Source organism: Mchenga conophoros, linkage group LG4 (genome assembly GCF_057382185.1).
Source record: "Mchenga conophoros isolate Kocher_MC1m ecotype Shallow Benthic linkage group LG4, M_conophoros_male_GT1.1, whole genome shotgun sequence".
Lineage (NCBI taxonomy): Eukaryota > Metazoa > Chordata > Actinopteri > Cichliformes > Cichlidae > Mchenga > Mchenga conophoros.
Genome location: NC_140529.1, coordinates 14,178,354 through 14,249,406, shown reverse-complemented (window position 1 = coordinate 14,249,406; position 71,053 = coordinate 14,178,354). Strand labels below are relative to the sequence as shown.

The 71,053-nt window shown below is 40.4% G+C and overlaps 5 protein-coding genes and 1 long non-coding RNA gene across 8 annotated transcripts in view; 1 reads left to right on the top strand and 5 right to left on the bottom strand.

The window, feature by feature from the left end:
* Window positions 1-541, bottom strand: part of LOC146575712 (interferon-induced very large GTPase 1-like) — a 4,386-nt gene extending 3,845 nt beyond the window's left edge. The window contains exon 1 of the mRNA XM_085270550.1: window positions 1-541. This exon is cut by the window's left edge and continues 3,845 nt beyond it. Within this exon, the coding sequence (XP_085126676.1) occupies window positions 1-526 (526 nt within the window). The 5' untranslated portion in view covers window positions 527-541.
* Window positions 542-3,065: 2,524 nt separating this feature from the next.
* On the bottom strand, window positions 3,066-4,115 carry LOC146575711 (uncharacterized). Its single transcript, XM_085272497.1, has 3 exons — window positions 4,082-4,115; window positions 3,362-3,961; window positions 3,066-3,070 (listed from the first exon to the last, which is right to left on the bottom strand). Exons 1-3 carry the CDS (start codon window positions 4,113-4,115, stop codon window positions 3,066-3,068), a joined length of 639 nt encoding a protein of 212 aa, XP_085128623.1.
* A 9,978-nt stretch (window positions 4,116-14,093) lies between these two features.
* On the top strand, window positions 14,094-16,052 carry mgst1.2 (microsomal glutathione S-transferase 1.2). Of its 2 annotated transcripts, XM_085270546.1 has the most exons (5): window positions 14,162-14,225; window positions 14,368-14,463; window positions 14,731-14,863; window positions 15,138-15,229; window positions 15,698-16,052. In XM_085270546.1, exons 3-5 carry the CDS (start codon window positions 14,747-14,749, stop codon window positions 15,942-15,944), a joined length of 456 nt encoding a protein of 151 aa, XP_085126672.1. In that variant the 5' UTR covers window positions 14,162-14,225; window positions 14,368-14,463; window positions 14,731-14,746; the 3' UTR covers window positions 15,945-16,052. The 2 variants fall into 2 exon arrangements, with proteins under 2 accessions (XP_085126673.1, XP_085126672.1); XM_085270547.1 differs by lacking the exon at window positions 14,368-14,463 and having other exon boundaries at window positions 14,094-14,225.
* Window positions 16,053-19,142: 3,090 nt separating this feature from the next.
* Window positions 19,143-30,483, bottom strand: LOC146575709 (interferon-induced very large GTPase 1-like). Of its 2 annotated transcripts, XM_085270544.1 has the most exons (6): window positions 30,402-30,483; window positions 29,595-29,686; window positions 29,246-29,361; window positions 28,608-29,165; window positions 24,842-24,879; window positions 19,143-24,751 (listed from the first exon to the last, which is right to left on the bottom strand). In XM_085270544.1, exons 3-6 carry the CDS (start codon window positions 29,274-29,276, stop codon window positions 19,964-19,966), a joined length of 5,415 nt encoding a protein of 1,804 aa, XP_085126670.1. In that variant the 5' UTR covers window positions 29,277-29,361; window positions 29,595-29,686; window positions 30,402-30,483; the 3' UTR covers window positions 19,143-19,963. The 2 variants fall into 2 exon arrangements, with proteins under 2 accessions (XP_085126670.1, XP_085126671.1); XM_085270545.1 differs by lacking the exon at window positions 29,595-29,686 and having other exon boundaries at window positions 30,402-30,443.
* Window positions 30,484-34,804: 4,321 nt separating this feature from the next.
* LOC146575708 (interferon-induced very large GTPase 1-like) lies at window positions 34,805-56,513 on the bottom strand. Its single transcript, XM_085270543.1, has 11 exons — window positions 56,489-56,513; window positions 54,515-54,595; window positions 53,795-54,385; window positions 51,462-51,496; window positions 50,330-50,438; window positions 48,841-48,869; window positions 42,204-42,309; window positions 41,909-41,943; window positions 40,877-40,985; window positions 40,158-40,195; window positions 34,805-40,030 (listed from the first exon to the last, which is right to left on the bottom strand). Exons 2-11 carry the CDS (start codon window positions 54,537-54,539, stop codon window positions 35,255-35,257), a joined length of 5,853 nt encoding a protein of 1,950 aa, XP_085126669.1. The 5' UTR covers window positions 54,540-54,595; window positions 56,489-56,513; the 3' UTR covers window positions 34,805-35,254.
* A 6,016-nt stretch (window positions 56,514-62,529) lies between these two features.
* Window positions 62,530-63,216, bottom strand: LOC146575707 (uncharacterized). Its single transcript, XR_014892324.1, has 2 exons — window positions 62,764-63,216; window positions 62,530-62,673 (listed from the first exon to the last, which is right to left on the bottom strand). It is a non-coding gene; the product is annotated as an uncharacterized LOC146575707 (long non-coding RNA).
* Window positions 63,217-71,053: the final 7,837 nt, after the last annotated feature.

Genomic DNA, 71,053 nt, shown 5'->3' with positions numbered 1-71,053 from the left:
CAACATTAACTGATGATTTTTCTGTCAGTATCTCGCGCTGTTTTTCAAATGACAGAGCATCACCATGAAGATTACAAAAGGCAATGCAGTCACTGAAGGAGTCACTGGGTTTTCCATCAGGGCAGTACCAGGCAATCTCTGCCACACCATCCATCAGCAGGCGAGATTTGGTGCTACCTGGACAATTTCTATGGAAGAAGGTGCTGTGACGGTCATTGATCAAAGTGTTCATGAGCTGAGATTTTGACACTGGAAGTGAACCCAGGCGGAAGGAAAACACCATGGGTGTCTCGGCTTTGCAGATGGGCATTGTCTTCATGGTGATGGCATGTGAATTATCCTTGATGTGAGTTTTCTTCCATGTTTTAGTTATCTGCCTGAATGTCCACAGAGGACATTCAATATCCATAGTGACTGAGTCAGGGACAAGCAACGGTAAGGCGTACTGACACTGTGATAGCTTTGTAACCAGGTTCTGCTTAAGGAAGCTGTCTGAACAATGAAATACTGCCATCTGAACATCCATTGGGTGAATGTGAGATTTTGATTTATTAGAGTCTACCTTTGCACTAAATAGAGCATCAAAGTCATCATTGTTGAACACTGGAACAGACTTCGAAGGGGTTACATCAGGATTGTCTTGCCTTACAGGGATATATCTTGCTCTGTAGTCTAACATCATCATCCTCTGAAGAAAAGTACAAGCTAAATCTTTTTCAGATGTCTCGTGGCTCTGATTCACAGGAGGGCCTATTTTAAGAAAGTCTGCTGGTGACATTTTCTGTGTTTGTTTGTCCTGAAGGTTAAGTCTGCTCAGAAGTCTTTCAGTTTCTGTTTGGCATTTCTCTTTGATGCTTTCTTCAGAGATATCTATTGGCTGCTATAACAATAAATGAATCACCAGTTAGTGTATGCAAAAATTACAAAACTAAACATTTAGGATTTTGTAAAATTAATTAGAATATATTACCTTATCCTTGTTTCCACTCATACCTATACCGGAGACACCTGCAGAACAGCAATGATGTAACAGTTTAGTAAAGTGGACAGTTCAAAAGTAAAGAAAAGTCTTATTTGAAACTTTTTTTGTTCAAAGCAGCACTAAAAGCAGTTTTTTTTTTGTTTCTTTATGATTTATTTCATGTTCACCTCCATCAATTGCCACCTTATCAGGGGGTTTTTGTGTTCCAGTGAACCTGTGAGCAATTTTTCCTTGGTAGGGTTTCCGCTGGGTGAGATGCCAGATAAAGAGCGACCGAGATAACTCCTATGTAGTATGACAATCAAGGGTCCAGTGTACCCTGGGTAACCCTGGAGAGGAATGGGACATTGTTCAACTCTGGTGTTGCCCTCGGTGAGGAGACAACAGGAAGGAGCGGGTATACTTGTATCCCCCCAGTATGTTACGAGTACCTGGAGTTCTCCCCAGTGCAGGGCTCTACACTTACTTTTTGCCATGGGTGCACTGGTGCGCCTAACTTTTTTTCTTAGGTGCACCAGTGCAAAAGTGAGGTGCACGCAAATGTTTCAACCACATCACTCAACACTTCTACCCAGACAGACAATATTGATTTATAAATGATTAACTGACAATCTTGTCAACACAATGTTCTTTATTTGGAGCACATTTCTACAAGAAAGATAAGTTACCATATTTTTTGGACCATAAAGCGCACCGGATTATAAAGTGCATTTAGCGAAACCAAATAGTCAGTCAATAGAGTCTTCTTGCTCCCTCCACTTCTGTACCATTGATTCATTAATGTTGAATTCTCTTGCAGCTGCTCTATGCCCATATTCGACTGCGTGACTGATAGAGTTTGAACTCTGCTTCATGAGCATGTCTCTTAACAGGTGCCATTTTGGGATTCTCGTACACAATACGGTAATATTATGTTGAAGCACGGTACATGAGCCTCCTGACTGTGGTAGCCGCAATGCTCCATCCTGCCTTCTTAGAGCCACTGGATGGGGTGCTAAGGAGTGCTCTATTCCCAGGGGTTCTATTATTCTGCTGGGGAACTTCAACATTCATGTGGGCAACCACAGTTAGATTTGGAGGAGTATGAACTTTTGGTATGATGTTCCTTTTCTGAAATGCTGTGTTACTTTTATGCCAGATGTAATATGACGTAATAGGTTACACCTTTCAAAAAGTTAAACTTTTGTCTTGTCAGTCCACAGAGTATTTTCCCAAAAGTCTTTAAGATCATCAAGATGATTTTGAGCAAAACTGAGATGAGCAGGTGTTTTCATCTTGGAACTCATGAGAACAGGTGTGGAAGTAATCATGCTTGGGTCTGGCTTGTGAAATCGAACTTTTTGAAGATCTAATACTCCACAGTCACTTTATGTTAGACTGGGGATTGATCACTTTTTCACACAGTGGTTACTTGTGTTACATTTGCTTCATATTTAAATTTGTTTGATAATCTGAAACATTTAAGTGTGACAAGCATACAAAAAATAGGAAGTCAGGAAGAGGGCAAATGCTTTTTGGTTGCTTGCAAATGTGACACCATTTGCAAGCAACAGAAACAATCAAATAATTGTATAAATAAGTGCTCAGATGTGCTTCAGTATAGTTGCTGATTAACAGGACTATCTTCTACAATCGGCCATAACGGCATATATGTGACTTTGGAACCAGCTGCAGGGCAGTCCAGCTGACCACAAAAATTTACTGCAGCTGACAATACAAATTATTATCAGTGATTTCCCCCTGCTTCCCCATTACACTAGAACTAGAACAAGGGTTCCCTTACCGCCCAAATCCTACTTAAACTCCTGCTGTTAACCTATGTCTCTTTTTTGGGAAGCAAGTTTAACAAACCTTTCAATCGACCTTGAACTTGAGTAATTCACTTCAAACTAAGAAAGTCTAATTTTTCAGGACCTGGCTGTTTAATCATCTTCAAGTACATACATCCGGAGTTACAGTAAGTTCTCACATGAGTAGTGACAAAAAGCTTTGATACCATGGGCTATTACTATGTTCTCATCTTAGAGATGACCCAGAAATAATCTTAGTACATCATGCAAAAGCATGATGCCTAAAATGATAATCATTCTGGAGGAGAGAGGACAAATTAATATTCCCAAATATATTGCCAATGCAGTTAAAGCAAACTTGGAAAAAACTAAACAAAAACATATGTAAATTCAATAAAACATATTTTTCTGACTAACAACAATGAGCGAGTCACAAAGAAACTAGTGACAAATTAAAGGAATAAAAAACAAAGTTTGTATTTCCCATATTCTCTGTGACAACAGCATTCAGTGATTTGTCCTAAAATAAAAAAAAGTTCAGACTAAACTTTTTAGAAGAATTTAGGATCTACTCACAATAAAATCTTACCTTTTTGATTTTTCAGAAAAACAGAAGAATTGATCCCAATTTCCTCCTCTCTGTTGGCATTTTGATCCAAATGCTCTCTCTCATCTTCATCACCCACCACTTTAATGGCACAGTGGGGACTGTTTTCAGAGACCATGACATTGATTTTCTCTAACAGATTTATTATCTCATTTGCATCCATCATGCTTCTTGTGCATGTGTGGTATCTTTTTTCAGCAAAGGTGCAGTTAGCTTTCAGGTCTGCCAGTGCACTTTCACATTTTTCACTTGAGTCATGAGTCACAACTGTCATGACAAAAGACAAACATTTTTTCCCAAAAGCTTTTTCTAACCATTGAATCCCTAAGCTGTAATGGTGGTTATGCTGACCATATGGTAACAGTAAGAGAATGGCATGAATTCCCTGGTTTAGTGGGATTTCATCAGTCTTTTGGAAACCAAGCATGTTAATGACAATGATATGCCGACCACACATATCATACAGCCTGGACGAAAACTTTTTAACATTGGTTTTGTCATCATGATCAAGTAAGATGTTTTTTGGCCCAATCTCAATAGTATTTGTATCACCAGTTAACACAATGGTGAGCTTGGGTGATTCTGAAAGAAACCAAACATCAACAGGTCATATTAGTTAAAATGGAATATTCAAAGTTGTTAAACATTCTCTGAAATTAAAAAAATAAACAAATGTTACAATGTTACTATTTAACATATTACCTCTGCCAGTCTTAATACCAGTTTCAAGCTCCATGAGCTCCTTGAGTATTCACTGGATCACACTGAGAGAGAAGTAAAAGAACAGTTGGTTTGTTAGTGAGGGAATGAGTCCAGAAGAGACTGGTAGGATAACTCTTGGTCTGGACTAAAGAAGACATCCATATCCAGCTTATATAATATTAGTTAATGTTGCAGACCCAAATGCAGACAGAGTTATAAAATGAAAAGAGAGTTTGATTCCAAAAGCTGGTCATTTAATTTGATAAAAAGCAAAAAAAGGTAAAAGAATTCAAAAGTTTAAAAAACTCCCCAAACTAAAAGTACAAAGGAAATGGTCAGTAGACCAACAAGAGGAAGACAGATAAAGAAGAGGTAGCAGTGGAAGGGGCAATTGATTTGAGGGGAAAATCAAGATGATCATAATCCACAAACAAAATAATAAAATAAACTTACCTTTTGTTGTTTGCTTCTTCTCATCTCCTGGATCGTAGATCCAAGGCCATATATAACTCTCAACACCAACTAACCCCTCCCACTTGTTTTTAACAGATCTAGCGTGGTGAGAAACATCCAACAGGCTGTGAAGCTCTCTGCATTCATATCACTACCAAATCAATAATTATAAAAGTAAAAGAGAAAGTAAAAGAAAAATTATTTGAGACTTCCGACTTACAGAAAATCAATTGTGATTGTAATAATGAGACCTGTAAGACTGGTCAGACTTGTTACGATGCAATTAACTGACTTCTGGATGCTTCATGATTCTGAGCTAAACAGTTTAAAGAGTGAATAGATAAAATGTTTACTGCCAGCAATATGATGACATGAAAATGAAAAACAAAATGTCTAATGCACAGTGTAGTTAGGATAACTAAAGCGATGCTTTACACTATTCTACAAGACAAAAGTTTGGCTTCAGTTACATGTTTACACGCAACACAGTAATTTTTAGAATACTAAAATTGGCATATCAGTGATCATGAAGTTCTACATTTATTCATGCTCACTGATGTACCCCTTTCAATTGGTCATTTAAAGTAAATATTGTGAGTAAATCATGTGACAGGCAAAAGCTCACTGAATTTAGGTTTCATCTACATAATGGATAAGAAACATGCTGAGAGTGAGTTAGAATATGGCAAGGTTGTTGGTGGGAAGCAGCTGGTATTTCAGCAATTACTGATCTATTTGGATCTTTTCACTGTTTCACATTTGACAAAGAATAGCCTAAAAGCAAAGCACATTTTCTACATTTCAAATGAAAAATGCATTTTTAATTGCAGAGATAAGAATGGCTAACAAAAAATAAATAAATACCCAACAACTATGACTAAAATAACTTGTCATAAATGTGGGTTTGCACAAAGAGTCTCTGGATGCACAACATGTTGAGCGTTAAACTGATTTTGTTCTTTTCCGTGATCTACTGGAGGATCAGTATTGATGCTGCAGACAACAGACTGAATAAACTGTGTAGGAAGGCTGGCTCTGTGTTTGGCTGCATACTGAACACCTTTGACACTGAAAAACTAGTTCATGCATTTATTACTCTTAGATTGCAGTATTGCCTTCAGCTGATCCAAAATGCTGTAGCAAAAATATTGACACTGACTCGAAAGAGAGAGTGTATTTCTCCTGTATTCTCTTAAATCCAGACTCAAATTTAAAATCCTTCTCCCACAAACAATAACTTGAATAATCAGGTATCAGACTGTGGGCTAACTTGTTCTTATAATATTTAAAAGGCCCTTCTTTTGACAAATCAGCTCCAAGTTTGGATTCAGAAGAAAGACACCCATTCTACTTTTGAAATTTGAAGGTGTGGAGGAGGTCATTCAACAAGCTGTTATCCACCATGGATAATTATGATCACTCGCTACACCACTTTTCTCTAAAAGACTGATTCAGCACCACTTGCTAAAATACAGTCCATACACAGAACTCAAAACTCCAAGAGCCACAAGGAATACTGGGGAAGACTAAGAAAAACACAGCAATGTGGGACAACATGATAAAGGACAAGAATAGATTAAAACAATGAATAGGTTAGGTAATGAAGCGACATTTCAGTGAAGATGTATTCAAACATACAAACTCGACATAAAGGGGCAAAAGGGAAAAGACTCAGAAAACAACAATAGACTATGCAAAATAATAAAAATGGCCCAGACTGCTGAGGTCGAAAGAGTGACCTCAGCAGTCCATCTGCATCTTAAGGATAAAGGTCACTCTTTCGAGGATGCCAATGTTCACATTTTGGACAGAGAGGACAGATGGTTTGAAAGAGGAGTGAAAGAAGCCATCTATGTCCACTGTGAGCAACCATCTTTGAACAGAGGCGGTGGTTTACGACACCAACTCTCTGCCATCTATAATCCAGTTTTGAGATCCCTCCCCAGACACCTTAACGCCCACTCACATCCTGGGCCATCTGATCTCAGGAAATCACATGATAGGGTGGGGCCAGGTTTCACAATGAGCTCACCCGAAACCCTGGCTGATTGGGACCCCCACCCATTTTCACACCTTGGCTCAGGCGATTAGAGGATCATCAGGGGGTCCTTTTGTCCCTCTGTGGGGGGTCACTCCCACTAGGTTTATATCTGGGACTCTCCACCATTTGACCTTAGAACTGAAGAAGCTTCTCGGATGAGAGGTGAAACGTCTTCAAGCAACTTAAAGAAGTCGCTTTTCTTTCCAAGCTCCTTAGACTACGATGACCTGGATGACTGAGAACCTTCACAGACATAGGCGATAACCCAAACCCTGCGATAAACGTATATTCTAGTGAAAGGCAAAACTGACTTTTTGGGAAAAAAAGTGAATAGGCTTTGATGTGTGCCAGTAATATTGGTGGTTTTCTTTATTTCCTACTTGAAAAAACTTGGGCGAATAATATCTAAAAAAAATAAAAAATTATATATTCATATTATCTAGGGTTAGACTTAGTCTTAGGGCTGGAGTCATCACGAGTGATGATTTAGACCTCAGAGGGTTAAATGGTTTGAGGCTTCACTGGATCCTTCAACAGGGCAACTATGGAAAATGGTAGAATATAATAATCACATCATGAAAGTGTTACTTGCAAGTTTTTTTGGGCAACTCTGTTATGCTTTCATGTCAGTATGAACCAAAATTGGAAATTTTACTTTGAACTCTTTGGGCACAAAGAGTTTGATGGCTCAAAGGGGAACACACTGACACAGAGCTGAGCAACAGCAGCAATCAGGGACATTAAAAGAGGACTTTTGATTAAATGAGAAAAGTCTCAGAATTATTTAAATGGATTGCATCTGTTATAGTCACAGGCTGTGTGATTACCCAGCTCCTTTTCCCAAGCCAGTGAGCTTTAAAAGTGTAAATATGTGAAACCAAGCCAAAGAAAGAATAGTGTGAGTTATGTATTTAGGTTTTCTGCTAGACAGCAGGGGAACTCTAAGTGGAGGTTGTGTGCATGCTTTGGGCACTGGTAAGTCACACCCTCATGCTTTTGTTTCTTAGTTCGCAGCTATTCCCAGGCTAAAAGTTGAATTGCACACCTCCATGCAGTTTCCTCATCAACATTCCTGTATATTTAAAGACTTCTCAGTCTATAGTCTCCAAAATACCCTGTGTTGTGTTCTGAATCGTTTCAGTTATCAATATCTTTAGTGTTTGCTTTCCTTCAAGCCAGCTTTTGAGTCCTTCAAACTGGAAAATTATGACAGCAGGGGTTTTCCCAAAAGTAGGTTACAACAAACTAGATGCATGACACTACTTTAAGTGATGCATTGAAACGTTTTGCTTTTGCTTTTAACAGCTCGCAGCTTCTCAGGGCCAGTAATGCTAATATTATCACAGACAGATGGGCACAGTTTATTGTTCACTTTCTAAACATAGAGATCTTAATAATACACAATGCAACACACTTTAAAACCCCAACACATACTGTAAGTGTCTAGCTGACCGTGGTATATTGTCTGTTGCCTATAGACTCAAAAACAGTGTAACTGAGTTTGTGGTTCAAACTGTTAAAGATAGTTTTTTGTTTTTTTATTTTTCTATTATAGAATGTTTCTTATAAATGGAACACCCAACAAAATCCCAGCAGCTATGCTCTACAAGCTATAAATATAACTCTGTGGACATGAAAGGCCAATTAAGATCAATTAAGTTTGCTGAACTTGCTGTACAAGGTAGAGATACGGTAAAACTAAGCAGGAAGAAGACAACACCCTTAAATATCAGCAGTACAGTCTAGAGCTGAGGGACTAAATAGTGTGGGAAATGCTTTGTTACAAAAGATCCAAATTTTGTTATTTTAGTAATGCGGCTGGTCAGATATGGACAAAGCAGGGGGCTGGGTTAAACTGACCTAACATTTCTGGGGGTTGTTTTGTTTGTGTGGTTTTAATCTGGTTTGGTTGGTTCTTTTGGGAAGTGATGACCTTCTGCATAATTTTGGAGGTGACGCATTTCAAATTGTGTATGAGGGATTTAAATGATCCTAGCAGTCTGACAATTTACAACAACTCAGATGTACTGTATGTTACTGCAGGGTGTAAGCTGTAGTTTTAGACATTTCTACCTTGTGGGCAGACACATATTTTCATTTCTAATTGTAAATTAAAACAATAAATATAATAAAATAAGGTCCCTCCCCCTCTCACCAGTCAGGTGAAAGGGGCTCTTCCAACACCAGCAAAAAGACCTGATGTAAAGAAATAGCAGCTCTATTCCACACCCTGTCATAAACACACACTTACAGGTACACTGTGATGGCTTTTGGCATAAAGGCAGTCAGGTTTAGTTCTCTATTGTTCTACAATAGAAATTTTTCTATATTAAAAGCTCAAACTATAAATTCTCTTGAGCTGTGACCATCTTAGTCCAACATCACTGCACAGTGCAGGGTAACTCCAATCAGCAATCCTTATAACCAGGATATCAAGTAGTAGTGGGAATTAACAATCTCACCTCTGCCTGTAGGTGGCGTAGCACACCATTTGGTGTGGCTTGTACTTCTGTTGGAGTAGAATGCTTAACTTTGTCTTCTAATCTTTCTGGCTCCCATATTGGGCATGTTTGTCAGGTCAGCAGCTGTCTATGGATCTTGCAATTTGTCTGTAATATTGCCATTGATCCAAGTGCATCCAACAGTTCTTTACAACTGTTTGCAGTGCACTGCACTTAGAAGGGACTCCCACGTCTTTCTTCTCAAGTCTCTTGTTACAATGCAGTCAACAGTTTTGAGATCTTTTTGCTGGTTTTGGAAGAACACTTTTCACCTGTGTCTAGATATCAGACAAAACAGAAGACAAAATTCCACAATACCAAAACATTTTATCTTCACAGGATTTTCTGTGAATGTTTCAGAAACATTGCCAAAATTCCCAAGTACATTACTTTCTCCACCACTGGGGCCTGACCGTTCCACGATAAAAATGGTGAAATCAGTCTGTGGAAGTATGAAAGCTGACCATCAGTATGCTGTTTTACTACATATGTGGGGTGGGGCTATGACATCGCTGTTTGAATAGTTAATGACACAGAAGTGACGCAAGCGATGGGGCCTTAAAATATTACCCAGAGTGAAGGATGATGCCAGTGGACATGGGTAGAGGATGTTGTTGGCCCTTCAGTGCTGCCCTCTGCACTGCCACCTGAGGAATGTTGTGCTTGCCAGTGTCACTTGCAGCGCATTTGATATAGATCTACAGCCTTGAAGCACAAGTAAACAATTTTTCTCTGTCTGTGTTTCAGGCCACATAGGCTGATAAATGATGGTAGACTCAAATGCAGGAGTCAAGTGGATTCAATTATAATTTTTAATAGTCTTTATTTTGCACAAGCAAGAAAAGTAGCAGTTAAAGAGGATTCTAAGGAGATCTGGGTTACTCTAACTAAACTAACTAGCTAGAGTATAGTTAGTTAGTCCAAACAGAAAGATAACGCATGGAAAGTCCCGTTGGTGAGTGGTGATGCGATTACTTACTTAGGGGCACTAAGAGTACTTTCTGAGGGAGAAGCCACTGGCTTGCGTTTTCACAGGAGAAAAGGAAGGTGAGCAGGCAGGTGGGTAAATGAATTGAGTGCTCCAGAGAGGACTTACAGGCAAGGTGGACCATCTTAAGTGAGACAGGTAGGTATTTCGTACTTCAACTCCAAGGGTTGTGTAGCCAACTGAAATGAGTTTGACATATTCCTATACACATAAATTAAACAAAAGCACTCATAGTTAAAGGATAACTTATATAATGGTCATAACTCAAAATAATTTGGCACTGTTGTTAACACATAAGAAAAAACAAAACAACATCTCAAAGTCATCACAAAAATGACAGAACAGTTGTTATCTAACTTACATTACTTTAGTGATATAAATGTAAGTTTTTCAGTACCTGTAGATAAATAGAGAGGACACCAAAGTTAGCATCTTTCCCAGGTCAGAGCTCATGTATTTCTGAGCTGTGCATGTCTCTAGTGGTTCCCCAGTAGTACAACACCACCATCCACTGACAAAATGGGTTACAACCTCGGTACATAAACATATAACTGTGTTAGTGTTCACCTCCTTGACATCTGGAGATGTTAATCTATCTCTGCTGCTCTCTCACCTCACCTGTGAGCAATCAGCTTTTCTGGCTCATTGGCTCCTGCCATTCATTTGTGATCAAACTGACTTTTTAATACTGGGACAAACATTCAGTCACTCCCCTCTATGACAGAGACACAGGAGTTGGTGCGTGGATGTTCACTGGTGGTTCACCAGCACTGATCTGGAGGCAGTTTCACTCCAGTCCAAACTCCTGGATCAACCCTCTGTACTGTGTCCAGATGCTGCAGGAAAGGGGAGCTAGAGTAGTTCTGTCAGATGCACAGCACTGAATTCTCACATAGATTGTTATTTTGCATAACATAGCAAAATTCTGTCTCTGGAATGCAGTGAAATGACAATTTTTCTTAATTTTTTAGAAAAACAAAACACTGATATATAAGATTTTTTTTTCTGTCCAAAAAATCTTATCTTGTGAAACTGAAGAGTCGCTCCCATCAGTTCTTTGAAGGAGTTTTGGTTCACATTCTCTTTCATCACTTTGTCTTTATCACACTTCAGTCTAGTGTAGCAGTCGGACTGTTTTCAGAGACAATGGTGTCTATCTTTTCTAACAAAGCTATTGTCTCTCTTCATACATCATACTAATTGTTTACGTGTGTTGTTGTTTTCAGCAAAACATTTCTTAACTTTCAAATCTGTCATTGCCCTTTTACATTTTCACCTGGCTCATGAGTCACAACTGTCATTACATAAAGAAAAGATCCTTTCCCAAAAGTTTTATTTTACAGAGATTTATTTTTTATTTGTCCGTGGCATGAATCGTGAAACTCCAAGTCTCAAACTGTACAATGGCTCCATTCCCATGGATCACTCCATTCCCAAATCCTGGCAGGACAAGATGCATAGATTAGTCTGGCAAGCAACACACACACAAAGTCTAAACTCAACGATCCAGCGTTGACGGAAACTCAGAACAGCAGCAAACTGCCCGTGATGATGATTAGCTGCAGCTGGTGATGGTTGAAGAGCAGCAGGTGTGGCTGACTTCAGCGCGGGAACTCTTCCCAGCCTGATGGCACTTGGAAACCAGCCTTCTGGATACACACACATCCAAACACATAGACGAAACAGGCAAGCTGACCAGCGAGGGCTGTCAGACCATGACAGTCATTGACAGACAGATAGAAACACACTGTAAAGCTGAAAAAGTTTAAAAGCTTAATTTATATTATTAATTTATGCTATTATTATACTATTTATAATAAATAGATTTCTTGTAGCAGGCTCTGAATTGCTAAATTCTAGGTTTTATCTCACACATGTGAGAAGGTGTGCCATTAAATAAATGCAGCTTAACAATAATAACTTGGTGAAAATACTCATTTAAAACTGGAAGCCCTGTAACATGAACTCACTTTTTGTTGTTTTTTTTCATCTGTCTAACCCAAGAGCTGACGTCCTTTTTAACTCTCAGCACCAACAAATTCCTCCCATGTCTTTAATAGATCTGATGGGATGTGAAGAGTCCAATATGTGAAACTCTGCATGCATATTACATATTGCTACTTAATAAAATTCATTGTACTCAAAATGTTTATATTAATTGTAGTTTGGGAACGTGATCTGTAGCACTCATCAAACTTCATGATTTTGTTCCCGACCATCATACAGTGTGAATAAACAGGCCGAGGACTGCCAGCAACAGGATGACATGAAAATAAGAGCGTCTCTCTCACAAGAAATCATCTGCTAAGGTTTATAGGAGATAATTTAATAAAATTTAAAGTTTCATGTTCTGATTGCCTTGGGGTAGATTTAGGGTTGGGCACCCTGGGACAATTACCAGATTTCAAGTGTTAGCCATAATTTTTCAGCAACTGAGTGATGCTCTCAGTATGTACCCAAACTGGAAAAGCTATTTGCTGAATCCCTGCTATACATAACTAAGGCAGTTATGAAGGCTAAAAGCGGGTAGCTGTGAGGTAGCATAACATAAGCACCAAGGAAGGTTATAAGTAAACAGCACCAGCAGACTATTTAAGTTTCTTTTAAGTATACTTTATTTTTGGCATCGCCATTCTACCATAAAACAATCAACCTGGTAGCCAAAAATCCCACTTGCTTTATACAGGACTTTACCCACACCTGAACCTCGTTAGTCGCTACCATTGAAACAAATAGGTCAGACCAAACAATACAATTCTAAACAAAGCTAAATGGTTTGAAAAGTAAAACATTGCATACAATATAACTAAAAAGGCAACTTTAAAGAAAATAAACAATACTATACAAAATGAAAACCCTTCATTTGGTTACACCCAGTGATGCAATCAATGACCTCATGACTCTATATAAACAGGAAGTACTGGGGCGGCCCTTCCCATATACCTGTCTTAAATATAGGACCTGAATAAATGGACAAACATGGTAAGTATAACCAAAGTAACATAAAGAAACATAATTTACCAGACATTTGCCTGTGAACAGGAGAAAATTCAAATGACAGTTACACCAGCAATGTCTAAATTAAAGCATTATGGCTGAAGGTAAAATAACAAGGAAATAAATTATCAATATGGTTAAGGGACAAGTAGTAAATGAGTTCATGCCTAACCACTTTGTCACATTAGCTTACACCATCAGGTTAAAACGAATAAAGAAGTCACTGTTTCCTGTTGGCTCTCTGCCAAAACTCATGGAGGCTTAAAGCCACTCCTCTATAAGAGGAAATACATGTCAAGACACCATTTACCATTTGTTCACTTTCAATACAATTTCACACCCATTACAAAGTCATATGCTTATTTATAAAATAAAGGACTGCAATGTTATGATGTAGTTTTTGCAGTTACTGTGGTTTTGGCAACTTGAAGTTAGTCTTTAATTTAGTTAGTTGCACCGGAGGAATACTCTAAAATAATGGAAATTTACTTTTTCCTTAATTCAAAAAAATCTGTTGGACAGTAAATTAAAATGCAATTGTTGTAGCTTTAAATTTACATGAAATCTTATTTTTGAAGATTTTTATGGTAAAAAAAAAAAAGTATTTACACGTGTAACAAACAACAACAAACAGGGTGATGGCTGCACATTTGAGGTCTGAAAAAGTTCAACTGGTGACATTTAAACATTAAATCTTAGTGTTGAACAGCCAAATAAATTAGATGTGGAAGTCTCTTTCATTTGTTGGCAGTTCAATGTCAAATTAATTTGAATGATTAAACATTCTTGGTGTGTGTTTGGTGTTCTAATAGCTGCAGTTCCAGCAGAATAAAAGAGATTTGGCAGCAGATTAGACTCAAGTATAGACACTTTTCTTTCTGAACCTTCACAGACATATAGAAAGTGAACTTTTCTGCATGAACTTTGTGGCTTTTGGGTTTAGTTGCATTACACTTGAACTGCTGCCTACTGCCTAACAAAAATATTTTATTTTTTCTTTATCTCATCTGCCTTTGCGTTTTGCATTTGGGCCATGTTTCTTGCTGCAAACTATGACAGAACCTTTGTACTTGCCCTGCCCCCAGAGATAACTGGGTAACAGTTGAGATTCTTCTTGTGCAACAGATCCAGACTTGCTTGTTTTCTGCAGAGTCACCGCGCAAAGTAAGTAAACCTGATAAACTACCTAAAACTCCAAAGTAAACTGTATAAAAATTATTTTGTCATTGTCAAATAGTTCATTATTTGACAATGACAAATTTCTATGAGTGCTGTGTTAACATGTGTGCTTTGAATCAACAAACAGTGTCAAGCTGAAACTGGTTTTGGTGCGTTTGCTCTGCTGCTGTGCTACTACTCATCCTTTCATATTTGCCACTTCAGTTGGTCCTTGTGCATTTTAGTAAGTTTGTAGTCTTACTGATAGCACTGTCTTATATGCTTTATATTATGGTTATGAGTGCAGTCGGTCCTATTTGATGCTTAAATGGTGTATGAATAGTTTAGCATTAAATATTTTACTATTTTGGATTGAGTTATTTTCACAGTGGTACTTTGTGTTGGGTATACACCCTCTAAAAAACACAGAAACTACAAATAGATTTAAATTTGAAGTAAACTTGCTTTAATAGGAAGGTAAACAAACTTCCTTCTTTTCTTCATTCTTCAGCTGTAAATAAGCAGAGATGGCAGAGCTGATGGAAAATGAGGTAGTGAGGGCTTTCAGTACATATGCAGTTATTGTTGTTGTGAAGATGCTACTGATGGGGCCAATGACTGGATACTACCGCTTCACCAGAGGGGTGAGTTCAAATGCCAGCATGTTCTACATTTTGGGTATTTCTCTGTAAGATTAGCTTAGTTGCTTTTTTGTCCTGGTTTTATAAAACTGCAAGTTCAAAATTTACAAGACTCATGTTGGTTTAAGAAAAATAAAGAATTACATAACTAAAGAATAAAGAAATGCATAACTGCTCCCGAACCATCCTCACTTCTCAGTGTTGATCCTTTCAACCTGATATATTATTGTGATAAGTCCTGGTAGAAACAAACACTTGTATTCTCTATTTTTTAAAGTCTTTCTCTAATGAAGAGGATGTAGCCAGAAAGTCTGCAGAGGAAAAGAAGAAGCTGCTGAAAACTCACCCAGATGTAGAACGAGTTCGAAGGTGAGATAATCTGGCCCTAAAATTCAAATACTACAGAATCCTGATGTGTCTTTAGAACACAGGTGTCGAACTCCAGGACTCGAGGGCCAGTATCCTGCAGGTTTTAGATGTGTCCTTGATCCATCACAGCTGATTTACATGGCTAAATGACCTCCTCAACATGTCTTGAAGTTCTCCAGAGGTAATGAACTAATCAGGACACCAGCCCTCGAGGCCTGGAGTTCGACGCCCCTGCTTTAGAACAACGGTTGATCTAAAGAAGTTAAGAAAATATCATGTTTGTTTGTTTGGGGGTTTTTTTTGGGGGGGGGGGTTGTTTTAGGGTTTTAGGGCGTGTTTGATATTCTTTGGACAGACACTACCAAAAAACATAAATGTGTATAATAAATTGTGTAAATTAGTCGTGCCTACTGTTACTAATAATGTGGCCATCGCAGTTTCTAAACCTCTGTTTGTTTTGTCCTCTAGGTGTCACCAGAATGACCTGGAGAACATTATTCCCTTCGTGATTGTCGGCCTCCTTTATGCTCTGACTGGACCCGAGCTTTCTGTCGCTCTTCTTCACTTTCGCATTTTCGCTGGCGCTCGGATCTTCCACACCATTGCCTACATTGGCGCTCTGCCTCAGCCGAGCAGGGCTCTGTCCTGGGTCGTGGGCATGCTGGTCACCTTCTCAATGGCTTACAGAGTGCTCAACACAGTTCTTTTCCTGTAGAAAACATGCTTGCCCATAGAGCTGACTTTCTTAAAGACATATGCATGTGTTTACTTTTCTCTTGCTGCATCAATCTGTGAGCTTGACAAATAAACATTCTTTGCATAACCTTTTGTTTGTTGGAAATGAACAAAATGTGTGTGGGTTTTCTTAAGGTACTGAAGAATAGGGCTGGGTATCATCACTGATTCCTATAACTGATTTACAAGGTCCCGATTTGATTCGATTTCTGATTCAATTTAATTCACTTTTGACTCAGTCAGAAATATTATAATTATGATCATTTATCTGCACATATCCATATTTTTATATCTATGTATAAAAACAAAGCTTGACTGCGTTCGAGCTGTCTTGTGGGGGGGGGGTTACAGTACTTGTGTTTACATGTTTATGTGGAATCTTTTTACATACTATCATTTACTGTTTTAGCTGTTTGGCGGTTGTTGATATAGTTTTGTGTGGCAGACATGTGGTCTCCGGCCTGCTGCAGAGGCGGGGTGAACAGGTGTGCCTGGCGAGGTGATTAACTTTTGCAGTGACATTCGACGAGGCAGTGGTGTGTGCGTGATGGCTGAACGGGAGTGTCTGTGTCCCATGCCAGTGTGCTGAAACCACAGTTGGATTATTGTAACAATAAAAGTGCTGTCACCACATGGACCGTGTTGTGCGTCCTTGGGAGGGTCCGAGATCACATTGGTTCCAAAATCCAACATTCCCGCCTCCCTCCATTGTGGATGTTGCTGCATTGCAACAGCGCTTTGCTGATGTGTTCTACCCCCTACCCGGCCGTACGTCTCTCATGGAGCACCATTTTGATATGCAGCCTGGTGTGATGGTGCATTCATGGCCCTACAGGCTGCCTGAACATAAAAGACAAGTAGTTCAGTGGGAATAGAGCGAAATGCTGAAGTTGTGAGTAATAGACGAGTTGCACAGTGCGTGGTGTAGGCCCATTGTTCTGGTCGTGAAGGAGGATGGTTCTATACTGTTCTGTGTCGATTATCACAAGGTGAACGAGGTGTCACGTTTTGATGCGTACCCAATGCCCAGGGTCGATGAGCCGCTGGACGAGTTGGGCACTGCTCGCTTTTTCACGACACTAGATTTGATCAGTGGCTACTGGCAGATTCCCTTGTCTGCAGTCCAAGGAAAAAACGGCCTTCTCCACTCTTTACAGTTTGTACCAATTCGTTACACTTTCGTTCGGCTTGTTCGGGGCCCCTGCCACCTTCTAGCGTTTCATGGACCGGGTGCTGCGGCCATATGCTGCCGCCTACCTAGATGATGTAATCATCTACAGTGACATGTGGGCGGAGCATGTGTGGTGGGTGGCTGCGATCCTGGAGTCTCTGAGGCAGGCAGGGCTCACGGCCAACCTCAAGAAGTGTGCAGTTGGACGTATAGTATTTGGGGTACCACTTGGGGTGCCCAAGCTGGCCGGCTACTGTTGCCGGTTTGTGTTGAGGACCTCACCAACCCCTTAACTGATTTCACCCGGAAAGGTGCCCCGGACCTGGTCCAGTGGACGAAGCAGTGCCAATGCGGCGTTTGTGCAGGTAAAATGGACTCTCTGTGGGGAGCCGCTGCTGTTCACGCCTAACTTCTCCCTTCCTTTTCTCCTGCAGACAGTTGCCTCGAACAGAGGACCGGGGGCGGGGGGGTCTCTGGCCTGCTGCTGAGGATGGGTGGCACAGTGAGCTCCCAGGGTGGCGTGGAGGCCGGGTGAACAGGTGTGCCTGGCGAGTGTTGTGCGTTCTTGGGAGGGGTCCGACGTCACATTTCGTGAGCTTTAACCTGAAATTTTGGCATTCCTGGCAATATACATTTATATTTTAAGAAACTGATTTGAATAGGGAAATCAATTTTTTAAACCCACCCCTACTGAAGAAGTGTTAAGACAGAAGTGCAACTTTTTAAGTGTGCCACACTGTCTTTGAATCATATCAAAGTGAATATGTTAAAAGTGTTGACAGGTAATTCATGTGTTTTAAAATAACACAGCTTTCTAATTCTCTGTGTGATGTATGAGCTGTACTGTGCTACAATAGCAGGGTGAAAGTAGATTACAAAACAATAGAATGCATTCCAAAGATTTGTATCAAATTGACCCTTGGACTGGCTTGTGCTGGTAAATTCAAAGAGAACTTGCTATTATGCTGCACTGAGCTATGAACTAAGTACTTTCTACTGTTTGTACTTTTAACTCTCAGTAAAGTAGAAGTAAATATACTGACCATGCTTTCGTTTTACTACAATTTTAATATAAAGAAAAATACTGTGGGAGTAAGTACAAATTACTAATGCTTCAGATACCTTTTGCATCATGAAAAACACAGAAACTAAACAAAATGACCTAGTAAGCGTCTAAAAGTTTCCTCCAGACTAAGTTGGTGGTGGTCTGAATTGATGGAGGTATCATGTGACGCAGAACGGGAATTTTTCCTTCTCCTGTCCTTAAGATGTGAGTACTCTCAGACTAAGTACTCTCTTCCTTTCAAAAAGAGTCAGTGCAAAGCTTACTATCCTCCTACTCCACTTTAGTGACTGTCAAGAGGCTGCCAGAGAACAGTGGTTAGAGTTAAACATGATGGATGAGTGGAAAGGACTGCTACACTGTCTGCTGTTCTGTGAGAAAATAGCTAAATTAAATTTAGATTAAATGAACATGTCATATGCTGGCCATGTGAAGCAGGCAAGAGAGGACCCAAACGCAGACTCAAGGAGGCAAAACATAAACTCAAAAGGCAGCTTTATTGCTGAACATCAGGAAATAGAAAACTAATTAAATTTGGAATGTACATGAAAAACAGGCAGGAAGGCAGAACACAGGGCAGGGAATGACGGGCCTGAGACATGAGCACCGAGAGGGGGAGACGCAGGATGAGAAATAGACAAACCAGCAATGAACAAGGAAGACGCAGGGCTTAAATACACAAGTAGAAAAAAAAGAGGATGGGGAACAGGTGAGAATACAGCCGGGACGAATCTGACATGACGAGACACGAGGACGCAAAACTCAATACACTGGCTGTCAAAGTAAAATAAAAAATGCGCGACAGAGACGCAGACTAAAAATAACATGGAACTGAGGAAAGGTACATTAACAATACATAAAGACTAGAAATCAGAAGGTGGTAAACAACGTAGGGAGCTGGAAATACAGACTCCCCCCCCCCCCCCCCCCCCCAAACTGAACAAATAAATAAAATAAAAAAAATTCATGTATTAAGCAGTTATTAAACCTCTTTACTATCATTAATAACACAAGAATAAAATTTCGTGTTGTCACTGATTGACAATTCAATAAATGTGAATGTAAAGAAAAACAATGCAATCATTTGCAGAACTACTAAACTGACAAAATGTTGCATTTTAAGAAAACGATTGGCTTTTTTTACCTTTTATGGCAGTAACATGTCTCACAAAATTTGGGAATGGGGCAACAAAGGGTTTAAAATTAATTGGTAGTCAAAATAAACATTTTGCAACGAATTAGGTTAACTGACAACAGGTCAGTAGCATGAATAAGACAAGATCATCTAAGAGAGATTCAGACTATAGGCAGACATTCACCAGTTCATCAAAATGTCAATTTTGACAAGATACATCACATAGCAGCTCTTTTCTATATTATCTATGCTTCATATCATAAAATATAAAATCATTCAAACACATAATTGTCACTTTTCTTTAAAAATAATAAATAAACTAAATTCTCCTTTATTAAAACTGTTTCCTCTTCCAGAAATCCTTTGGTAGTGATATCATTTTAGTAACCTTGATATATTTACCTTTATTTCTCTTCTACTGTAAATTCTCAAAACGACCGTTTTGGTCTGTATAAGCATTCCTTTCAGTAAAGCAGGTTTCTGTGTATTGGTCTAATCACCTATTCACTGCCCACATTATAAATTTAAATCACTAAGATTATGTAACTGTCATTTTACACAGTTTAATTTGTAAAAATGCCGCATGAACATAGCTGCTGTGATTTTCAGCAGAGTTGGAACTGTGCTGATTTATTCATAGTGTGTACTGAACATTTCATCCAGACTTTGAATAGCATCTTCTTTAGTGTGTGTGTTCCACTCGCTGGGAATCTCACCATGTCCTGTAAATTTTAAAGCATAGTAGTCTTCAAGTTCCTCCTGAAATTGCCACACAAACCATTTCCAGTACTTCAGCTTAGACTCATCTGAGGTTATGCTCCAGTTTGCATATGGTGGTCCAGCACTCCGATACTGTTTAAAAGGAATTAGTTTTGTTGTATTTTTTCCAGCATAAAAATTTCCATCACTTGCAACCTTTGTCGTGCAGAACTCAATACACATTTCCTCACTGTTATGATACTGTGCGCCCTTAACTGCTAAAGATCGATGAAAGGGGACACTGTGGTCTTCAGGACTGTGATCTTTAACAGTGTTGGTACAAACAGCTGCACAGAACGGGCAGGTTTCCCAGCAGCAGTTACACAGCTGATCAATGAGGATTTCATCAGGTCTCAGTCTGAATTCCTTCATCTTATCCAAGGAAAGCTGATTCAGCTCCTCTTTGATGGATATAAGACCTTTCTCAATCTCTTCTTTAAGAAATTCGAAATTGTTTATGTCCATGAAGTTTTGACAAGAGATAGATTCAAGAGTCAGTTTATCTTTAAGGAAACTGGAAAATTCCTTTGCCCACATGTCGATGTCTCCTCTTTGTGTTTTGACGTTATTTGTTGCATCAAATAAAGCTTGATAGGCAAACTCATGCATGTTACCTGCATTTTTCCTGAGTATTTTGAGTGCTTTACTTTTGTGTTCTCCTGACATATGTTCATTTACTTTCTCTTCAATAAAAGCCTCGACTTGCTTCCTCGGATTTTGGATGTAGTTGATGAAAGCATCAAAGTCCTCGTTCTCTGCAAGTGACTTCAACAAATGTTTCTCTAAGTTCAGTCTGTTCCCATTGAATGCTGGGAAAGTGCACCTCATCTCTCCAGCGAGATCAATGGCAGTCTTGTTACAAACAGCCTCAACAATAGAAACCTTCAGTTTTTCACAGATCATTTCTCCAAACACAACAGCAGATGAGTTTCCTTTGCAGAAGCTGCTGAAAATGTTGTAGTATTGTGGTTTTTTACTCTCCAAGTAAGTGTGTGCATCATTGCTTGTTTTGAATTTTTTGTGAGACTGTGAAAGCCAAATGGCTGCCCTGTCAAACACATACAGTAAGAGATCAACGGTGAACTCCTTTTTGAAATCATATTTCTTGTTTGATTTGAACTCTGTCACTTTCTCCAGAACATTTTTGGCCGCTTCTTGTAAGTAAGTTGGACTGTAGCCTCTTGTTGTTACAGGTTTGCTCTTGATTATATCAAGTGATTGTTTTTCAACATTTCTTATGAGGGCTCTGATTAATTGTTTATCTTCAAATCTAAAAGATTCTTTTGTAGCACAATCTTCAAAAAATTGAAGTAGTTTTTTGACTTTCATTTTCTCTTTTGTGTCTTGCTGCTTGCTGAACAAAATATATTCAGAATAATCACCAACGTTGGATATGGTTTTGTATTTGCCGTTGCTTTTGCAGCTAATTATAAGATCCCATTCAAAACCAAGGTTATTAAGAATGTTTGCTTCATCGTCTTCCAGATTAATGTCCTCAATGGGTTGTGTATCTGCAGTTAATTTTTTAACCCAATCACTCCAAAAACTGTTAAACTGTTTTTGAAGTTCCTCTTCATCTTTTGCGTTGTGTGTTAACTGATGAGCGAGCTCTTTGCTCTTTAGCAGCAGTTTGCTCTCAAAGTCTTTTTTCTTATCATCCAGCTTTTTACACGCTTTCTTCTGCTGAATAATTTCATCCAGTTTTTTTATCGCTCCTCTCACCAGATCCTCTTGGAACTCCTTTATTTTGTTTTCAAATTGGCCTCTCCACTGAACCAGTATTTCTTTGTCTCCATCATCCTCAAAGTATGTCACCAAGTCATTTTTAATTGCTTCATATGATTTGCTCATCTCTTTAAAAAGATCACTGCGTTCAACTTTCTCAAGTTCTCCATTTTCAATTCTGGTGTGAAGCTGGTTTTCAATAGTCAGCATGTTGCTCCTCAGGGCCCAGGTCCAGTTCCCATATTCGACCTCAAGTTTTCTGTAAATTGCAATTTCTAATGTGTTTTTGAAGCTGAAAACAAAGTGTTCGTTCATCAGGGCTTTCCACAAGTCATGAATTTTGATTTTGAAATGTGAGAGAGTGATCCCAGTGGACTGTTTAGCCTTAGACAGGATGATGTTCTTCAGCTCTTGGATGCTCTCGCTGTAGCCTGGATTTGGAGGAGCCATCGGTGGACTTCCCTCCCATAACTGAGCAAAGTATTTCACATCTGTTTGCACATCAAAGGCAATGACGTCACTGAAGCACTCAGCATCACATGATTCCTCTTTAGCAGCTAGCTGAGCCATCTGGTCCAGTTTTTCTTGCAGGCGTCTTTTCCCATCCATGTTTTTCTCAGCAGCTGCGATATCTGTCACATTCTGGTGAACAAACACACAACTCGGAGAAAGTTTAACTTTCTTCATCCTCATGAAAGCCTGAACAACAATCTGCAGGACATCCTGCATGTCAGCTGGATTCTCACCAAAGATGTTGATCAGTGTCATGTTTCCCACACCAACAGTAAATGTTGCTAATTCATTGTCGTGATGAAGAGTATCATTACTTTCCAGCTCAAGAGCTCGCAGTCCTTCAGTGTCCACCACTAGAAAATAGTCAAACTGGAAGTCTTTCTTGATTTCCTCTGACACTTTGACCAGCTGCATGAAGGCACCTTTGGTGCACCTGCCTGCACTCACTGCAAACTGCAATCCAAACATGGCATTCAGCATTGTTGATTTTCCACTGCTTTGTACGCCCAAAACTGACAACACAAAAACTCTCTGGTCGCCTAGTTTCTTGATAACTTCATCTAAAAGACTGGAGATCCATGTTAGAGGCACATGACCTGCATCACCATCCATCAGCTCCACTGGGTGTCCTGAAATCATCAGATCTGCAGCCAGTTCAGGGTATTTAGACCAGTCAGTGTGTTTACTCTCTGCTTGTACTGCTCTGTGGGCTTCATAGATCTGTCCCATTTCTCTGAAGATGTGTTCCAGGCCAAAGGTTGCAGACTGCAGTGTTTTGGAGATTTCTTCAAGCTCTGTTTGTTTGCTTGTTAACAGATCAGATTTGTCGTGTTTCTTTTTCAGAGTCAAGACCTCAGTCCACTTTTCATCATAGCTTTGAAGAATCAAAGAAAGATCATCTGTGGATAGGGCATCTGTTAAGATCTGAGTCCATTTCAGGAAGTACTCCTTCTGTTTTGATGTCTCTTTTGATGACAAGAGGCTTTCTGTGAATGACTTCATCAGTTCACTACATGAAGCTTGGCACTGATTTTGTCTTATTTGCATCAGCTGCTGCTGTTTCTGACTTTTTTCCTGCTCGGTGTTTCCTTTAAGTTTATACAGCTCTTTATTTATTCTGCACCACTCATGCCACAGATCGCCTTGACAAGGTAGAAATGTAACTTTGATCTTTGAAATTTCCATCCCTTGAAGTATATTAACTGTTTTCATTGCAGCTGATTTCCCTTTTTGACAGACTTCATCATCTTCATCCACTGTGACTCCAAAGACCTCAGCCAAGGATTCAAGCTGGAAGGATGTGTGAGGTTCATGTAAAATCTTTATGATAATTCCTTTCAGTTCTTCAGAAACATCTGACTGGCTTCTGTCTTTCAGACCCATTTTGTATCTTCTCTTTTTCACTTGGAGAGCACCACAATCATTATCAGCAATGAGAATAATCAAAGGATTTGGTGACTTGTAAAGGTCTTGGATTACTGTGGTACTTTTCTGGCCTTTTTCCAGAGTTGGCACAAGAACAACAGTGACTGATGATTTTTCTGTCAGTATCTCACGCTGTTTTTGAAATGACAGAGCATCACCATGAAGATTACAAAAGGCAATGCAGTCAGTGAAGGAGTCATTGGGTTTTCCAGCAGGGCAGTACCAGGCAATCTCTGCCACACCATCCATCAGCAGGCGAGATTTGGTGCTACCTGGACAATTTCTATGGAAGAAGGTGCTGTGACGGTCATTGATCAAAGTGTTCATGAGCTGAGATTTTGACACTGGAAGTGAACCCAGGCGGAAGAATGACACCATGGGTGTCTCGGCTTTGCAGATGGGCATTGTCTTCATGGTCATGGCATGTGAATTATCCTTGATTTGAGTTTTCTTCCATGTTTTTTGTATCTGCCTGAATGTCCACAAAGGACATTCAATATCCTTTGTGACTGGGTCAGCAACAAGCAAAGGTAAGGCGTACTGACACTGGGATAGCTTTGTAACCAGGTTCTGCTTCAGAAAACTGTCTGAGCAGTGAAATACTGCCATCTGAACATCCATTGGATGCAAATGAAACTGTTTTGATTCATCAGAGTCTACACTTTCACTAAATAGTGCATCAAAGTCATCATCATCTGTGTCTTCACTGTCAGACATTTGCACAGACTGTGAATGGCCCACAGCAGGATTGTCTTGTCTTACAGGAATGTATCTGGCTCTATAGTCTAACATCAACAACCTGTGAAGAAAAGCAAGAGCTAAATCTTTCTCAGATGTGTCATGGCCCTGTTTCACAGGAGGGCCTATTTTAAGAAAGTCTGCTGTTGACATCTTCTGCTGATGTTTGTCTTGAAGGTTGAGTCTTCTGAGTAGTATTTCATCTTCTCGTTGACTGTGTTTCATTGTGTAGTTTTCTTCAGAAACATCTAATAAATCCTGTAGATAAATCAGTGTTTGTATTTACTGTTTGTAAAGAACAATAAATAGCTTCTTGAAGACTTTGTACAATGAATGTGAGTTTCTGACCTTATTCTTGTTTCCACTCTTATTCATTCTGAGGGTACCTGCAGAATAGCAACGATTTAACAGATTAGCAGAGATACACCTTTCTATTCAATTCTGTTTTATTCATACAGCACCAACAAATGACTCAAGGTTGTTTATATTGTAAGGTAAGGTAATGGGTGAAAAAGGTGACTGAAGGAAAAAAAAAGTCAGTACATCATGGGAATCCCCCAGCAGCCTAAGGGGCTAATGGAGCATTCAGGGTCACCTGATCCAGCCCTAACGGTATCTTTTATCAAAAAGGAAAGTTTTGAGTCTAATCTGAAAAGTAGAAATAGTGTCTGTCTCACAAATCTAAACTGGAAGCTGTTCCACAGAAGGCTGTGTCTTCAGCCTGAGAGCTGAAGACACAGCCTTTTTTTTCTTTTCTTTTTTTAGTACTGCTTGGACGTTTGTATATACTGTACTGTGCAAAGATCTTGAGCCACATTAATTTCTTTCCATTTTGCTAGGAAAATGGAAAATAGTTGCAACAATTTAGTGAAACAAGGATGAAAATGCCAGAGAATTTATAAGGACACACAGCACACCATTGGAAGATAAGTTTAGACTCACTTTGTTGGTGGAAAAATATTATTATTTGCCTCTTAAACTGTGTTATCTTTGGCATTTTTTGAATGAAAATAAAACAAATATGAACAATTGATGAGTTTTTGCAAAAAGCTGCTAGTAACATTTACAAAAAAATATTTTCTATATTGTCTGTTATGTGCAGATACCGCTCTGGTTCATCCTGTGAGTTAGGTGGGTTTTTATGCTTTGAGTATTCATAGGTCAGTGTTAAATGCCTTAAAATAATCACAAAGAAAAAAAAGTTTCTTTGCAATGGTTAGGTACAAGGACAAGATTAAAAATGAGTGACGAAGCAGCCAGTGTGCACAGAAAACTTTGAAAGACCATCAGAAATCTCAGAAAAGTCTGACTCCTTGGAAGCAAAATAGAAGGAAGTGATAGTAGTTTCAATAGTGCTGTGCCTGCTCATTGAAGGTTTTGTTTTTAATATTTTACTTTAAACCATTAAATATATGGAACAAAGTATAGTACAACACAATAACTCCTAATAAGTAGGACTAAAAGTTTACTGTAATACAGAAGAGCAGTTCATTAGTTACCAGCCTTGCAAATAAACCAAAACCTCAAATGTCAGCCCAGATCAATGCTTCTCAGTTTTTTGGTACAAATGGTTTGGCCCAAACTGCCTAAAGTAGTTTGGGCCACCATTTGTTTACACATTTCAGCAGCACTCTATAATAGTCCTTAGAATAAGGCAAAAGTAGCCTGTAATTAGATGCAATTTGCAGGCAACAAGTCAGATATTTGTAGGAAACAATGAAACAATTACACTGTAAGACCTGCGACTAAGGTGTAAGTATCCTGTAATTACAGTTTGTGCGTAACAAGGCGCATGTACCCTGTATTTACATGCAGTTTGCCGATAACAAGGTGCAAGTACCTGTAATTATGTGCAATGTGCAGGCAACAAGTCAGGTTGTTGCAGGAAACAACTACACTGTAAGTACCCTGTCCTTTATGGGGTGCAGGCCATATTATGGGGTCACCTGTGACACCTGCGACAGGGTACCCTGTAATTACAATGGGGGCAACGATACACAAAATTCACAGGACGGTTCAGTTCGATACTTTGGTGTCACGGTTCAATATTTTTTGATACAAAAAATATTCATGCCTTTTTAATTTGTCATTTATTAAAATTAAAAATATATATTTTAACTCAAAATGACTCTGGTAAATTTTGTAGCATGCATGCTTGTTGTTTTTTGTCTGCTTCCACTTGTCTTTGCACTAGGATGGTGTCGGCATAAATGTGCAGTCATAATCATTGTGTTCCCACTAGTGCTGTCAGCGTTAATCTCGTTTAAATGACATTAACGCCATAACGCTGCAAATCTCCGTTAACGAGTTACCGCGAATCGCCCCGTGCTTGGTGCTGGACGGCGTCAACACGTTAACGAGCTAACTGCGCTAACGCACTAGTTCCCATCCAATGTAATTGAGCATTGCGTGGCACATCCGACATACTGTTTTGCTTTTGTCCATGATGCGCTTACCTTCAGGGTCATACTTCACATGAAAACCAAAATAGTTCCAAACGCCAGATCTGAATGAGGGGGGGAGGTTCAATTTGCCATGTTGCAACGAGCTTAGCTTCTGTCTCGCTAGCTTGCGCTGCGCTCAGTGGATCTGCGCTCGACAGTGCAACCTAGGCAGAGTAGTCGAACGCAGATCCACTGAGCTCTCAACACAGACAGCATTGTCAGAAGAAAAGTTGATAAAATAAATTAAAAATGTTGTATTGTTCGATACATATGCATACCAAACCGAAAGCACTGTATCGAACGGTTCAATATCGATACGAGTATTGCTGCACCCCTAGTAATTACATATAATTTTGTGTAACAAATCCAGCCTACATTATAACTGCCTGCACTGTATTTAGGCAATTGACATTCAGTGTAGGCAATTGGCTAGAAGGAGAGCTGTAGCTGGAAAGGAATTACAGCAGTTTAGTATGATGAAAGATAGCAATGTTAAAGTGCTGACAAGTAAAGTGTGTGTTGAGAAGGTCAGAAGCAGTTGCACTATTTCTTTGTGAATGTAAACAATGGCTGCTGCAGTACATCTATGAGGACAGGGAGACAGTGGTAAAGTTTGCAGCAGGAGTGAAATTCACTGTTCACAGTGGGGATGGACAGCCTGACAGATGAGGTCAGAGCGAGGTCAGAGCTTTACTTGCAAAAGAAAAGTTACCTCGATAACCTATTAATAACTGTGTGTTAATGGCAAATACATAAGTTGTTGTACATGAATTACAATTCAAACTTAATTCTGTGAGAAGTCTGTGGCTGAGGTGTGGTCTTTGGCTCCACTGCAGGGAAGCAGCAGGCAGCAGGCTTGAGGGGAACGGTCAGGGAGGATGGCAGGGCAGGTGCAGCTCATCAGGCAACTACGCCCTTCCCTTTTCAGTCCAGCTGGTTCCAGGTAGAAGGGGTGTGGTGTGGTGACAACTGGAAAGCTGTCTGGTCATCACAGGAATAATTAAAGTTCTTTACAAGCGTACTGAGTGACTGCAAGTGACTGGGGTTTACAAGTGGTGCCAAAACCCAGCTTGCAATGTTGGATGTGCTGACCACGCAGAGATGGCCACAGTGCACAGGGAGCATGCAGCAGCGAAAGAAGTGCAGATGCCAGGCTTTAGGACCAGGCCAAATGCCAAACCTGGGTGCTGGAGAGGCTGGTCAGGGCTACTGCTGTCAGGAGAGGCGCAGACAGCAGCTCTGAGCCTGCTGCCAGCCTTACAAGGGAGCTTGACTGACATCAGCTGAGCCATCCTAGACTGATTGGGCCTCTCCGGTTCTGGGGCAGCCGGCACAGTGATTTAGTGATCATTAAAATTGATTCAGAATTTGAAAACGTGTAATTATTCGTGTCATAAATCATGACACACTGCTCTCTTCTACATAAGCTGCCTTTATAGGTTGAAAGTAACAGTATCTGTATTGTTATCTGCAATACTGGCCCTGGCCCTCAAAGCAGCCATGCTCTGTTGGCTGCCTTGATTGACAGCTGTGGTAAAGTTTGCTGTAAAGTCAAACTTTTGAACTTTACAACATCCAAATGTTCAGATAATTAAAAACAAAAATACAACCCTTTGAACCTAAACTTTCATAAAGTGTCAAAATCAATCCGCCACATATTAAAATCTCACCTCTCTTGACCATTTCTTCTTTTTGGTCCAGCTCTTCATGTTCCTTCATGTGCTTGAGTCTACTGTAGCAGTGGTAATCATTTTCAGAGACCATGACATCTATTTTCTCTAAGAGATCTATTATCTCGTTGGCATCCATCATGCCTCTTGTGCACGTGTGGCATCTTTTTTCACTAAATCTACTGTTAGCTTTCAGGTCTGCCAGTGCACTTTCATATTTTTCACCCGGCCACCGAGTCACAACAGTCATTACATAAGGAAGAGATCCTTTCCCAAAAGCTTTTTCAAGCCACTGAACCCCTGAGGTGTAATGGCTGCTATGCCGACCATATGGTACCAGTAAGAGAAAGGCATGAATTCCCTGGTTTAAAGGAATTTTGTCAATATTTTGCAGACCAAGAATGTTGATGACCGAGATGTGCCGGCCACACAAATCATATAGTTTGGATGAAAATTGTTCAGCATTTCTTTCTTCATCATGGTCAAATAAAATGTTTCTCGGTCCAAAGTCAATGGCATTTCGCTCACCGGTTAGCACAAACGTGAGGTCAGGCAGCACTGAAACAAACAGAAACAAACAAAAGAATTAAAATGACACTATCAGAGAAAAACAATTGTTATATTATTACAAATATTACCTTTGTCACTAACTGCAGTTGATGCAGACATAGTTTCTCTCTGTCTTCTTGTAGTTTTATTGCTCACTGAGTAGCAAACTTCATTACTGGGATTCCAACTAAAAGAGTGGTCATACCTGAAACCACGTAAAGAGCAACCATGCACCAATACGCCATGTCAGAATACACTTGCACTACTGCAGTATTACATATAGAGCTAGATAAAACAAGCATATGGTACCAAAAGGAAGGAGGCAGAAAAAAAATATACAACAAGGCAGAAAAAAAATATACAACAAATTCTCACTTGGATGAAAAACATAAAATCTGTTTGGCAAACCTTTCATATTATGTTAAAATGCTAGACTACCTTTGTTATCTTTCACAGATGTAGTTCAATTGGTTTTGGATTATTTTCCACCTCCAGGTGCTGCATTATCTTTATTCTCTTCCATCCAGCGGCTTTATTACCATTACAGTCACAGGACAAAGTAATTTAAAAAGAAAGAAAGAAAAAAAGATGAAATCACATAGAAAGATTTTTTTGTAAAATGATTAAAATGCAAACATATTTTTGTTTGTTTGTTTTACAAATTAAGAACTTTATTAAAAGTGAACTCTTGCAAGTATAGTAGTTTGCAAACATGCCAACTTTTCTCACTTCTTAGGATGACCCAATTGTGCAACAGACATTTACTGGTAAATTTTAAAGATTCACTGTCTCTTATCGTGGCTATAAAAGATGAATAAAGGTGATAAGAATAAAGTTTTTTAATCTTTATACCATAATAACAAACTGATGGGGGAAGTATCTGTGTGTCAGTAGAAAAAATTCTCTATTCTTCCTGTTGCTATGCAATAACAAATTAAATGGACTGAACAAAGTCCATTTTTAGTGCCTCTCTCTTATGACATGTCTGCAATGAAACGCAGAGACAGTTTCTCAGCAAGCCTAACTACCAGTCAAGAAGTTCTTGAAGCCTTGATGACTTAAAAATGCACAGAGCAAAATTATTTGTTTTGATTAGTTTGTTTGTTGCACATTCTCTGATTTTCCAGCTGACTAAGTTTTCAGTCTCTCATAAAGCTTTAATAAAAATGATCATGTTCTTGTCAGCATGACACTCTTCTACGGCTACCATTACAATGACAGAAATTTGTTGCTTGATCAACTCACCATTTCTGTTTAGATACGGCTGCCCTGTCAGAAATCCTCCTAGTACCCCTGAGATATTTAGAGTAAGATCAGAGGATGATTATATGTCGCACTATATTTCTGCCTCTGACCAATCCCTCCCACAAAGGTAAAAAGAGAAAAAAATGTGGCGCTTTGAAACCTTATCACTTACGGGAAAATTTTGGGTTGGGCTTACTGGTAATGATACTGGTAATGAAACTGTTAGCACTGCCCTGTCATGGAGTGAAGTGTACCCAGATGTAGACTCAGATAAGAACTAACACAAAATAAAACACACCTTTATTTCAATTGTGTTAGCAAATATAAATTACAGTAAACGACAGAAGCTGAACAAGTCAAAATGTAGTATGGGAAACCACAAGGGCTGAGAACCAGTACAAACAGTACAACACAGAAAGAAAAACAAGGTTAGAATATGAAAATCTAAAGTACAAGAATAAAGAACAGATTATGCAAAAAATATAATAATGAGCAAAATTCAACTACTGAACTCAAAGCTTGGAGTCAAAGCAGATTAATACATGGCAACTTAAAAAAACAAAATAAATGCAGTGAGGTCATAAAATTTCTTCATTCATTTGATACATTTTTTGGATTTTATGCCAAGTAAAAGCTTTTCTACACCCACGTACTAATAAATTTATTTTACCCTGATCAAAGTATTATGTTGTAAAGATTACAAATAACTGTATTCTTATCAGCATGCTTTTATACAGCCAACATATTATACAGAATAAAATTACTAAATGAACTTTGACACACCATGTGTTGAGCAGTCAGATCATGTTACATGAATGATGATTTAAGATTATGATGTTATTATGATGTCCATGTAGTGCAGACAGACAGTACAAATGGTATGTTTTATTCAGATTCAGTTTATCTTGTTTAATAGGTAAATAGTGAAGGAAGGCATTTTTGTTTGTTTGTGCATTTTGGGGGGATGAGGGTGAGAATCATCTCTGCTTCCCTTCTGTAAAAGTGGCTACACTCCACTGATACAATATATATAATGAATGGGTCAAAACATAAATGAATGCTGTTACCTTGTCAGCTGTTCTCTCCCACAAGTGGACTGCAGAGTCTTGTCATGTAAGAAAGGATCATATAGGATCATTTTTATTTTTGATTGAAAATTATTAGGAAGATTTTATTTTAGCAGTTGATTACCTTTGTTATTTGTCATCAGTGAAACAGACTTGGCTTTATACTTTACATCTTTTCAAGATGCTATGCTATTACTATCATTGTTCTCTTCCATTGTTCACTTTTCTGCATTTCATTCTTACAGTAATGATGAAAAATAATTCCCTAAATGAAATATGCCACAAAGAATGTAACTGTAAAATGTAACCTAAAGGCCTAGTGACATTCACCATCTCTCGTAAAACTCAAGAGGTAAAAAGATTATTTTAGACATTTTTTCTGTGTGAATTTCAGGTGCCAGAAACTTAGTGACATAATGACAAAAATAAAAAAGAAAGAAAGAAGACCTTTTTTTTTTACTCAAACTCCTTTCTTTTAAAGCAAATGTAAGTATATCATGAGTATTCAGTGAATACCCTTTATGATTGTCTTCAGTCAGAGTAGGGTTTTTAGTTTGTTTTGTTTGTTTGTTTTTAATTCAGTTCATTTTGATCCTAAGAAATCCAGTGGCAAACTGAAAGGGTGTAGCATGAAACTTTTATGACACGTACAAATAATACAACAGTCAACACATAAGGAAAATTTAATCATCAATATTTTTAACCTCTGATTAAAATACAAAAAGAAAAGAAAAGAAGAAAAAAAGAAAGAAGTCATAAATAGTTACAGCACTATAATTTTAGATGATCTTGGATTTTGGTTTGCTTGTGTTTAGAAATGGACTGCAGAGATCTTTATAGCTATTTGGTGCCCTCTAGTGAATGAAAACACTTGCCGATTCCTAGGATGATGATGATTAATGTTTTTAAGTGCTTTCGTGTTTTTCCTTTAACATAAAAACAAACATAAGCACTTGAAAGCTGTTTTAAGTTCGGTGAGTTATATGGGGGGCGCAAAAAGGTGATATTTATCAGACGCTCATGTGTCCCACCCTGGGCAGGCCTAGGACACGCTGGAGAGATATCTCTCACCTGGCCTGGGATCGCCTTGGTGTTCCCTCAGACAAGCTTGGTGTTCCAAGCTGGAGGAGGTGGCTGGGGAGAGGGAAGTCTGGATTCCTCTGCTTAGGCTACCACCCCCATGATCCATCCCCGGACAACCGGAAGAAAATGGATGAATGCACAGGTAAATACACAGCCATTGTTCACAGCCATTGACATGTTGAAGAGGTTAACACGTGAGGAGCGGATCGAAATTGTGTTGATATCTGGTGAACGCAGTAACCGGGTCATTGCAGCAGATATCAATGCAAGACACCCTACGAGACCACCCATCTCCCATGCTACAGTTAGCAAACTGCTTGCTAAGTTTGATGAAACCAGTTCAGTGTTGGATTTGCCAAAATGTGGACGCAAGAAAACTGTCACTAATGAAGAAACATCAGTGGCTGTCCTAGCTTCATTCAGCAAGAGCCCACAGTGTAGCACTCGCCGCATGTCACTGGAGAGTGGCATTAGTCGAAGATCCCTTCGGCGGATATTAGCTACTCAGAAATGGCACCCTTACAAACTCCAGCTACTGCAGCGTCTCAACGAGGATGACCCAGATCGGCGCGCAGAATTTGCAGAATGGGAAAAACAAAAATTGGAACAGGACCCTCAGTTCACGCAGAAGATTTTGTTGTTGGAACAACAAAAGTGATGGTTTGGTGTGGTATATGGGGTACAACGATAGTGGGTCTATTCTTCATCAATGGAAACCTCAAGGCCACTGGATATTTGAAATTGCTACATGATGATGTGTTTCCCTCTTTATGCACTGAAGCTGGCACGTTCCCTGAGTTTTTCCAGCAAGATGGTGGACCACCACATTATGGGTGCCAGGTCCGAGCATTCCTAGATGAACAGTTTCCTGGAAAGTGGATTGGTCGTCGTGGGCCAGTTGAATGGCGCCCAAGGTCTCCCGATCTGACCCCCTTAGACTTTTATCTTTGGGGTCATCTGAAGGCAATTGTCTATGGTGTGAAGATACGAGATGTGCAGCACCTGAAACTACGGATACTGGATGCCTGTGCTGGCATTTCTCCTGCGGTGTTTCTATCAGTGTGTGAAGAGTGGGAGAAGAGGGTTGCATTGACAATCCAACACAATGGGCAACACATTGAACACATTTTATAAGTGGTCAGAAACTTGTAAATAACTCATGAACGAATAAAGTTACGTTGAAACCAAGCACACCATTGTTTTTCTTGTGACATTACCAATAAGTTTGATGTGTCACATGGCCCTCTTCCTATTGAAAAAACAAAAGTTGTATCCAAGATGGCCGACTTCTAAATGGCCACCATGGTCACCACCCATCTTGAGGAGTTTGCCCCCTCACATACACTAATGTGCCACAAACAGGACTTTAATATCACCAACCATTCCCATGTTATTACGGTGTATCCATATAAATGGGCCACCCTGTATGGGGCAAGAGGGAAGGCAGTCACAACTGCACTACCAGAAGACAATCTTGCAGACACTGAGGACAGCTAAAATTACCTGGGAATCCCACAGGGTCAGCGTTCACCCCAAATCCAGCACTTTGAGATTGCACACTAAGCAAAAGGAAGGAGGCCTGAGGACTGGTGAGAGTTAGAACCACAGGCCAGGAGGAGACAACAAACATCCATGATGTTTGTTGAAGTATTAATGAATGGTCTAAAATGATGGTTTGGAGGAAGTTACCTCAGAAAGAAGAAAAAGTGTCCAAAAAAATCAGTGGTATTGATATTTATCTTAAGATTACCCTATAAAATAAGAAGTCATCTGTAAGTTTTTAATTAAATTGACTAAACAGATAGGCTACATAAAAACACCGTTGGGAGTTCGCCTTGTAATCGGAAGGTTGCCGGTTCGAGCTTGGACAGTCTCGGTCGTTGTGTCCTTGGGCAAGACACTTCACCCGTTGCCTACTGGTGGTGGTCAGAGGGCCCGTGGCGCCAGTGTCCAGCAGCCTCGCTCTGTCAGTGCGCCCCAGGGCAGCTGTGGCTACAATGTAGCTTGCCATCACCAGTGTGTGAATGTGTGTGTGAATGGGTGGATGACTGGATGTGTAAAGCGTTTTGGGGTCCTTAGGGACTAGTAAAGCGCTATACAAATACAGGCCATTTACCATTAATAACATGAGGTCAAATTCCACTTTTTTATTGTCATTGATTAACAATTCCACAAATAATCGAAACAACATTGTTTAAAAATATTCAATAGTTAAAATAAACTCAGATTTGAGTAAAAGGTAAAACATGCTGTGATGATTTAAATGAAGTTAAAGTTCGTATGTCAAATCAGAAACATAAAGAAACATAAACATCAGAAAGATAAAATATTCATTTGTTACACCTTACATCTAAATAAAATTAGAATAGAACACACACATAAACACATTATCGAAAGAAATGTTTCATGAAGCTACAAAAAAGAAAAATATTGTAATTTCTCATTAAAAATAAAACAATAAACTATTCGTTAATGTTCACAACAATATATTTGGTTTTAATTCTCATTATATTCTCAAAATGAATGTTTCTCTCATGTGTGAGCATTTATGTGACCAAAGCAGAAATATATATATACCATTCTGTCACCCACATGTAATGTTTAAATCACTAACATTATGTTTTAAAGTTTATTTGTGAGTAATCAAGGTAAAACAGCTCTTGTGATTTTCAGCAAACTAAAAATGTGTAAAACTGAAACTGTTCAATTTGTACTGTCCATTTCATCCAGACTTTGAATAGCCTCTTTTTTATCGTGCATTTTCCATTCACTGGGAATCTCACCACGCTGTGTGAATTTTAAACCATGGTGGTTTTCGAGTTTCTCCTGAAACTGACACACAAACCATGTCCAATACTTGAGCTCAGACTCATCAGGGGTAATGCTCCAATTTTCATATGGTGGTCCAGCAGTTCTGTATTTTTTAAAAGGAATGGTATGATTTGAGTCATGGCAAGGGTAAAAACTTCCTTCACTTGCAACTTGGGTTGTACAAAAGTCGACACACAATATCTCAGTGTTTCTGTAGTGCCAACCATTGATTGCTTGAGATCGATGAAAGGGGACACTGTGATCTCCGTGACTGTGATCTTTAATTGTGTTGGTACAAACAGCTGCACAGAACGGGCAGGTTTCCCAGCAGCAGTTACACAGCTGATCGATGAGGATTTGATCAGGTCTCAGTCTGAATTCCTTCATCTTATCCAGCGAAGTCTGGCTTATCGTCTTTGTGATGGACACAAGGCCTTTCTCAATCGTTTCTTGAAGGAAGTCAAAATTTTTTATGTTCTTGAAGTTTTGACAAGAGATGGCATCAAGGGTCAGTTTATCACTGAGGAGACTAGAAAACTCCTTTGCCCACATGTCTGTGTCTCCTCTATGGGTTTTGACTTTTTTTGTTGTGTCAAATAAAGCATGAATGACAAGTTTGTTGATGTCCTCCACATTTTTCCTGAGTATATTTAGTGCTTTATCTTTGTGCTCTCCAAGCATGTGTGCGTTTACTTTCTCTTTGATAAAAGCTTCTACTTGCTTCCTCGGATTTCGGATGTAGGTGATGAAAGCATCAAAGTCCTCTTTCTCTGCAAGTGACTTCAACAAATGTTTCTCTAAGTTCAGTCTGTTCCCATTAAATGCTGGGAAAGTGCACCTCATCTCTCCAGCGAGATCAATGGCAGTCTTGTTACAGACTGCTTCAACAATGGAAACCCTCAGTTTTTCACAGATCATTTCTCCAAACACAACAGCAGATGAGTTTCCTTTGCAGAAGCTGCTGAAAATGTTGTAGTATTGTGTTTTCTTGCTTTCCAAGTAAGTGAGTGCATCATTGCTCGTTTTGTATTGTTTGTGAGACTGTGAAAGCCAACTGCAAGCAGTGTCAAATACATATAGTAACAGGTCAACTCTGAACTCCTTCTTGAAAGCACATTTCTTATTTGATTCAAACTCTGTCACTGTGTCCTGAACTGTTTTAGCCACTTCTTGTAAGTAAGTTGAACTGTAGCCTCTTGTTGCTACAGGCTTGCTCATAATGGCATCAAGAGACTGTTTTTCAATACTGTTTATGAGGGATCTTATCATTTCCTGGTCTTCATGCTCAAAAGGTCTCTTTAAGTAATGTATTATTGTTTTAGCACCAGCTTCAAAAAATGTAGCCACTTGGCTGACAAGCCCTTTTCTTGTTGTATCTTGGTGCTTGCCAAGGACAATATAATCAGAATAATTGCCAACCTCAGATATTTTTTTGTATCTGCCATTCTTTTTGCATTCAAATATGAGATTCCATTCAAAACCAAGGTCATTAAGGATATTTGCCTGATCGTCATCCAGCTTGATGTCCTGAATGGGTTGTGCATCTGCAGTTAACTCTTTTACCCAGTAATCCCAAACTGAGTTGAAACGTTTTTTAAGTTCCTCTTCATTTTTTGCTTTGACTTTTAACTTATGAGCAAGCTTTTTACTCTTTTGCAGCAGCTTGTTCTCAAATTCGGTCTTCTTATCATCCAGCTTTTTACAAGCTTTCTTCTGCTGAATAACTTCATCCAGTTTTCTTTCCACTCCTCTCACCAGTTCCTCTTGGAATTCCTTTATTTTGTTTTCAAATCGGCCTCTCCACTGAACCAACATTTCTTTGTCTCTGTCATCCTCAAAGTACTTTGACATATCTTTTTCTACTTCTTTATATTTTTCACTCATTGCTTTGAAAAGATCACTACGCTCAACCTTGTCAAGTTCTCCATTTTCAATTCTGGTATGAAGCTGGTTTTCAATCACTAGCATGTTGCTCCTTAGGGCCCAGGTCCAGTTTCCATACTCAACCTCAAGTTTTCTGTAAACTGCAATTTCTAATGTGTTTTTGAAACTGAAAACAAATTGTTCATTCATCAGGGCTTTCCACAGGTCTTCTATCTTTCTGTTAAAATGTGAGAGAGTGATCCCAGGAGAGCATTTAGCCTTAGACAGGATGATGTTCTTCAGCTCTTGGATGCTCTCGCTGTAGCCTGGATTTGGAGGAGCCATCGGTGGACTTCCCTCCCATAGCTGAGCAAAGTATTTCACATCTTTTTGCACATCGAAGTCAATGATATCACTGAAGCACTCAGCATCACACAGCTCCTCTTTAGCAGCTAGCTGAGCCATCTGGTCCAGTTTTTCTTGCAGGCGTCTTTTCCCATCCATGTTTTTCTCAGCAGCTGCGATATCTGTCACATTCTGGTGAACAAACACACAACTCGGAGAAAGTTTAACTTTCTTCATCCTCATGAAAGCCTGAACAACAATCTGCAGGACATCCTGCATCTCAGCTGGATTCTCACCAAAGATGTTGATCAGTGTCAAGCTTCCTAGGCCAACAACAAATGTCGCTAGTGCATTGTCGTGATGAAGAGTAGCATTTCCTGCCAGCTCAAGAGCCCGCAGTCCTTCAGTGTCCACCACTAGAAAATAGTCAAACTGGAAGTCTTTCTTGACTTCCTCTGACACTTTGACCAGCTGCATGAAGGCACCTTTGGTGCACCTGCCTGCACTCACTGCAAACTGCAATCCAAACATGGCATTCAGCATTGTTGACTTTCCACTGCTTTGTAGGCCCAAAACTGACAACACAAAAACTCTCTGGTCGCCTAGTTTCTTGATAACTTCATCTAAAAGACTGGAGATCCATGTTAGAGGCACATGACCTGCATCACCATCCATCAGCTCCACTGGGTGTCCTGAAATCATCAGATCTGCAGCCAGTTCAGGGTATTTAGACCAGTCAGTGTGTTTACTCTCTGCTTGTACTGCTCTGTGGGCTTCATAGATCTGTCCCATTTCTCTGAAGATGTGTTCCAGGCCAAAGGTTGCAGACTGCAGTGTTTTGGAGATTTCTTCAAGCTCTGTTTGTTTGCTTGTTAACAGATCAGATTTGTCGTGTTTCTTCTTCAGAGTCAAGACCTCAGTCCACTTTTCATCATAGCTTTGAAGAATCAAAGAAAGATCATCTGTGGATAGGGCATCTGTTAAGATCTGAGTCCATTTCAGGAAGTACTCCTTCTGTTTTGATGGCAAAGACAAGAGGCTTTCTGTGAATGACTTCATCAGTTCACTACATGAAGGTTTGCATTGCTTTTGTCTTATTTTATTCAGTTGCTGTTGCTTATGACTTTTTTCCATCTCAATGTTTCCTTTAAGGTGATACAGCTCTTTATTTATTCTGCACCACTCATGCCACAGATCACCTTGACAAGGTAGAAATGTATCTTTGATCTTTGAAATTTCCATCCCTTGAAGCATTTTAACTGTTTTCATTGCAGCTGATTTCCCTTTTTGACAGACTTCATCATCTTCATCCACTGTGACTCCAGGGACTTTAGCCATTGATTCAAGCTGGAAGGATGTATTATCAGGTTCATATAAAATCTTTCTGATAATTCCTTTCAGTTCTTCAGAAACATCTGACTGGCTTCTGTCTTTCAGACCCACTTTGTATTTTCCATCTTTGACTTGAACTGCACCACAATCATTATCAGCAACGAGAATAATGAGAGGCTTTGGTGACCTGTAAAGGTCTGAGATGACTGTAGTACCTTTCTGGCCTTTTTCCAGAGTTCTCACAAGAACAACAGTGACTGAAGCTTTTTCAATCAGTATCTCACGCTGTTTTTCAAATGACAGAGCATCACCATGAAGATTACAAAAGGCAATGCAGTCTGTGAAGGAGTCATTGGGTTTTCCGGCTGGACAGTACCAGGCAATCTCTGCCACACCATCCATCAGCAGGCGAGATTTGGTGCTACCTGGGCAGTTCCTGTGGAAGAAGGTGCTGTGACGGTCATTGATCACAGTGTTCATGAGCTGAGATTTTGACACTGGAAGTGAACCCAGGCGGAAGAAAAACACCATGGGTGTCTCAGCTTTGCAAATGGGCATTGTCTTCATGGCGATGGCATTTGAATCACCCTTGATTTTAGTTTTCTTCCATGTTTTCTTCCATGTTTTTGTTATCTGCCTGAATGTCCACAAAGGACATTCAATATCCTTTGTGACTGGGTCAGGGACAAGCAAAGGTAAGGCGTACTGACACTGGGATAGCTTTGTAATTATGTTCTGCTTCAGAAAACTGTCTGAGCAGTGAAATACTGCCATCTGAACATCCATTGGATGCACATGACACTCTTTTGATTGGGAATCTACACCGGTGCTAAATAGAGCATCTAAGTCATCACTGTCAGAAATCGTAACAGTTTGTGAATAGCTCACATCAGCATCGTCTTGTCTTACAGGAATGTATCTGGCTCGATAGTCCAGCATTGATAACTTCTGAAGAAATGTACGCGCTAGATCTTTCTCAGATGTGTCATGGATCTGTTTCACAGGAGGACATATTTTAAGTAAGTCTGCTGGTGACATCTTTGTTTTTTTGTCTTGAAGGTGAAGCCTGCTGAGAAGTCCTTCAATGTTTCCTGTACATTGTCGTTTTTTTACTTGAGTCACTGACTGCTGCAAGAAATAAAGCACACTTAGGAACTGATAAACTGATAAATTCTTAAGACTGTGTGGAATAAACATTAAAAAACAAATAAATAAATAAGTCAATAATAAATAAGTAAATAAAAAAGATTCTGACCTTATCCTCGCTTACACTCCTTGTCATATTGGAGGTACCTGCACAAGACAATTGATTTACCAGATCAGCAGAGGGACAGATTAAGGGACTATGGGGGGAAAAAGGTGCAATACACAGTTCAGCCAAAAGTCTTCATTCAATTTATTTTTGCCTTCTTTGACCATGGGTTGTGTCTGAGCTGTTCTGATTAGACTGTAAATCACACTCTATGATAGAACTCCAATAGAAATACCACTCAGAAGGAGACTAAGAAGAAATAAAGAGATAAGGCCTGGGAAATCTTATCAAAACAAAACAAAGAACAAAAACATACACAATTACCTATGACTCAACTCAGAAGTCTTTTCATAATTCTACAGATATAAACAATGTGTTTATGGACTGCCTTCATGTGTTCCTCAAATATATAACTGAATATTGAATACACCCATAAATTCCCTAAATCTCTAACTATCCCATAATTACCCTGTGATCAAATCCATTTCTTATAGAAACCCAGATTTATTGTATTGTGGACTGAATCAATTGGAATCAACTAAAAATGTTAGATGCAAAGGTCCTTGACATCCAAGACTTTGCTATGGTCTCATTACTTTACAACTGCATCTTATGAAGTTAATGCCAAAATGTGGGAAACTAATAATCAAACAAACAAAAACAACCTAGAATGAGTAGCTGTATAAATAAATTGTTTTGTTTAAGATGTGATAGAATGTTACCTTTCTTCTTAGTTTTAGTTGGTACAGGCTTGATGTGACCCTCTCCACCTGTATTGTCATCATTTTTCTGTGAGTGTTCAGAAACACCAGGGGCTTTCAATAGATTGCACTATGGAAAAAAAATAGTTTAGTTGAGCTTTAGTTCACAGATTGTGGGATTAACAACATTCATAAGTCAGAAAAGAAAAGCACATCAACAGCAACACACACACCTTGTTAACAAAAGTATCCAAACACATGGCAGCAACTGGGTATATTTAGGATTTAGCTGTGTAGACATGGTCAAGACAACCCGATAAAGTGTGAAAAAATGTAGCAGAACTTTTTTTTAAAAAACTGTGATTTAAGTGACTTTGATGTTGTTAATGATGCCAGATAGGTTGGCATGAGTATTTCTGAAACTGCTGATCTACTGGGATTTTCACACAGAATCATCTCTAGAGAGAATGATCTGAAGAAGAGAAAATAACCAGTAAGTAAATGGTAAATGGCCTGCATTTATATAGCACTTTACTTAGTCCCTAAGGACCCCAAAGCGCTTTACACTACATTCAGTCATTCACACACTGGTGATGGCAAGCTACATTGTAGCCACAGCTGCCCTGGGGCGCACTGACAGAGGCGAGGCTACCGAACACTGGCGCCACCGGGCCCTCTGACCACCACCAGTAGGCAAACATGGGGTTAGTATCTTGTCTAAGGATATTTGGCATGCAGCCAGGAGGCAGCCTGGGATCAAACCACCAACCTGCTGATTAGTGACTGACCTGCTCTGCCACCTGAGCTACAGCCACCCCAGTAAGCCATAATTATCTGGGTAAAAATGTGTTGTTAATGTCACAGGTCAAACACTCATTGCAACCAAGGTATGCAGAAGAATATCTCTGAAGTTAAAAACTGAAGAACATGGACTACAGCAGCAGAAGATCACACCAAGTCCCACTCTGATCAGTTAATAACAGACATTCTCTTTTAAACATACATTAGTTCTTCAATTTAAAAAAAGAAAAAGCATTAAAAACTGACTCTTACCTTTTCCTTAATAACTGCATTTTCTCTTTCTTTTCCTACAGGATCAAAAAGAAAAAAAGCAGAAATTCCAAGGTTATTGTTTCATAAAACTATAAAATACCTAAGCCCATGTTACAGAATATATCTGTTTGTGCCGTTGGCAAACTCATTTACTTAATCACACTGAGAATAGTAAAATTGTTTATATTAACAAACAGAAACATATAGAGTTAATTTTGTATTATATACAGCAAACCTATCAATGAAATATATACCCTTGTAGTGCAGTACAACTATTTATTTGTTAAGATGTTACCTTTCTCCAAATATGCAGTTTGTGAAGGCTTGAATTCATCCTCTCCTCCGGGGATGTCCTCATTCTGTGAGTGTTCAGCAACACCAGGTTCATTCAAGGACTCAGTCTTCGAAAACGGTCAGTTAAGATGAGTTTTAGTTCACACTGGCAAATTATTCAGGAATAACAACATTCAAAAATAAAAACATAAAATACAGCACTCACGTTGTGTACATACACATACACAAAGACACACAAACAGGCAGACACTAGCCATTTCAATAAGTGTACTTGTTCAACTGCTTGTTAATGTAAATATCTAATTAGCCAATCACATGGCAGCAGTCCAGTATATTTAGGATTTAAGCATGCACCGTGGTCAAGACGACTCACTGAAGTTCAAAGGTGATTTAAGTGACTTTTAATGTGGCATAGTTGTTGGTGCTAGATCGGTTAGTCTGAGAATCTCATAAAGTGGAACTCCCCACAGAAGTATCTCTCAAGTTTATAAAGAATGGTCTTAAAAAGAAAAAATACCCAGTGAGTGACAATTTAAAGGAAGAAAATGCATTGTTTATGCCAGAAGACAATGTCCAGATGCATTTAACCTGATAGGAAGGCAAAGGTGACTCAAGTAACAACTTCTTTTAAGCAGATGGGGAAGAGCAGGAGCAGACACAGGAAGAACAGGAAACAATTCACATAAACTCACTAAAACTGCAAAAAGATTAAACAAAACGTCATCTAGTCTAACGAGTCTAGATTTCTACTTCAGCATTTGGATCAATTCTGCCTTGAAGCAATGGACTTATGTATTGTTGCTGACTATGTCCATCCCTTTATGACCACAATGCACCCCTCTTCTGATGGGTGCCATGTGTCAAAGATCAAATAATGTAAAAGTGGGTTTTAAAATATAGCCATGAATTTGCTGTATTCAAATAGCCTCTACAGTGATGAGATCTCATGCCAATACAGTATCTTTAGGGTGTAGTGGAATGGGAGATTTGTATATTGGATCTCCAGCTAACAAATCTGCAGCAACTGTGTGATGCTATCATGTCAATATTGATAAAAATCTCTGGGGAATGTTTCAACCATCTTGTTGAATCTGTGCCACAAAGTATTAAGACACCTAAGAAGGCAAAAAAATGGGACCAACCAAGTACTAGCAAGGTGTAAGTAATGAAGTGGCTGGTGAGTGCAAACCTTTGTGGGAAGTGAAGAAATAATAGCCTTTTGCAATTTTGGGGCAACCAATGGCACACCTTCAGTGAAAAGCAGGAGGAATGCTTAGAATCATTCATGAAATTCAGTCCAGCGTAATCCTTCATCGCTCAGATACTGGGGGCTGAACTGCTGGCAGGGTGGTAGAATTTGTGGTAGATTTTTTTATATTGAAACAATTGTGATATATACATCAATTGTTTCCATATTGCAATAGTCTCTATTTTCCACTGTTGATATAAAATCCAATGGTAACTGCAGTTGAAAGCTTGTAAACACGAGACTGTAATGTAACACTGTAAACATTGTTCATAAGAGTTATATTGGATCTGATTGTCTGAAACTTAGCATCATCAAGCATGGTGATCAATGAGGGATGAAAGCTGTTCCTTAGCCTCTTCGTTTGTTGATCTGAAACAACTGCTTGTCGCTGATGTGGGCAGGAGTACAGTTGTGTGTGTAGAGGGTGTAAGAGCAGGGGACTCAGCACACAGCTCTGTGTGCTGAGTCTGATGGATGCAAAGAGGTGGGGTGCCCATTCTAATCTTCAATGTCCAATTACTTAGTAAGGCCTTAATCTAGAAGCAAGTGGAGTGTGGAGGTTCTATGTCCAACAGTGTGGTTACCAGTCTTGGTGACCACACTGTTGACAGTGTTAAAAGCACAGCTGAAGTTTATGAAAAGAAGCCGTGTTTAGCTCTCTTTCTCCTCCAAGTTGGACAGAACAGCATGAAGATCTGTGATGACAGCATGCTCTGTAGACTTATTAGCTCTGTTGACGAACTGGTACGGATCAAACATGGGACAAATGAACAACATGATGTGGCTCCTAATGAGCTTCTCGAAGCACTTTAACAATGTCTATGCAGTTCTTAATGTAGCATAGTATGCCTCGCAGACCCAGCATTTCAGACTTTGTGATTATTATTATTATTATTTGGGTATTGTTGATTCATGGTTTTGGTTCTCAGTGATCTTAGTTGTGTTATCTCTGCCTGTGTGTAAGTCTCCCTGTGCTACTGCTTTCACTGTCAGTTCCACGTTTCTAGGTTCTCTTTTTCCAGTGTTTTGTTTCTTGTTCTCATGTTCTGGGTCTAGTTTGTTTTTTTTGTGAGTTTATGTTTATGAACAATCCTCCCCAGTTACTTTGTTAAGCTTGTGTGCCCTGAGTTTGAGTTTCAGTCTGTGTGTTTCCTGGACATGAAGTCAACGAAAGTGCTGACACATCCAAAATAACCAATAATCCAAATAACCATTTTAAAATGATATAGCAGTAAGTTGCACCTACACTGCATGTCTGTGTCAATTTGTGTTGAAAGTGTGGACTTCAAAATAAATACTAGTTTTTAAATTGTGTTGATAGACCACAGAAAACCAGAGTTATGACAAATAATTCATCAATAATAATAATTATTGATAATAATGTATCAATTTTTTTAATTATTTAATCATTTATCATAAATTCTATTGTCACATTTAGCGCAAGAAGAGATGGTAAAAGCAAGACTTTGACACCCCTTATCTTAGAGTGAGGGGAAGGTTTTCCAAATGGCGGTGGCAAGAAAGAGAGAGGAGAGATAGCGATAGCAATTTTTACGATGTAAGAGATTTGTTACATTTAGCGTTTTGGGAATTTATAATCAGTGTGTAGTGTTGTGTTAATGTTGTGTAGTTAGTGTGCAGTGTAGTTGTTTGCTTTGTTTTGTATGTCAATACAATAAGTATGTCACAGATGCTGGCCAAAAAGACATTAAGGGAAGATTGCAATATAAACGCTGTATCAAGGTGGAAAATAGAAGCGATAGACCTCCTGTTGCAGGTTTTAGGCCTGTAATGTAACAAATGATTTCATTGGCATCTTATTGTGACACCTGATTGTTGAGTAAATAGTTTTAAATAGTTGCACAAAAACACTTGAGGCACTGACAGCATTTTTAGGTAAATAATAATATATAATGTTGGTGTTTGCAAACTTTGTGCGTACGTTTTTAAAATGTACAATTTATATTTGTATTTCAAGTTATGAAAATGCAAATACGATCGCCACGATCACCACGATGGGGCAATTGTGGCTCAAGAGTTGGGAGTTCGCCTTGTAATCGGAAGATTGCAGGTTCGAGCCCCAGCTTGGACAGCCTCGGTCGTTGTGTCCTTGGGCAAGACACTTCACCCGTTGCCTACTGGTGGTGGTCAGAGGGCCCGGTGGTGCCAGTGTCCGGCAGCCTCGCCTCTGTCAATGCGCCCCAGGGTGGCTGTGGCTACAATTAAAAGAACCAGGGTAAAACTGATTTCCCGACACTGCCTAATTAAAAAATTAGTTTAAGGTGTCCTGCATATGTGATATATGTTTTTTTTCCTACGTGACGTTATTCTTTTTTTGAACAAAACTCAAAACACAGCCTAATAAATCTTTCCGTCATTTCTAAGCCCCCCGCCCCACATGCATACTACCCTTTATGGCTAAGCCCCGGTGTGTAAAATGTCTGGCTCCGCCTCTGATTCTTGCATAGATCAAGTCCTACAAAACCTCATGGTCCAAGGGTTATTTGGATAGGATTTACGGTCTTGGATTTAGAAGCAATTTTTCAACAGGTACACTGTGTTGCGATTTTGGGTCTTTTGACACAGCATTTTGAGTTTATACTTTTATATTGATGTTTATGTTTATTATAAATTCATTTCTATTTTGCCTAGGTTGCTTTGTTATACTTTATCTTTCAGATTTCCTTTGTGTCTTCATGGCTGTGTGTCTTAAGTTGTCAAGTTCATGTTGTCATGTCTCTGTCTCATTATGTTTCCTGTTTTGAAGAGGTCTTGTGTTTCTATGTGTTTAGTTTTACTCTTCCCCTGTGACGTTGTTATGTTTCCACTTCCCCTGATCACCTCCTGTGTGTTTTCAGTAATTCCTTGTCAGATCATTTGCTTTGTTTCCAGGTCATGAATTCATGTAAGTCCTTATGTTTCAGTTTTCTCATGTCAGGTTTTAGGTGTATGTTCCGGTTTTAGGTTGTTTTTTTTAGCTCACCCACTTTAGTTTATTTGCCTTGCCTTTTGTTTTTGTACCGTTATCCAGCCTACACTAAACTAGAGATGGCACGATACCACTTTTTTATGTCCGATACCGATATCATAAATTTGGATAACTGCCGATACCGATATGAATCCGATATAGTGTTTTTTAATCAACAAAACTGTTTTTTTTAAATATCTTGCTGCATTTTGTATAAGTTCATACTCAAGTTTAAAACAACAACTACACTAAAGCTATTCTGTTATACCTGTATGCAAAAAAAAATAATTTCATAGTTCAGCAATACTGATCAATCTAATAAACTTAAACCTACACCATCCTCCCTATTCTGGTATTTTAAAGAGTACTTAGCGTAAATATTAAGCAACCTAACTAATAGGGTTCCAACTCCCAGCAACAACAAAAATAAATAAATAAAAAATAGGGAACCACCCCTCACGCTCCACCTCATGATGCTTAATCGACGTAATCAACCTTAATTTGATGCAGTGTGAAAAAAAATGCACAGAAATCAATTATTTTTCAAGAAATATTAAATAGATTCAACAAAATTGCAGACTGCACAGATGGTACCTTCCCAAAGGAAAATGTACTATAGCTTACTAGGGTATATTAGACTTAACAGTTACTATATACAGTAATGGACTTCTATACATTTTACATCAGATTAAAACTTTGGGTGTAAGATTCAGATAATTATTTAATAACAGCCAGACATTTTAAATGAGAATAAGAAAGAAAAGTATGTCTTTGTGCCCCCTTTTCCCAGTTAATGCCCTATCGGCCCCCCCTGGCTAAACTTTGCTAGATCCGCCCCTGCACAGTTACAGCCGTCAGCTGCGTAGAAAAGGATCCTGGTGTAGAAAGTAATATTAAATAAATTCTAACAACAGCTGATCAAGCTTAAACGAGCTGCTGTTGTTTATCCGCTGGTTTCCTCTTTCTGGATCAGCTGATCATTAAGCAGTTTCATGATTGAAGTAGCAGCAAGAAGAGGCAGTCGCTTGTTAAGCTTAACGCAGGAATGCTTTACAAACAGTCAGAGATGGACTTACACACTTGCTTTACTTCTCTCGGGGATAACTTTGTCGGAGATGAAATGCCAGGTTGCTAGCGAAGCTCCAAATGCTATCCAGACCACCGACAGGTCCCGCATGCCACAGCTGCTCTATCACGTGAGGCATACTGCTCGACGTGCTAACGTTCTGAGGTGAGTTACGGCGTGTTGCAAGTTTTGTGAGGTGCTTTCGTGATATTTAATGGATCGGATTACATTTTTTATTTTTCTCCGATATCCGATCCAGTAATTTAGGTCAGTATCTGACCGATACCGATACGTAATATCGGATCGGTCCATCTCTACAATAAACATCACGTTTTAAGTTCCCATTAAGTTTGTTTCCACACTTTGGTTTGTCTGCACCTGGGCCCACTATTCACACTCCACAGATTGCCTCTGCACACTGTCACACCTGAGGCATATTTGATAGTGATTTGCCACAGAGTAACAGTATGTCAGTATTTACTGCAGTGTAACCTAAAGCTTTTGGCGGTTATTTTCAATTGATGAATTTAAACTTATGGGAATGATGGAGCATTCTGATTGGCACACTAACTTTAGGCTCATTTTTCCCTGGTGGTTTTGTCTTCAGCAGACACATGGTTCAAAACTGGGCAGTTGGAGTCAGTTGATGACTTTTAGAATAATCTTTTGTGTCTGGCTAATTAGAAATGAAACCATTTATCTGTCTGTAGTGGATTCTCCTACATTTCAACTCATCTAACCTAATTTAATGTCTCTGATTTTAATCTGTATAGTTTATCTCCCCACTAACACACAGTCTTAAAAAGAAAGAAAAAAGAAAAGAAAAAAAAAACATGCACAGACACTCAGCAGGTTAGTGTCACCTGATGACTTCCCAAAGATTTGAATGAGCTCTTAAGACAGAGAAGATTAAGATTCCTGATTTTAGACATTTAAAATACATGATTCCACTTTTCAAGTGGTTTAAACAATATTTAATATTTCAACATTAATTCAGATATTTTGCTAATTCAAAAATTTATTTTGCCATTAGTAAGCTTTTCCTAATGTACATATAAGATGTCCAGCTACTTGCCAACTTTAAAGCTTTGGTACTTCAGCTTTCAACAGTTCTGTACTTTGGCTTTCATGTGACTGATTTGGTATATTTCAGCTCATTTGCCTTTTTTTTCTCACCAAAGATTCAGCAGTTATAAAAATTTAACTCGGATCACTCAGCTATTCACACTGCATTTTCCTGACGAAATGCATCCTGTAGTATTCTCTTAAACTGGAACTTGACATCCGAACAGAAGTTATACAGCTTTTGAAAAAAACCTTGTCTTTCTGATGATTAACTAGAACATAAGTCTTACCTTTTCATTGAAAATTGTATTGTCCGTCTCTTTTGATGCAGGTTTAAGGGGGGGGGGAAGCAGAAATCACAAGGTTATAGTTTCACAAAATTGCATTCTTTTAGTATTGTACATCATTGACTGAATGAAAGAAAGCATTTAGCTTTGATAAAAACTCATCTATAGAGTCAAAAAAATTAGTGTTTAAAAGATATTTTTAGGCCTCTTCAGATCTGGATGTAATAACCAGAAAGAATGCAATAAATAGGTATTAGCTTTTTGTTTGTTTGTTTTGTTTGTTTCTAGAGGCTTGATTACAAAACTGGTGTTTTTATTAGTCTGGTTAGTATCTAATAGCTAGTATTTCCTAATTAACTCATTGAATTCTGCCTTTGTGGATGGGAGTGGAGATATAGATAGATATCTCTCTGTGTATGTATGTATGCATGCATGCATGCCAGCCATTTTTACTAAAACATTTAATACCAAAAAGTTGATTATGTTCATCTAGACATAGTGTTTTCCGTGGAAGAAACGTTTCGTCACTCATTTCCATCACCTATCCGAGTGACATGATGAACAGAATCAACTTTCTGGATTTTCTTACCTGGATGATTGACCATGCATCAAGACCATTTAAGTTTAATAAAAATAATGGTCAGTGAGACCATGTGTGGAGGTCATTTATAATATATTTTGAAAGAAATTCTTTTCATCTCCTATTTAGAGCTTTCTAAATTGGTTGCCTACTTGAAAAATACAGGCTCTTACTGAGTTTTACAATAAAGATGGCTTGACCAAAAAAACCCTGTTAGAAGTCAACTAGGGGAGAACTATGGATGTCAAAAAATGGTGAGACTTGCTGAAGGATTGATGCACACTGGTATAGACCAGGTGTAATGGTGTAAAGCAGGTTCAAAACGTATTCTTGTTCAGGACATTAAATCTAATTTTTAACTTTTCATCCTAGATTCTGTCTACAAAATCATCCTGACCAGACGATCTTCTTTGATCTAGAGTCTGTTTTAGGTCCAGTAGCAGACAAAAGGAGAGCCACATCCAAGATGCACAGGAAGATTCAGTTTTCATACATCAAGCGCAAAAAGTACATATGCAGCACCCACAACAAAACTGTCCCTCACGTGTTTTATAGTTGGCATAGATTATTATTTCAGAGTTGCAGAACTAGTTCAAAGGAATAAATATCAACAGCACTGAGATGCCTTTGCATTTACTCAAAATAAACATGATTTTTCCACCCATATTTTGATTAGGATTACTTTTTAATTAAGTTTTATGCCAAAAATTCATAATTAGGGCTTAAAGAGGTAAATACCAAATATTAACCATATATATTTTTTGGAACTGAGATAAAGTAAATATTTGTAGTACTTTTTTAGAAAGTTTTCATGTCTGATATAATCATTCAAAAGGCAGCAGGCCCACCAGAGCTTCAAATGTATGAGTAATAACATAAACACAATGAACAATACAGAGTTAATGAGATTACCTTTCTCCATTGTTTTAGTTGGTACAGAATTGAGGTCATCAACCTCTCCTGTGCCATCATCATTTTTTGGTGAGTCGTCAGAAACAACAGGTTCATCCACTGGATCCCACTATGGTAACGGTAAGGCAAGTAATTAAGTTGATTGATATCAGGTCTGTAACATGATTAGCTATAAAAAAGAGATAGGCAGAGACTCTAAAATCTGTGAAAGAGTGACTAAAAAGATTGTGGAATACAAAAACAATGTTCCTCAACATCAAATTGCAAAGGCTTTGCAACTCTCATCTACAGTGCATAACATCATCAAACAAGTCAGAGAAACTGAAGATGGCTCTTTGTGTAAGGAAAAAAGTCGAAGGTCTGCGGGCCCTGAGATGACACTGATGCTAATCGGCATGTGTAACTGACATTACTAAATGGGCTCAGGAATACTTCCAGAAACAACCGGCGGTTATTTCTTGGCGTGCCATCTGCAGATGCCAACTGAAAGTTGAGTTGCTGAATTCACTTGTAGAAATCATTCACATTTGCAAGAATGGAAATGGAATGGATAAAAATGGAAAGCCTATGATTCAGTGAATGACACACATATTTCCAGGAATGCCTAGAACTGCACAAGATCAAAAGGACATTAAGAGCCTTCATCAGGAATTCAAAGGCGATGCGGCGAAAACACTAGAGGCCAACTTCAAGCCAATAGCACAAGTCACCATCAAGTGCAGGATTTACTGAGGACATGCCCTGTCCCCACTGCTGTTCTGCATAGGCCTGAATCCCCTCCGCAAGACTGGCTATGGATACCGACGACAGAATTACGCAATTGGCAGCCACCTCCTCTACACAGATGACATCAAACTGGATTGACAAGAAGATATTGATTTACTAATCCACACCATTAGGATCTCCATCAGCTACATCAGAATGTCATTCTGACTGGAGAACTACAGTCGGATGGTAACGAAGAGAGGGAAGGTAGTCAGAACAGAGAGGAATATACTACCAGAAGGCTTTTATTTTTCAACTTTTGAGTTGGAAGATTGTAAATCTTAGAGAGACATGTTTACAAAAACATATAGCATTCAAATAGAAGTGAGGCTTGTAGCTATGATAAAGAACATTACAATAATCTTACCTCATTTTTGCTCAGCAGAATTCCCATCCCTTCTGCTGTGGGATCATGTAAAAACAAAACACAAGACAGAAACATTGCATTAAATCATAGTTATTACATGTGGATTGTGCCATTTCATTTTCAATCTAAACTATTATTAGCTGCTTTTTTTTAACAGTTAAAATTCCATTTTCAAAGTTATAAAAGGTATATAAAATACACAACTAAACTATAAAATCAGTATTCATAATTAAAATTGATATTTTAGATGCCTGTGTTCTGTGTATTCCAGCACAGTGCAGACCATACCTGAACACTACTTCCACAGAGGTTGATTATCTTGCTAATGGTTTTACATCTTCACTGCGTACAATCTAATTACTGTAGCTTCTCTGAAAAAGAAAGCCTTAAACCAGAAGTACTTGACTTTGTGGTATAACTCTCAAAAAATCCCTTTATAAGTGAATACAATTTTAATCATTAGAGAAAAAATAACTTGTAACCATTTAACAGACATAAGATTATCTACAGCTACTTTCATTACCATTGCTCAGCACTTTGACAATTACAAGAAAGTCTGCCTTATTTGAGACAAATTATGAAGAAATGAGGGATGGCTCAAGACTTTTGCACACTTCTGTATTAGAGATGGCACGATACCACTTTTTTATGTCCGATACCGATACCGATATCATAAATTTGGATAACTGCCGATACCGATATGAATCCGATATAGTGTTTTTTAATAAACAAAACTGTTTTTTAAATATCTTGCTGCATTTTGTATAAGTTCATACTCAAGTTTAAAACAACAACTACACTAAAGCTATTCTGTTATACCTGTATGCAAAAAAATAAATTTCATAGTACAGCAATACTGATCAATCTAATAAACTTAAACCTACACCATCCTCCCTATTCTGGTATTTTAAAGAGTACTTAGCATAAATATTAAGCAACCTAACTAATAGGGTTCCAACTCCCAGCAACAACAAAAACAAATAAATAAAAAATAGGGAACCACCCCTCACGCTCCACCTCATGATGCTTAATCGACGTAATCAACCTTAATTTGATGCAGTGTGAAAAAAATGCACAGAAATCAATTATTTTTCAAGAAATATTAAATAGATTCAACATCTTTCTTCAACAAAATTGCAGACTGCACAGATGGTACCTTCCCAAAGGAAAAAGTACTATAGCTTACTAGGGTATATATATTAGACTTAATAGTTACTATATACAGTAATTGACTTCTATTCATTTTACATCAAATTAAAACTTTGGGTGTAAGATAATTATTTATTAAAAGCTCGACATTTTAAATGAGAATAAGAAAGAAAAGTATGTCTTTGTGCCCCCTTTTCCCTGTTAATGCCCTATCGCCCCCCCTGGCTAAACTTTGCTAGATCCGCCCCTGCACAGTTACCAGCGTCAGCTACGTAGAAAAAGATCCTCGAGTAGAAAGTAATATTAAATACATTCTAACAACAGCTGATCAAGCTTAAACGTGCTGCTGTTGTTTATCCGCTGGTTTCCTCTTTCTGGTGCAAAGTGGGCCAAAAGCAAACTAGAGACACGGACTCGCGACAGAAAAGCCGATCAGCTGATCATTAAGCAGTTTCATGATTGAAGTAGCAGCAAGAAGAGGCAGTCGCTCCATATATCGCTTGTTAAGCTTAACGCAGGAATGCTTTACAAACATTCAGAGATGGACTTACACACTTGCTTTACTTCTCTTGGGATAACTTTGTCGGAGATGAAATGCCGGGTTGCTAGCGAAGCTCCAAATGCTATCCAGACCACTGACAGGTCAGCATGCCACAGCCGCTCTCAGATCAGCTGAAACACTCAGTTTATTTAAATCCAGGTTGAAGACTCACCTATTCTCAGCTGCATTTGAATAAAGCACCAAATCCACACTTTTAAGCTTAAATTTCAAAACTTACATTAACTACTGATTTTATCTGTTTTGATTTTATATACTGTTTTGTTTGTTTGTTTGTTTGTTAATTAGTTAGTTTGTTTGTTTGCTTGTTTTAATCAATTTTAAATCATGCTTTTTAATTGTTTTTGTTTCTAATGTCTCTGTAAAGCACTTTGAATCACCTTGTTGTTGAATTGTGCTATACAAATAAATTTGCCTTGCCTTGCCTTGCCTTGCCTGTATGCTAATTATTAAAAAAAAAAACCTACAGATTCACATAATTAGTAAATTTGTTATTAATGACCCATTACTGTTTTGTTTTTTAAAAAATAGATTTATTTTGTTGTTCAGATTTGACTCCTCAAACACTTCTTATTAAGAAAAGTCAAAAACCTCCATGTACGGTCTTTAGTTTTTATCCACTCACCTTTTTGATTTTGTTGATTAACAGAAAAATCTGTTCTGGCTTCCTCGTCATTGTCGGAGAGTTGCTCTCCCTCCTCTTCATCACGCATCAGTCTTCTATAGCAGTGGGGATTGTTTTCAGAGACCATGGCATCTATTTTTTCTAACAAAGCTGTTATCTCCTTTTCATCTGTCATATTTCTTGTACATGTGTGGTATCTTTTTTCATCAAAACTGCTGTTAGCTTTCAGGTCTGCAAGTGCATTTTCACATTTTTCAGTTGGCTCATGAGTCACAACTGTCATTACAGAAAGAAGAAATTCTTTCCCAAAAGTTTTTTCTAGTTGCTGCACTATTGAGCTGTAATGGCTGTTATGCAGACCATATGGTAACAGTAGGAGAAAGGCATGTATTTCCTCATTTAATGGGATTTTATCAATGTTTTGGAGACCAAGCATGTTAATGACAGAGATGTGCCGACCACACATATCATACAGTCTGGATGAAAACTGTCCTTCTTTGGTTTTCTCTTCATGGTCAAGTAAGATATTTTCTGGTCTGATTGCAATTGAATTTATGTCACCAATTAGCAGTAGTGTGAGCTCAGGAAGCACTGAAACAAATAAGGAAATATCAGCAGGTTATACTAATTAAAGTGCAATTATTAAATTTGTGTAGAGTTTTCTGAAATTTGAGCAGAATTAAAATTACAAAGTTAAGATGTTCCTAATCAAAATATTACCTTTACTTGCAGCAGATTCAGACATAGTTTTAGTCTGGCCTCTTAATGTTGAGCTTCTTGAGCGTCATTCAGTAGTGCCCACTAAGAAAAATGTTTTTCAACAATACATTATTTGGGTTAGACTTAATGAGATTACAGTGTGTTTTGAAAATTTCTAATTTCAATGGAAACAAATAATTACATCAAGATGCAGAAAGTGAAATTTTGACTCACAAGGACTGCGGAATACTCTGAATGGCTCTGACAGGCTTGTTAAGTCAGCCAACATAACTGTTGTTACGATCCCTAAGTTTTGGACTCAGTCTTTTGTTGGTGTTATTTCTTTATGGATTTTGGGTTTTGTGATTCCTTGAGTTTTTTGAGAATCTTTTGTCTCTGTTGGGCGCTCTTTGTACATTAATATGTATGATAATTTTCTTTAGTATTTATTATATTCTTTGTAGTGTATTTTTATATTCTGGTTCTTCTTTGTGGTTTTGTCATATTAATTACAATCATTTGCAATCCTGTGTCAAGTTTGCATGTCTTAGTCTCAATCTTAGTTTTAGTTACGAGATGTTTACATCACACTTTGCACATCATCTGAGTGTACTTTGTAGTTTCCCTGGGCTGTGGGTTTTTTTTTTCCAGCTGAATAAATAGCTAGCCATTTGTTAAATCTCCATTTGGTGTCTACACCTTGGGTCCTCACACCTGCTGCTTTTCTTTGCTTTGTACCACACTATATGCCAGTGGGTGGCACTATAGCTGAATACAAACACACAATCTCACTTTTAATTTCATCATTTTATAAATGTGAAAAAGTAGAACATTTTCAAAGTAAAAACTTTCAGAATCATTCTTTTCACAGAAAATGTACTACAAAAGTTACTTCTGATTTGTTTGCTGCAGATTTTTATTTGTCTAAATGTCCCATCAAACAAGTACCTTACAGCTGTTTCCCTTGACATTTCTGTTTGGTTGAACCGCTGAGATATGTAGACACAGTCTGTAAGCAGAAATTAAACTAAACTGTACATTTTGTTCAATGAGACACCCGCAATCTGGGGAATTGAGCGTAAGTGAGCTGAGAGCGAGAGCAGAGTGTGAGGAGTGGCTGAGACCCCGTGTGTTTGGAGCATCCGTCCCTTTCCTCTTCTACCCGTGGAAGCCCTTCCCCAATCCCTCACTTTTGTAAATAGCACCTGGTGTATAATAAAACTAAAAGACTGAATGCAACCGGCTGCCTGCGCTTGAGTCCAACCCGCTAGCCCCGACAGGCAAGGCCTATACTAAAACTTTATGCATTTGAAGCAGGTAAATCAATTAAATAAATCAAATAAGTTGTAACATAATAATGAGGTGAACATTTTACATTCACCTTGATATACTCTCCTCCAATGGTTGTTTCTCACCAAAAAAATGTTTTTTGTGAGCAAACAATATTTTTGCCTTGTCAAATATTTGGTTATAGATAATCCTTGCTGTATACACTTTTGAAATACATGAAATGCATCACAATATGCGACAACATTCAAACCAAGACTAGTTTTTGTCATATGTTTAAAACACATTAATGAGCCTACGGAAGCGTAGAGCTGCCACCCAGGCAAAAGAAAAATAGAAGTATATCACGTTATAACGTGAAAAGTTTGTTCTAACAATATACTTTTCATGTTTGTACAATATACTTTTCATGTTTGTACAATATACTTTTCACATTTGAACAACATAATATCACATTATTACAATATACATAATTATAATTTCTGTACAATATAATATTTATATTGTACGAACGTGATAAACGTTATAACATGAAATACTTTTGTCTCTTTTGTTGAAATACACAGTCTAATTGCAATGTCACAGAGTTCCTTACTGGAATCATTTGACACTAAAAAGATCACATTTCCGTGATCTTTTTAGTGTCAAATGCATTTGCCCAAAAGGCAGCTTTTCTTTTAGCACTTAAATGCCCTCAGTTGCACTTACCTTCAGTGGGTTCTTCAGGTCTGCCTCATCTAACATCAGAGCCTCTAGTTAACTATGTGCTCAAATAAACCACACCCACCTGCTTTTAACAGATGTGGTGTGATGTGAATGGTCCAATAACTCTTCAAGCACGTAACTACTAAATCAATAATGACAAAAGTGAAAGAGAAAGTAACATTTTGTTTTGTGTTTTTTCTCAGACAAGTGCGTGCACACAAGTGTATGCAATACAGTTTGATAATGTGACCTTTAAGGCTGGTCAGACTAGTTAGACTTCAACCAGCTGACTCACTCCTAATGCTTTCACAGTGTGAACTGATAAAACAGACTGTTATCGATGTGATCACAGGAAAATAGGGGGGGGGGGGAAATATGCAGTTTGCTGCAGTCTGTTCCTGTTCTGAAGGCTTAGGGTGTGGAACCAGCAAGTAATGGAGAAGGCCACACACCGCTCAAGGAAACACAGGGATGGGTCCGGGAAATCTGGATACAAAGATAAACACGTTAATATCTAAAGCGCAGGCACGAGAAACTTTGGCTAGACTAGTTACTGACTAGAGTTTTACAATGATCCAGCGCCAAACAGCAGACCTCTTCCCTCTTAAGTACCAGCTGGTCTTGATGAGATCCAGGTGTTTCCAATACAGTGAGGCATGGGCCGAGGGTGTGAACCCACTATGCCCCGGCAAAACAGGAGAGAGAGAGAGAAACAGCGAGAGATAGGAGCATAATGATCAGCGTCTTGCTGACCCCCAGGCCGATGGTGGTCATGATGCTTTCCAGGAAGGCATAGTAAAAAGTCATCATGATGGGTGTGCTGACTCCAAAGGAGTTGAGTTTCCTAAGGAGGTATAGCCATTGGTGACACCACCTGAGAATCTCCTCTGTGTTGGCAGAGAATTTCAGGATGTTGTCAAAGATGGTTCCCAGGTATTTGTACTCCTCAACTGCGCATACCAGCTAGCTCCTGTGTTCACTGAGATATTCAACATCTCTTTATCTCAGTCGGTGATCCCCACATGCTTCAAGGAGTCCATCATTGTTCCTGTCCTGAAGAAACCCCACCCTGCTTCTCTCAATGACTATCGCCCTGTAGCCCTCATCTCAGTAGTGATGAAGTGTTTTGAACGCCTGGTCAGAGACTTCATCATTTCTTCACTACCAGACACACTGGACCCACTACAGTTCGCTTACCGTCCAAATCGTTCCACAGACGATGCCATCTCTCATCTCCTCCACACATCACTTACTCACTTGGACACTAGAAGGGGGAATTATGTTAAAATGCTCTTCATCGACTACAGCTCTGCATTTAATACCATAATTCCCTCCACACTCACCACCAAGCTGGAGCATCTGGGACTCAGCTCATCTATGTGTCAGTGGATCTCCAACTTCCTAACTGGCAGACCACAGGCAGTAAGGATGGGCGGACATGTCTCAACCTCCATCACTCTCAGCACTGGAGTCCCCCAGGGGTGTGTTCTGAGCCCCCTGCTGTACTTTTTGTACACATATGACTGTGTGGCCACTACCAGCTCCACCACCATCATTAAGTTTGCTGACGACACCGTCGTGGTGGGCCTGATCTCTGATAACAACGAGACGGCCTACCTGAAGGAGATTAGGAATCTGGAGAACTGGTGCCAGAGGAACAACGTCCTTCTAAACGTCAGTAAGACAAAGGAGTTGATAGTGAACTTCAGCACTAAGCAGGAGAGGAACTACCAGACCTCCGTCATCAACGAGTGCCCAGTGGAGAGAGTGGACAGCTTCAAATACCTCGGAGTTCACATCACACAAGACCTGTCATGGTCCTGTCACATCAACACCGTGGTGAAAAAGGCCCGACAGCATCTCTACCACCTCAGACGCTTGAGAGACTTCCGACTGCCCTCCAAGGTGCTCAGGAACTTTTACTCAAGCACCATAAAGAGCATCCTGACGGGAAACATCTCAACCTGGTTCGGGAACAGCACCATGCAGGACAGACGAGCTCTACAGAGGGTTGTGCGATCAGCTGAGCGCACAACCCTCTGTAGAGCTCCCTGACCTGCACTCAATCTACAGCAGGCGGTGCTGGACCAAGGCCAGGAAGATCGTGAAGGACCTCAGCCATCCCAACAATGTTCTCTCTGTTGAGGTCAGGAAAGCGATTCTGCTCCCTGAAGACCAACACGGAGAGACTGAGGAGGAGCTTCTTCCCGCAGGCGATACGGTCTCTCAATCCCACCACTAAATAGTACTTACCCACACATATGACTTTTACACACACACTGGACATTCTGGACATTTGTTTACACTAGTGGCCACTGCACAACTACACTGCGTGGTCATCTAATCGAATCACTTTATCACAAGTCACTTAAATAAATCACTTTAAGCATATTTGCACTGTACAAGACACTTACACATGTGGATTGCACAACACTGGACATTATATCTCTTCATTACCATTTAGTACTTGTATAGCTGCTGTTATTGTTCTATATTTCTTCATATATTCTTATATATTTCTATATTGTGTATTTTGTTGTACAGTTATACAGTTATTTTATTTTTAACTTTAATTTTTATATTTTATTTTATTCCTTCCTAGTTAAATTTACCCTTCATTTTAATTTTCATATTTATTTCCTATCCTATTCATAGTCTTTTTTTTCTTTAGGTCACAAGCAGTTGTCTAAGCATTTCACTGCATATCGTACTGTGTATGACTGTGTATGACTGTGTATGTGATAAATAAAATTTGAATTTGAATTTGATATGCATAGGTTCATTAACATAGGATATCTTACATAGGTATACATGTGAACAAAGAGTAGTGTGTGTGTGTGTGTGTGTGTGTGTGTGTGTGTGTGTGTGTGTGTCTCAAGATGAGAACCTGTGAAGACTCCCCAAAGCTGGTGCCAGGAATCTAGCGGTCCATCTGAACAAAGGGCTCTTACACTCAACCAGATACAGAGTAGGTGTCCTCCTATACCATAAATCAGCAAGAGAAGATATAACCTCTCTCATGACCTTAAGGTGTGTGTGAATGCCAGTCTTTACAGACTACTATGGATCAAGCCTCCATTATCATGCAATCGATTATAAAACTCTAAGCACATATGAGTAAATATTTCTAAGCATAAATGACAATCCAATAATATAAACCTGGCAGTGAGCCCATGGTGTTGTGAGGGGCCTGACAGCAGTGACAGGAGAACTGTGTCGTCAGCATATTTCACCAGGTGACAGTTAGGCTGTGTTGATCTGCAGTCATCAGTGTAGAGCAGGGGTCGGCAACCCTAGGCACGCGTGCCAACTGTGGCACGCGAAGGGTTAACTGATAGCACGACCATAGCTGGACTGGCCATCGGGCATTTGCTCGGTGGCCCGATGATTTTTTTTTTCTTTGTAACGGTATAAACAATGAAAGGTGGTGGATTGGCCAGGTGCTGCTCGGTGTGTAAAAATAACTCAGTTGTTTGGTGGTGGCGGTGGTGGTGCTTCCTCAGATTCAGTAACATTAGCAAGTGGTGGAGGCCAGCAGGTGGATGAGAGAAAGGGGAGGCAGGAGGAGAGACCAGAGGCGGCCGCCGGTCCGAGTGTCAGGTGAACTGCACTTCAGGTAAGAAGTTATGACCTGCAGTCTATCTGGGTCAGATATAAACCAAGTTTAGGTGAAGTTTATTTTCGTTGTGCTAACTTTTTACAGTCAGTTACAATTAGGGTTGCCAACTCCCTGAAAAATAAATAAGGGACACCTCGTGGCCAGGGCCGGGCGACCCAGTTGTCTTCACCCTTCCCAGTGTGGTGAATTTTCTAGCTCTTTTTTTGTGTGTGAAATTATTTTTTTAACCATTTGACTTGAAGTTGATTTAAGTAGATGCATATTCTATTCTTTGTGATATGAACACATGTGAAACAAATGATCATTTAGCCATTTATTTTTAGCTCAAAATGACAACATTAACACGATAAAACAGGTCTCTTTCTTAAACAGAAGCCTGTCATGCTTAATTTTTGAGAATATAAGTAAATCTTTCTTTAAAAGAACTCTGTCCTGCTTAACTTAAAATAATAGAAAACAATAGAAAGAAAAATATTCTTGTAACAGTGCACATTTAGTGCATTTAGTACAATTGGCTACAGCTGAGGTATTATTTCAGCTTTTCTAATGCTAATCAGCTGCTCCTGTTTGTAAACCCGCTTGTTGCCATGATTACGCATCATAACTCATCATCATTATTCATCTATGTATTACTTTTATGTATTAGTCATCAATTTGTTGTAATCATCTATCCTTGCAGTTGTTTATTACACAAAATAAGTTATATTATCACACTTCTGGCCAGATAGCGCTGATATTCACTGCACATGCCCATATTAACTTTTTCCAGCCAGGTGTTTTCCTTTTCCCATTCTTCCCTTTCTCTGAGGGGAACAAACATTGCTGCTATAATGCTGGGCTCACACTGTGCGGTTTTAGGCCCATTTTGAGCCGATTTTTGAGTGATCGGACCGATTTTGGCCTTCATCGTGCATCGTGTAGTATACGTGGGGTAACGAGAAGCGATTAACACCTTACGACCAGCTCCCGATCATCAATCGCTCGTGAGGGTGTCACCACAGGCGCTCACACAGCTGCCTGATCAATGTTTTTCATTAGCAATTTAGCAAAGTTGATGGTGGTGGTGTGTCTGTGTGAGTGAAAGACAGAGAGAGCGAGCGACAGATTTTCTGTTATAACCTTCATTTTATGGAGGCACAGTGTGAGCACTCAGGTCGCATCAGAGCATCGGGCGTTTTGGAATGAGACCCTGCATCGTGACCTACGAACTTCTAACCTCTGCGAGTCAATCGTGCAATTTGAGCAGGAGCTGAATCGCGCGACTGAAAAAATCGCACAGTGTCTGCCCAGCTTTAGGTGTACTGTCCAGAGGTGGGACCAAGTCATTGTTTTGCAAGTCTCAAGTAAGTCTCAAGTCTTTATCCTCAAGTCTCAAGTCAAGTCTCAAGTAATGTCAGGCAAGTCAGAGTCGAGTCTCAAGTCACTGGTGTAAAAGTCCGAGTCAAGTCACAAGTCTGAAACTTTGAATTTCAAGTCCTTTCGAGTCTTTAAAAAAAAAAACAACGAAAAAATAATGTTGCAGTTATATGCTAAATGTAAATATTAGACCATGTAATTTTAAAATCTGTGTTTTTCTCAACACATGACAAAATAGTGAACTTAGAAAATATACACAAATTGTGAAATTGCACCTCTATAAAATGCAGCTCAATTAAACCTAGCTCCAAGAATAATTTTCACCGACAGTTCTGAGATAAGCTGCATGTTATTCTTGGATGCGGTTGTAGGACCAGCTTTAAAATCGCATGACAAAAATATACACATTAAAAAAAACTGTATCACCAACGTAGCCTGGACAACATTTGCTAGTTAGATGAAGTCAGCTATCTCATCTTAGCATATTTATATGCATATTTATAATTATACGCTTCTTGGAGTGAGTGCATACACTCATGAAGTTTAGTAACTTCAGGTCACTGCAACAAGCCCAGGTACAGTTTACCGACGGATGGGTACAGGACCTTGAACTGCACCGTGTAGAACGAAAGACCATCGTACGTATCATAAGTTTACCAATCTCACAAATCGTCGTCATAAATACACATTCCTTAACCGTTTATTAATAGGACCTTTGAGCTCAACGGTAATTAATTAGTAGTGGAAATAATTTCTGGTAGCATCACAGAAATGTAGCAGTGACAACAATATTGTATGCTGTAATCGTACTGGGCAATTAGTGATACAAAAAACCTGTTTTATCCTGTGAATAAAAGTATATGTTTTTGTCAATGTACCATAATAACAGAAGCGAAACGCAATATTGTGTCAGGACAATTCACTATTTATGCACAATAAATAAAGGAGCATAGCGCGACAATTTCTGTTCAGCGCCAGACTTGCTTGTAACCTATATCACCAATTATGTTATGAAAATGACGTATTAATGTCACGGAGGAGAATGCGGTGGACTCAAGAGCAGACTCAATTTGCTTAGAACTGTGTATAATTTATTGAAAAGAACAAAACGTGAACGGAACTGGGTTTAACAAAAACCATACGCAGAAAACTAAAGGAAATCCGTGGGCGGAGAAACCGGCGTAGAGCACGGGGAGACTTCTAACGGGAACTTCTGTAAACACAGGGGAGAAATGTTACTGAATGGGAAACAAACGAGTAAGGGACAAAGGTACGGAGTGCCAGTGAATAGTCTTGGGCTTACTTGGCGACCCTAGTCATTTAACGGGGAAAAGGCTGCCAGGGGTGTATTCCAAAGAGGGTCAAGAGTGGAGAGTCCGGTCCAGATTTCGAAGAGATGGAGAATACAGACTGAAGGGCAGGCTGAGGAGAAGTGGAGTATATAATCCTCGGGTTCCGAGCAGATGGGAGGACAGGATGGAGACCAAAAACAGCACTACTGGTGAGTGCGATGGGTGGAGAATCTGAAGAATACAGGAAACAAAAACATATTAACCCAAGGTCCAGATATACAGAGTCAGAGCTCAGAGGAGGCCGAGTTTACCACAGATGGTAGCAGGACGAACTGGCGAGGAGTGGCAGGCCGTGCTGGCTTAAAAACCCTCTAGGTGGAGCCCCGGAGATTGACAACAGGTGATGAGCTGGCCAACTCCACTCCCAGGGACAAATGACAGGAACCTGGACCACGCCCAACCAGACACTCCCACAGCATATGACAGTACCTCCCCCTCAAGGGCCGCCACCCGGCGACCCCCCAGACCGGGCCCTACGAGGGGAGGAACGAAACGCAGCGATCAGAGACGGGTCCAGAACGAGCGACCGGGGAACCCAAGAACGCTCCTCAGGCCCATACCCCTCCCAGTCCACCAGGTACTGGACACCACTACCACGGCGGGGCACGTCAACGATCTGCCGGACCGAATAGGCCGGATGACCGTCCACGAGCCGGGCGGGAGGCGGGGGAACAGGCGGTGGACACAGAGGACTGCTACGGACCGGCTTGACCTGAGAGACGTGAAACGTCGGATGGACACGCCAGGAAGCCGGGAGCCTGAGACGGACCGCCGAGGGGCCGACGACAGCAGTGATCTCATAGGGGCCAACATAGCGGGGAGCCAACTTTCGAGAAAGCGACCGCAAGGGAATGTCCTTAGCACAAAGCCACACCCGTTGTCCAGGCCGATACGCCGGAGCGACAGAGCGGCGACGATCCGCATAATCCCGTTGCCGGTCGACAGTTGCAAGGAGAGCCCGCCGGACCCTCCGCCACACCCGCCGGCAGCGTTGAAGGTGATGCTGGACCGAAGGAACAGCCAAATCCGCCCCATCCTCTGGGAACAACGGTGGCTGATATCCCAGCGAGGCCTCAAAGGGCGACAAACCCGTCGCCGAAGACGTGAGAGAATTATGGGCATACTCCACCCAAGGCAACTGAGACGACCAGGCCGCCGGGTTCAGTGACGAGACGCAGCGAAGAGCGGATTCCAACTCCTGGTTCAAACGCTCAGTCTGGCCATTGGTCTGCGGATGGAAACCAGAACTCAAGTTGACCTTGGCACCCAGGGCCGTACAGAAGGCCTTCCACACTCGGGAGACAAACTGAGGCCCCCTGTCAGACACAATCTCCGAGGGTATGCCATGAAGACGGAACACATGGTCTGTAAGGAGCTGGGTGGTCTCTGCAGCCGTCGGCAGCTTGTCCAGGGCCACGAAGTGAGCCGCCTTGGAAAACCGATCAACTATGGACAGAACCACCGTCTTCCCCGAAGAGGCTGGGAGGCCGGTAACAAAATCCAAGGCGATATGAGACCAAGGCCTATGCGGGGTACTCAGCGGTCGGAGTAAGCCAGACGGGGGCCGATTAGAGGTCTTGTTACGGGCACAAACGGAACAGGCAGCTACATAAGCCTTCACATCCTTGTCCATAGAACGCCACCAGAAATACCTCTTCAACAAAGCCGTGGTCCTACTCACTCCCGGATGGCAAGTAAACCGGGCTGTATGGATCCAATGGATAACAGCCGACCGGGCGGCAGAGGGCACAAAACGCCGACCGGGCGGGCCGGTTCCCGGATCAACGTCGTCCCGTAGTCCTTGGCGTATAGCCTCCTCCAATCCTGCAGGTGGAAGGGAGAATGAGCTCCGGGTCCCGGGAGTCCGAGTCCGAGGAGTACTGGCGAGACAGAGCATCGGGTTTAAGATTCCTGGAACCAGGGCGATAGGAAATATCAAAGTTAAATCGAGCAAAGAAAAGGGACCACCGAGCCTGGCGGGAGTTCAGTCTTTTAGCCGTTCTGAGATAAGTCAGATTCTTGTGATCTGTCCAGATGATAAATGGATGTTCCGACCCCTCCAGCCAGTGGCGCCACTCCTCCAAAGCCAACTTAATGGCCAGGAGCTCCCTATCCCCAACGTCATAGTTCTGTTCGGCAGGAGAAAGGCGTCGAGAAAAATAGGCGCAGGGCTGGAGCTTGCCACGAGGACCAGAACGCTGAGACAGCACAGCCCCCACCCCCACACTTGAAGCATCAACCTCTACCACAAACTGCCTACTCGTGTCAGGATGGACTAAAACAGGAGCCGAAGTGAAAAGTCGCTTGAGTGTGGCAAAGGCCGAGTGAGCCTCGGGGGACCAAACGAAGGGGACCTGGGAGGAAGTAAGGCGAGTGAGAGGCGCAGCCACCCGACTGTAGTCCCTGACAAAACGCCTGTAGAAATTTGCGAAGCCAAGGAACTGCTGCAGCTGTCTACGCGAACCAGGAACGGGCCACTCCACCACTGCCTTAACTTTTACAGGGTCCGTCTTCACCTGCCCTTCCGCCAGTAAGTAGCCCAGAAACGAGATAGACGAGACATGAAAGTCACACTTCTCGGCCTTCACATAAAGGCGGTTCTCCAACAGTCGCTGCAGCACACTCCGGACATGCACCCGATGTTCCTCAAGGGACTGAGAAAAAATCAGAATGTCGTCCAGATAAACAAACACAAAAACATTCAAAAAATCCCGGAGCACGTCATTCACCAGTGCCTGGAAGACTGCAGGGGCATTGGTGAGGCCAAACGGCATCACCAGGTATTCAAAATGCCCCAGAGGAGTGTTAAAAGCAGTCTTCCACTCGTCACCCTCCCTTATGCGGACAAGGTGGTATGCATTCCTCAAGTCCAACTTAGAGAAGACAGTGGCCCCGTGGAGGGGTTCGAAAGCTGAACTGATCAAAGGCAGGGGATACCTGTTCCTAATCGTGATCGCATTAAGGCCCCTATAATCAATGCACGGCCGGAGCGACGCATCCTTTTTAGAAACAAAAAAGAAACCAGCGGCCACCGGTGAAGAAGAAGGACGAATGAGACCGGCCGCCAGCGAATCCCGGACGTACGTCTCCATAGTCCCCCTCTCCGAACGGGACAGGTTATAGAGACGGCTGGAGGGCAGAGGGGCACCGGGGAGGAGATCAATAGCACAATCATAGGGCCGATGAGGAGGCAGCGACAGAGCCCTGTCTTTACTGAACACTTCTTGTAGATCATGATATTCAGGAGGGACAGAGGAAAGGTCAGGGGGGGAGACAACCACTGGAGGAGAAACAAAAGCCCCCGAGGGCAGAGCTGACTTTAAACAGTTGGCGAGACAAAACAAACTCCAACTCGCTACTTTCTTCCCTGCCCAGTCAATGTGCGGATTGTGCTTCTGCAACCACGGAAAACCAAGGATCACTGGCACGTCAAGGGAAGAGGTGGCAAAGAGAGTTATGTCTTCCTGATGATTACCTGACGTGACTAACTTGACAGGCGCGGTCCGGTGAGTGATCATCGCGAACACCTCATTATTCAGAGCGGCGGCCGGGATCGGAGGCTCGAGCGGAATGAGGGGCAAATCGAACGATTTAGCCACCGCAGCATCTATCAAATTCTGCTCCGACCCGGAGTCAACGAGAGCACGGAGAGAATGAGCCTTAGTACCGGACATCAACGAAACCGAAAGCAAAAAACGGGGTTTATCACTCTTAAAAACACTGCCCACCCGTAACCCCGGACTTACCGGCGGGCCACGCCTTTTGGCCGGACTGGGCAAACAGCGATGCGATGGCCGCTTCCCCCGCAGTAGAAGCACTCTCCGGCTCGGAAACGCCGCTCCCGCTCCTCAGGAGTGAGCCGAGCGCGGCCAATCTGCATAGGCTCAGGGGAAGGAGATCGAGAACGGACGGATGATGTCACCGGAAGCGACGGGGGTAACGCCGAAACGGCCGCGGGTCGAAACAGAGACGGAGAGGGTTTGGACCGCCTCTCAGCGTCTCTCTCCCTCAGTCGACTATCGATCCTGAGAGCAAGAGAGGCAAGCGCTTCAAACGTGGCCGGCTCGTCGTGCACAGCCAGCTGATCCTTCAGTTGTTCGGAAAGGGACGCTAGGAAAATACCCCGCAGCGCAGCATCCGGCCAACCCGCTTCAACAGCAGCGGTGCGGAACTCGATCGCATATTCCGCAACGCTGCGTTTTCCCTGGCGGAGTCCCAACAGCCTCTTAGCTGCAGTACCCTCAGAGATCGCGTGAGCGAACGTAGCCTTGAATTCCTTGAGGAAGTCCTCATAGGAACACGAGGCAATAGGATGAGAAAACAAAAACGCCTCAGCCCACGCAAGCGCCTTACCCCTAAGCAACCCAACAAAATGGGAAATCTTGGCAGCCTCATTAGGAAACGCGTGCGGCGTGCGATTGACGAACAACGACCACTGAAACAGGAACCCCCCACACAGCCCCAGCTCTCCATGAAAAGGCTCCGGTGGAGGAGAAGAGATGCCCCGATAAGCCGATTCAGGACGCGCAACGGCGGGTGCAGGCAACGGTCCCGGCTGACTAGGAAAAACGGGTGGATTAGGCTCCCTGATTTCTGACAACCGGGTAAGTAACTCCTCCTGTTTTTCACTGATAGCATTACACTGGTCCATTAAGGACGTCAAAGTCTGTTCATGCCGTCCTAACACCGCGCCCTGTTTGTTAATGGCGGCGCGAATTGGGTCCGCTGAGTCCATTAGTGGCCAGTTCGTTCTGTCACGGAGGAGAATGCGGTGGACTCAAGAGCAGACTCAATTTGCTTAGAACTGTGTATAATTTATTGAAAAGAACAAAATGTGAACGGAACTGGGTTTAACAAAAACCATACGCAGAAAACTAAAGGAAATCCGTGGGCGGAGAAACCGGCGTAGAGCACGGGGAGACTTCTAACGGGAACTTCTGTAAACACAGGGGAGAAATGTTACTGAATGGGAAACAAACGAGTAAGGGACAAAGGTACGGAGTGCCAGTGAATAGTCTTGGGCTTACTTGGCGACCCTAGTCATTTAACGGGGAAAAGGCTGCCAGGGGTGTATTCCAAAGAGGGTCAAGAGTGGAGAGTCCGGTCCAGATTTCGAAGAGATGGAGAATACAGACTGAAGGGCAGGCTGAGGAGAAGTGGAGTATATAATCCTCGGGTTCCGAGCAGATGGGAGGACAGGATGGAGACCAAAAACAGCACTACTGGTGAGTGCGATGGGTGGAGAATCTGAAGAATACAGGAAACAAAAACATATTAACCCAAGGTCCAGATATACAGAGTCAGAGCTCAGAGGAGGCCGAGTTTACCACAGATGGTAGCAGGACGAACTGGCGAGGAGTGGCAGGCCGTGCTGGCTTAAAAACCCTCTAGGTGGAGCCCCGGAGATTGACAACAGGTGATGAGCTGGCCAACTCCACTCCCAGGGACAAATGACAGGAACCTGGACCACGCCCAACCAGACACTCCCACAGCATATGACAATTAACTACTAAAAAACACTGACCTTCGTGTAAATGCTTGGAGCAGACTAACCTGTGAGCTGGAGTGTTCTGGGATGTTATATTTGATCTTTGAATGGCTGCAATCCAGGCCATCCGTCGCGTCTTTGTTACTTCGGAAACATGGCTTGAACAATTTCTCTTCAACGACGTAATCCGATAACAACCGATCTCTTTACCCGTCGGCTTCCCGTGGCTGTCATGCGACCGGCTATTGCAGTTAATCATACAACGGCTTCTTGACATTTTTGTGTTTCTTTTTATCGCTGTATAACTGATTTTAATTGAAAGCCTGCGTGCGCTAGTACCGCTTGCCACGAGTTCCCAGAATCCTTTGCGGTTCTACCCGTGAATGACGTCACATTTTCAATCTCTATATAATATGCATGTTAGATTTTATATTTGGGGTAAAATATCAAGTCTTTTCAAGTAAACCGGTTCAAGTCCAATTCAAGTCCCAAGTCATTGGTGTAAAAGTCCAAGTCAAGTCACAAGTCTTAGAACATTTTTTCAAGTCAAGTCTAAAGTCATAAAATTAATGACTCGAGTCTGACTCGAGTCCAAGTCATGTGACTCGAGTCCACACCTCTGGTACTGTCATCCGAGACTTGTACCGCAGTGTCGGCGTTTGTTTCCCTGCTGGCCATGCTTCTTGTTGTGGTCATCTGTTGTCTTCCGGTATTTTCTCCGCAAGCGACCTTTCCTCGACCAATGAGATGAGCGGTAATCTGAATTGTCATACTCGAATTGTCATAAGTGTGCTGTCAGCTCATTGGTCACAAAGCAGGAGAGGGGCTGGGAATTATGTTTTCAAACAAAGCGTTAATTCCATTAAAAGTTATAGACTACTTTTCTCACTGTATTACGGGACAAAGTGCGTCCCTTATTAGCTCAATACGGGACGTGTACTTTTGTTTCTAAATACGGAACGATTCCGTTTTTTAAGGGACGGTTGGCAACCCTAGTTACAATAACTCGTACTGCGTGCTAGCTAGCATGACGGAGTTTCTATACAGCTTGGTGGGTGCTATGATGTTACTGATAGTGAACTTTATTTTATTCATAAGGTTAGTTAGTAGAGTTGCCAACCGTCCCGTAAAAAGACGGAACCGTCCCGTATTGAGAGAAAATATTATCCCTTTTGTGTTGAGGTGAAAAGGAACAGTTTGTCCCGAACTTCAGCTAGAATGGAAAAAGACACAAAACTGGAGTTTTTCTGTGTCTTTACGCTGCACAGCTGCCTCTTCTTCTCTCATTCTCTCCCCCTCTCTCTCCTATTGCTACTTCAATCATAAAATGGGCATTAACAGGGAAAGGGGGGCACAAAGAAATACTTTCTTACTCTCATTTAAAATGTCTAGCTTTTAATAAATAATTATCTGAAGCTTACAACAAAAGTTTTTATCTGACGTAAAATGTATAGAAATCATACATATAACATCAAAGCAGCTGGAATCCACAGCTGTATGTGTTCATGGAGCTTGCATTTTCACCTGCTGGACATCACTACCTGACAGGTTTAACTGTCTTCTGAACATTGCAGAGGCCTTATTGACAGTATTTGGTTCTACATATCTGTGTGAGCAGATTTTCTCTCACACACACAGGTAGCCGTCTGAATGCTGGACACTCGGAGACCTTCGTCTCTGACCAGGTCTCTGAAAAGGATGATACCAAACAAGGCAAAGTAAATAGTTTTTAAAGGTAAAATGTGGAGGGAAAATCAAAAGTAGTTAAAAATGGCCCATTATACCCTGGATCCCAGAGGGTTAAACATTTTTTTTTAAAGTAATGCAATAGTTACTTATGAAGTAATTAATTACTTTTAGAATATTGTAACTCAGTTACTAACTCAGTTTTTTTGAAGAAGTAACTAGTAACTATAATTAATTACTTTTTCAAAGTAACTTGCCCAACACTGCTTATGACATCATGATTGAGGCGTTAGGAGTCTAACCGTGTGTTCACACTGAACGCGAGAGACGCGTCCAGAGCGTCAGGTTTACATGTAAAGTCAATGGAGAAGTGCGATTGTAACCCTGGTTAACATAGCTATCAATAAATAAAAGCCTGTTAATATAAACAGTCATAAGAAAAATATTGATAAATAGTCAATATATAGATCATAATGGTTAGAAAATTCATTAAAAACATCAGCAATGATATAATTCATGGTATAGGATTTCATTTGTGTTTAAAAACATGTTAAAAGGGTACAGAACTTGCTAATTAATGGTGTTTTATGTTAATTCAGGTAAAATGGCTAAAATATGTGTTGAGACTCTTATTGTGAAAGGGCACGCTGCAGCGTGACTCCTGTGATAGCCACACCCAGTCGGGTTGTTCTTTCTTTTTGAAGCTGGAGAGAGAGAAATGCAGACAGTCCTTGCAGAGCTGCTGCTTAAATGAGTGAAAAAATAGTAAAGACTAGCCAGAAATTGTCATGGTCCGTGGTCCTGTGTCTGTGGAATGCGTGATGCTCGGGTAGCCACACCCCCGGGCTGGGCCATCACCAGCACACCTGCTCTCCATCACGGTGACTACACGGAGATCTACTTAACCCGGCGCTGACGGATGCTCCACGCCAGTCCGTTAGTCACCCCCACAGTGGTAACCAGACTTCCACGAAAAGCGTGCATTCTCTTCTGGTTGGAACTGTGTTTAACCTGCCTACTTCTGTCCAGGTTTCTACTCGGCGTCTGCTACCTGCCTGTCCTCCGGC

Bases quoted from the DNA above. Each gene is read 5' to 3' on its own strand.
- LOC146575711 (XM_085272497.1), bottom strand. From the start codon at position 4,115: ATGGAGCTTGAAACTGGTATTAAGACTGGCAGAG. The intron at 3,962-4,081 runs GTAATATGTTAA...GGTTTCTTTCAG, and splicing joins TGGTATTAAGACTGGCAGAG to AATCACCCAAGCTCACCATT.
- mgst1.2 (XM_085270547.1), top strand. From the start codon at position 14,747: ATGGCAGAGCTGATGGAAAATGAGGTAGTGAGGGCTTTCAGTACATAT. The intron at 14,864-15,137 runs GTGAGTTCAAAT...TATTTTTTAAAG, and splicing joins ACTACCGCTTCACCAGAGGG to TCTTTCTCTAATGAAGAGGA. The intron at 15,230-15,697 runs GTGAGATAATCT...TTTGTCCTCTAG, and splicing joins GATGTAGAACGAGTTCGAAG to GTGTCACCAGAATGACCTGG.
- LOC146575709 (XM_085270544.1), bottom strand. From the start codon at position 29,276: ATGTCTGCATCAACTGCAGTTAGTGACAAAG. The intron at 29,166-29,245 runs GTAATATTTGTA...TGTTTGTTTCAG, and splicing joins AACTGCAGTTAGTGACAAAG to TGCTGCCTGACCTCACGTTT. The intron at 24,880-28,607 runs GTGAGATTTTAA...GCTATTCTGCAG, and splicing joins AGAAGAAATGGTCAAGAGAG to GTACCCTCAGAATGAATAAG.
- LOC146575708 (XM_085270543.1), bottom strand. From the start codon at position 54,539: ATGTCTGAATCTGCTGCAAGTAAAG. The intron at 40,986-41,908 runs GTAAGAGTCAGT...TTTTTTCCATAG, and splicing joins ATGCAGTTATTAAGGAAAAG to TGCAATCTATTGAAAGCCCC. The intron at 40,031-40,157 runs GTCAGAATCTTT...TATTTCTTGCAG, and splicing joins GGAGTGTAAGCGAGGATAAG to CAGTCAGTGACTCAAGTAAA.